Source organism: Camelina sativa, chromosome 17, assembly GCF_030686135.1.
Source record: "Camelina sativa cultivar CO46 ecotype springtype chromosome 17, ASM3068613v1".
Lineage (NCBI taxonomy): Eukaryota > Viridiplantae > Streptophyta > Magnoliopsida > Brassicales > Brassicaceae > Camelina > Camelina sativa.
Window position 1 is genome coordinate 28688377 of NC_141896.1, and position 55149 is coordinate 28743525.

At 42.0% G+C, this 55149-nt stretch overlaps 2 protein-coding genes and 2 non-coding genes across 4 annotated transcripts; 1 reads left to right on the forward strand and 3 right to left on the reverse strand.

The window, feature by feature from the left end:
* Positions 1-20434: 20434 nt before the first annotated feature.
* On the reverse strand, positions 20435-23673 carry LOC147924436 (uncharacterized). The gene is made up of 6 exons (XM_087496775.1): positions 23193-23673; positions 22885-23081; positions 22221-22816; positions 21443-22061; positions 20908-21039; positions 20435-20839 (listed from the first exon to the last, which is right to left on the reverse strand). The coding sequence occupies exons 1-6, from the start codon at positions 23671-23673 to the stop codon at positions 20435-20437; spliced, it is 2430 nt and encodes an 809-aa protein (XP_087352901.1).
* Positions 23674-24839: 1166 nt separating this feature from the next.
* On the reverse strand, positions 24840-30417 carry LOC147924437 (uncharacterized). The gene is made up of 3 exons (XM_087493910.1): positions 30348-30417; positions 29790-30271; positions 24840-24989 (listed from the first exon to the last, which is right to left on the reverse strand). The coding sequence occupies exons 1-3, from the start codon at positions 30409-30411 to the stop codon at positions 24840-24842; spliced, it is 696 nt and encodes a 231-aa protein (XP_087350036.1). The 5' UTR covers positions 30412-30417.
* Positions 30418-41341: 10924 nt separating this feature from the next.
* Positions 41342-41448, forward strand: LOC147924438 (small nucleolar RNA R71). The gene has a single exon (XR_015587924.1). It is a non-coding gene; the product is annotated as a small nucleolar RNA R71 (small nucleolar RNA).
* Positions 41449-45924: 4476 nt separating this feature from the next.
* On the reverse strand, positions 45925-46031 carry LOC147924439 (small nucleolar RNA R71). The gene has a single exon (XR_015587843.1). It is a non-coding gene; the product is annotated as a small nucleolar RNA R71 (small nucleolar RNA).
* Positions 46032-55149: the final 9118 nt, after the last annotated feature.

The following is a 55149-nucleotide window of genomic DNA, read 5'->3' on the forward strand; positions in this document are numbered from 1 at the left end:
CTGAATGGGACGAGGATTGCCAGAAGGAACGTCGAAGTTGCCAGACGAAGGATTGAGTATTTTGGGAAAATTATTATTTTCTCAAAATCTCGACCAACAAGAATCAAGCAAAGTGGGAGGATTAATTTAATTAAGGAGGAGTTAGTGGAGGAATTAAAAATTCAAGGGGATTAAGAGAGTAAGTGGAGGATTAACTTAATCAAGGAGATTAAAGAGGATGGCAGAATTCTATTGGCCAAAGTTAAACACAATTAAGTGTTAATTGGCATGCACAAATAAAGAGTTTTACATGCACTAATACAAAGATTAATGGCGAGCAGCTATTGGGGGTGAGATACACGCTCAACATGCAAGGAGGGAGAGAGCCATTTGTCAAGAAGCACTAAAGGAAAGAATAAATCTTGGAGCCTATAAATAGAGGATACTCGACCTCATTTTTGTGTTTAGCTCAAAAACACTTAAAACACTTAAGCTTTTTCGAGAAAAAGTCGAGAAAAAGGAGAAGAGAGAAATTGTCGAGAGATTGTCGAGGAAGATCGAGAGAAGGATCAAGAACGATCGAGAGGGAGATCAAGAGGAGAAATCATCGACGTTTGCATCTAGAAAATACCAAGAAAAGTCGACGGCTGTGTCAAAGAGAGATCAAGGAGATAAGCGGTTGCGGTCGAAGAGGCGGAAAGCTGATAGACGCAAAGACTGTCTGATCGAGTGGTGCGGTGAAATCCGGTAGCTATCGACGCGAGAAAGAGGTGAGTCTGTGGTAAGCATGTAGAGCCGCTGCATGATATTGCTGTTAAGTTTGTTGCAGTCATGTTTGAACCTGGAGGAAATTGAAAGTAATAAGTCTCGCTTAAAATGGGGTTTATGCATGACTTAACGAGTAAAGCTTTGTGCATTCTAAGGCATAATATCGGTTAAAAAGGTGTTGCATGCATAATTTGGACTTTAGAGTCCTAAACGGTTAAAGCGGTTGGCTTACATGCATGATTTGGACTTAAGAGATTTAAGTGGTTAAAGCGAATGGACCTACATGCGTAAATTGGACTTAAGGATTTAAAAAGGGGAAACCAAATTGGTTGCATGCATAAATAGACTTGTTGCATTTGTTTTTGCTTAAGTCGCTCAATTTGGTTGCATACACGTAAAATAATCTTAAGTTGCTTGAAATATATTTCTTGCTTCTTGTTGATTAATTCGTGTGGTATTCTTGCTTGATTCTTGCTATGGTGCTCGATTCAGCAAGGCTTGAATTATTGTTGTGCGATGTATTTTAACTTGGTCTCTTGAACTTCATTTCTTGAGTCTTAGCAAGAATAGTGAGTCGATTTTCTGTTCCAAAAGCGGTTGTCACGTGTGAGTTCCCGACGACCACTCACGTGGGGACACTGTCACGGCTATCTAGCTACTAGCGTGACCGCTACATGACGATGTAGCTAAGTTGTGGGCTCATTGCTGGTGACCTTTGTGGTCTTGGCATGAGGGATGGTATGGAACGGAACAGATTGTCGAGGGCCCTTAGGTGAAAAGAGTCTAGGGTATTTTAAGCGATCCTTGTTATATTCTAGAGGTCTTTGTTCGGTTGATGGGTGAAGGAGTCTAGGGCAATTCAAGTGTCCCTTGTATGTATGCGAGATTGTCCTGGTGAGTCGCGTATGAGTCAAGAGTCTAAAATGTTCTTTAGTCGTCTTGTAATATGAATAGCAAGTCTAGATCATCGAGTCAAGTCGAATGGATCTGACCTTTCTCGCTGGTGTGTGGTGTGAATAGCTTCCGCTAATGTTTTTGTTGCGTAGCTTTGATAAATTGTCAAGTTCGTTAACTTGCTTGTTTTCTTGTTGACGGGGTAGTCGGGTTGAGGGAGAGTAGAATCCCGTTTAGAATAATGGGGTACCCAGGCTCACTGAGTAATCTTAGATTACTCATGTTTTATTTGTTGTGGTCTTGCAGGGAGGCCTAAGTGAGTCTAGAGCCGTAGCAAACGTTAGGGTACCGGATAGGGTTTTCTTGTGTTTCTTGTAAAACCCTATATTTTCTTAAACGAATAAGTGTAAAGTTTTCCAACTATCTTTATATATTGCTTTAATAACTTATTTACAAAGTAATATTTTGTTAAAGTAATATATTCGGTTTTCAGGAAAACATGGCAAGTTACAAATGATACTCGGCCTTGTCCGGGCTAACACAACGCACCAGGCCGCGAGGGTTGCAAAGCCTCAGTAACCTCGGTTGCGGGTGGGATTGTGCCAGGGAGGACCGGTCGGGAAGTCTGCAGCTTCCGTCCCTTGACCGGATCACCTCGGTGCAATTCTGCAAGTGGCGTCCCGTGGCTGTCCGACTGCCTTCGTGGTCCTAGGACGGTTCGGGGGCGTTACAGTGATGGTGTTGAGGAGCAGACTTGGGAGCTTGAGGCGAAGATGAAGGCAAGGTTTAAGAAGTGGTATGAGAAGCAAGCCGCGACTTGAGCTTGTTTAGCCTGGTCCCATCTGTAATCCATGGCTGGAGCGGGAATGGAGTATTCCAGTCCATCTCTCTTGTTTACTCGGTCGCTTGGGGTGGTTGGTTGTGCGACTTAGTAACAAGATGAGCTGGTGCTCGGGGTACAGAGTTTCCGTGAGGCGAGGTTTTGGAGGAAAGTTTCCTGAAATAGAAGTTTCCAAAAATGGGAAGTGCTAAATATGGAAAGTTTTTCGAGAGTTGGAATTTGTCCATTTTAGCGGTGGAGAGCCTTAGAGGGGCTTGTGTGGCCTTTGTGGCGGGCTGTTTAGCCATTGTGTGGCCTTTGTGGCGGGCTGTTTAGCCGATTGTTTGGCCTTTGTGGCGGGCTGTTTAGCCAATTGTTTGGCCTTTGTGGCGGGCTGTTTAGCCAGAGTGCCTATTTAGGCGGTCCTTTGGGACAGATGGTCTTTGTGACAGTCCTTCGGGATGAGTGACCTTGGTGGCGGTCCTGTTTAGGACGTTTGTTTGGCCTTGGTGGCGGTCCTATTTAGGACGTTTGTTTGGCCTTGGTGGTGGTCCTTTTTAGGACATTTTGTTTGGCCTTGGTGGCGGTCCTCTTTAGGACATTTTGTTTGGCCTTGGTGGCGAACCTTTTTAGGACATTCTGTTTGGCCTTTGTGGCGGCCCTTGTGGCGTGTATATGATCCTTGTGTGGTCATGAGGTATTCTAGTGAGGGGATATGTGGTTGGTAGGACATTGAGATGTTTTACGCGAGCCACGGGAAGGAAACCTGGATAGGGATAGGACTCAGACGTGTTCAGAATTGTTTGCTCGCGACTCTTGGAGGACTTAGGTTCTCCTAGTACTGCCATATTCAGAGACTTTGTGGCTTGGGAATATGGTTGGTATATCGACTTCGGATGACGATCTGGGGGTGCGCTATAGGGTGGCTACCCGAGAGACAAGTTTGGATTTTTCCTTATATATTATGGCATGCGGGCTTAGGCCTGATGAGGAGCCAACATTTCGCATGCAGACTTAGGTCTGATGAGGAGCCAATAAAAACTCAAGGCTTAGGCCTGTGAGTAAAGGAAAGTCCAAAAGTTGAGAGCAAATGACACCTGGAGCGTGAGTCTATCGCCTAGAGGTGACCTTCTGTAGATCGGGCGGAGGAGTGCGGGCCTTGGAGACGGCTGCACGGGAGTCCTTGGCTGATGGTCATTTGAGATTCGAGGGATAATTGTAACACCCGCAAACCATTTTTTTGGTATTTTGGTGAGGGTGTCGAACAACACCACAGGAGGTGTTGATCGACACTGGTTGTGGTCGGTTCGGTCGGTTCGATTTGAATCGTCCGGTTTGCGTGGTTGGTTTAGGAAACCCTAAAATCGAGTTTTAAAAGGGGAACTCGACCTTTCTCTTCCCTTTTGGCCGTTTTTCACAAAGAAATAGAGAGAAGAAGGAGATTTTCGATTTTAGGAGAGATTTGTGAGTTTTCTTAGCTGTTCTTGTGAGATTTGGAGCTAGGAAGTATCTAGAGGCTTGCTAGGAGGGTTGGATCCGTTGGTCTTGGTCTGAATCTTCCTGCAAATAGGTGAGTGCATGACCATGGCTTATCTAAGCTAAGATCTCTAGTTATTATGTGATTTGGTGCTTATGTGGTTGTTTCTTTGAGTTCTCTATGGTATTTCGTCGCTGCTTTGGCTGGGTTTGGCTTCTGGGAATGCATGGAGCGGATTGGAGAAGATTTGAGGTGAAATTCGGAGTTTTTGATCGAAGGAAATTGCTGCTCGGCATCGGTGTTGGTCGACACCAGTTGGGGTGTCGGTCAACACCAACGCGAGGACGGCTCGAGACTTTAGTGAGTGTCGATCGATGCCATGTGGAGGTGTCGGTCGACACAAACTAGGGTTTTTGGGAGTGTCGGGCAGGGTGTCGATCGACACCAGTATGGTGTTGGTCGACACCAGATTGTCAGTGTGGGTGGGATTGTGCCAGGGAGGACCGGTCGGGAAGTCTGCAGCTTCCGTCCCTTGACCGGATCACCTCGGTGCAATTCTGCAAGTGGCGTCCCGTGGCTGTCCAACTGCCTTTGTGGGCCTAGGACTGTTCGGGGGCGTTACAGTGATGGTGTTGAGGAGCAGACTTGGGAGCCTGAGGCGAAGGTGAAGGCAAGGTTTAAGAAGTGGTATGAGAAGCAAGCCGCGACTTGAGCTTGTTTAGCCTAGTCCCATCTGTAATCCATGGCTGGAGCGGGAATGGAGTATTCCATCCCATCTCTCTTGTTTACTCGGTCGCTTAGGGTAGTTGGTTGTGCGACTTAGTAACAAGATGAGGTGGTGCTTGGGGTACAGAGTTTCTGTGAGGCGAGGTTTTGGAGGAAAGTTTCCTGAAATAGAAGTTTCCAAAAATGGGAATGGCTAAATATGGAAAGTTTTTCGGGAGTTGGAATTTGTCCATTTTAGCGGTGGAGAGCCTTAGAGGGGCTTTTGTGGCCTTTATGGCGGGCTGTTTAGCCATTGTGTGGCCTTTGTGGCGGGCTGTTTAGCCGATTGTTTGGCCTTTGTGGCGGGCTGTTTAGCCAATTGTTTGGCCTTTGTGGCGGGCTGTTTAGCGAGAGTGCCTATTTAGGCGGTCCTATGGGACAGATGGTCTTTGTGACGGTCCTTCGGGACGAGTGACCTTGGTGGTGGTCCTGTTTAGGACGTTTGTTTGGCCTTGGTGGCGGTCCTATTTAGGACGTTTGTTTGGCCTTGGTGGTGGTCCTCTTTAGGACATTTTGTTTGGCCTTGGTGGCGGTCCTCTTTAGGACATTTTGTTTGGCCTTGGTGGCGGCCCTTGTGGCGTGTATATGATCCTTGTGTGGTCATGAGGTATTCCAGTGAGGGGATGTGTGGTTTGTAGGACATTGAGATGTTTTACGCGAGCCACGGGAAGGAAACCTGGATAGGGATAGGACTCAGACGTGTTCAGAATTGTTTGCTCGCGACTCTTGGAGGACTTAGGTTCTCCTAGTACTGCCATATTCAGAGACTTTGTGGCTTGGGAATATGGTTGGTATATCGACTTCGGATGACGATCTGGGGGTGCGCTGTAGGGTGGCTACCCGAGAGACGAGTTTGGATTTTTCTTATATATTATGGCATGCGGGCTTAGGCCTGATGAGGAGCCAACATTTCGCATGCAGACTTAGGTCTGATGAGGAGCCAATAAAAACTCAAGGCTTAGGCCTGTGAGTAAAGGAAAGTCCAAAAGTTGAGAGCAAATGACACCTGGAGCGTGAGTCTATCGCCTAGAGGTGACCTTCTGTAGATCGGGCGGAGGAGTGCGGGCCTTGGAGACGGCTGCACGGGAGTCCTTGGCTGATGGTCATTTGAGATTCGAGGGATAATTGTAACACCCGCAAACCATTTTTTTGGTATTTTGGTGAGGGTGTCGAACAACACCACAGGAGGTGTTGATCGACACTGGTTGTGGTCGGTTCGGTCGGTTCGATTTGAATCGTCCGGTTTGCGTGGTTGGTTTAGGAAACCCTAAAATCGAGTTTTAAAAGGGGAACTCGACCTTTCTCTTCCCTTTTGGCCGTTTTTGACAAAGAAATAGAGAGAAGAAGGAGATTTTCGATTTTAGGAGAGATTTGTGAGTTTTCTTAGCTGTTCTTGTGAGATTTGGAGCTAGGAAGTATCTAGAGGCTTGCTAGGAGGGTTGGATCCGTTGGTCTTGGTCTGAATCTTCCTGCAAATAGGTGAGTGCATGACCATGGCTTATCTAAGCTAAGATCTCTAGTTATTATGTGATTTGGTGCTTATGTGGTTGTTTCTTTGAGTTCTCTATGGTATTTCGTCGCTGCTTTGGCTGGGTTTGGCTTCTGGGAATGCATGGAGAGGATTGGAGAAGATTTGAGGTGAAATTCGGAGTTTTTGATCGAAGGAAATTGCTGCTCGGCATCGGTGTTGGTCGACACCAGTTGGGGTGTCGGTCAACACCAACGCGAGGACGGCTCGAGACTTTGGTGAGTGTCGATCGATGCCATGTGGAGGTATCGGTCGACACAAACTAGGGTTTTCGGGAGTGTCGGGCAGGGTGTCGATCGACACCAGTATGGTGTTGGTCGACACCAGATTGTCAGTGTGGGTGGGATTGTGCCAGGGAGGACCGGTCGGGAAGTCTGCAGCTTCCGTCCCTTGACCGGATCACCTCGGTGTAATTCTGCAAGTGGCGTCCCGTGGCTGTCCGACTGCCTTCGTGGTCCTAGGACGGTTCGGGGGCGTTACAGTGATGGTGTTGAGGAGCAGACTTGGGAGCTTGAGGCGAAGATGAAGGCAAGGTTTAAGAAGTGGTATGAGAAGCAAGCCGCGACTTGAGCTTGTTTAGCCTGGTCCCATCTGTAATCCATGGCTGGAGCGGGAATGGAGTATTCCAGCCCATCTCTCTTGTTTACTCGGTCGCTTGGGGTGGTTGGTTGTGCGACTTAGTAACAAGATGAGCTGGTGCTCGGGGTACAGAGTTTCTGTGAGGCGAGGTTTTGGAGGAAAGTTTCCTGAAATAGAAGTTTCCAAAAATGGGAAGTGCTAAATATGGAAAGTTTTTCGGGAGTTGCAATTTGTCCATTTTAGCGGTGGAGAGCCTTAGAGGGGCTTGTGTGGCCTTTGTGGCGGGCTGTTTAGCCATTGTGTGGCCTTTGTGGCGGGCTGTTTAGCCGATTGTTTGGCCTTTGTGGCGGGATGTTTAGCCAATTGTTTGGCCTTTGTGGCGGGCTGTTTAGCCAAAGTGCCTATTTAGGCGGTCCTTTGGGACAGATGGTCTTTGTGACGGTCCTTCGGGACGAGTGACCTTGGTGGCGGTCCTGTTTAGGACGTTTGTTTGGCCTTGGTGGCGGTCCTATTTAGGACGTTTGTTTGGCCTTGGTGGTGGTCCTTTTTAGGACATTTTGTTTGGCCTTGGTGGCGGTCTTCTTTAGGACATTTTGTTTGGCCTTGGTGGTGGTCCTTTTTAGGACATTCTGTTTGGCCTTTGTGGCGGCCCTTGTGGCGTGTATATGATCCTTGTGTGGTCATGAGGTATTCTAGTGAGGGGATATGTGGTTGGTAGGACATTGAGATGTTTTACGCGAGCCACGGGAAGGAAACCTGGATAGGGATAGGACTCAGACGTGTTCAGAATTGTTTGCTCGCGACTCTTGGAGGACTTAGGTTCTCCTAGTACTGCCATATTCAGAGACTTTGTGGCTTGGGAATATGGTTGGTATATCGACTTCGGATGACGATCTGGGGGTGCGCTGTAGGGTGGCTACCCGAGAGACGAGTTTGGATTTTTCCTTATTTATTATGGCATGCGGGTATAGGCCTGATGAGGAGCCAACATTTCGCATGCAGACTTAGGTCTGATGAGGAGCCAATAAAAACTCAAGGCTTAGGCCTGTAAATAAAGGAAAGTCCAAAAGTTGAGAGCAAAGGACACCTGGAGCGTGAGTCTATCGCCTAGAGGTGACCTTCTGTAGATCGGTCGGAGGAGTGCGGGCCGAGGAGACGGCTGCACGGGAGTCCTTGGCTGATGGTCGTTTGAGATTTGAGGGATAATTGTAACACCCGCAAACCATTTTTTTGGTATTTTGGTGAGGGTGTCGAACAACACCACAGGAGGTGTCGATCGACACTGGTTGTGGTCGGTTCGGTCTGTTCGATTTGAATCGTCCGGTTTGCGTGGTTGGTTTAGGAAACCCTAAAATCGAGTTTTAAAAGGGGAACTCGACCTTTCTCTTCCCTTTTGGCCGTTTTTGACAAAGAAATAGAGAGAAGAAGGAGATTTTCGATTTTAGGAGAGATTTGTGAGTTTTCTTAGCTGTTCTTGTGAGATTTGGAGCTAGGAAGTATCTAGAGGCTTGCTAGGAGGGTTGGATCCGTTGGTCTTGGTCTGAATCTTCCTGCAAATAGGTGAGTGCATGACCATGGCTTATCTAAGCTAAGATCTCTAGTTATTATGTGATTTGGTGCTTATGTGGTTGTTTCTTTGAGTTCTCTATGGTATTTCGTCGCTGCTTTGGCTGGGTTTGGCTTCTGGGAATGCATGGAGCGGATTGGAGAAGATTTGAGGTGAAATTCGGAGTTTTTGATCGAAGGAAATTGCTGCTCGGCATCGGTGTTGGTCGACACCAGTTGGGGTGTCGGTCGACACCAACGCGAGGATGGCTCGAGACTTTGGTGAGTGTCGATCGATGCCATGTGGAGGTGTCGGTCGACACAAACTAGGGTTTTCGGGAGTGTCGGGCAGGGTGTCGATCGACACCAGTATGGTGTTGGTCGACACCAGATTGTCAGTGTGGGTGGGATTGTGCCAGGGAGGACCGGTCGGGAAGTCTGCAGCTTCCGTCCCTTGACCGGATACCTCGGTGCAATTCTGCAAGTGGCGTCCTGTGGCTGTCCGACTGCCTTCGTGGTCCTAGGACGGTTCGGGGGCGTTACAGTGATGGTGTTGAGGAGCAGACTTGGGAGCTTGAGGCGAAGATGAAGGCAAGGTTTAAGAAGTGGTATGAGAAGCAAGCTGCGACTTGAGCTTGTTTAGCCTGGTCCCATCTGTAATCCATGGCTGGAGCGGGAATGGAGTATTCCAGCCCATCTCTCTTGTTTACTCGGTCGCTTGGGGTGGTTGGTTGTGCGACTTAGTAACAAGATGAGCTGGTGCTCGGGGTACAGAGTTTCCGTGAGGCGAGGTTTTGGAGGAAAGTTTCCTGAAATAGAAGTTTCCAAAAATGGGAAGTGCTAAATATGGAAAGTTTTTCGGGAGTTGGAATTTGTCCATTTTAGCGGTGGAGAGCCTTAGAGGGGCTTGTGTGGCCTTTGTGGCGGGCTGTTTAGCCATTGTGTGGCCTTTGTGGCGGGCTGTTTAGCCGATTGTTTGGCCTTTGTGGCGGGCTGTTTAGCCAATTGTTTGGCCTTTGTGGCGGGCTGTTTAGCCAGAGTGCCTATTTAGGCGGTCCTTTGGGACAGATGGTCTTTGTGACGGTCCTTCGGGACGAGTGACCTTGGTGGCGGTCCTGTTTAGGACGTTTGTTTGGCCTTGGTGGCGGTCCTATTTAGGACGTTTGTTTGGCCTTTGTGGTGGTCCTTTTTAGGACATTTTGTTTGGCCTTGGTGGCGGTCCTCTTTAAGACATTTTGTTTGGCTTTGGTGGCGGTCCTCTTTAGGACATTCTGTTTGGCCTTTGTGGCGGCCCTTGTGGCGTGTATATGATCCTTGTGTGGTCATGAGGTATTCTAGTGAGGGGATATGTGGTTGGTAGGACATTGAGATGTTTTACGCGAGCCACGGGAAGGAAACCTGGATAGGGATAGGACTCAGACGTGTTCAGAATTGTTTGCTCGCGACTCTTGGAGGACTTAGGTTCTCCTAGTACTGCCATATTCAGAGACTTTGTGGCTTGGGAATATGGTTGGTATATCGACTTCGGATGACGATCTGGGGGTGCGCTGTAGGGTGGCTACCTGAGAGACGAGTTTGGATTTTTCCTTATATATTATGGCATGCGGGCATAGGCCTGATGAGGAGCCAACATTTCGCATGCAGACTTAGGTCTGATGAGGAGCCAATAAAAACTCAAGGCTTAGGCCTGTGAGTAAAGGAAAGTCCAAAAGTTGAGAGCAAAGGACACCTGGAGCGTGAGTCTATCGCCTAGAGGTGACCTTCTGTAGATCGGTCGGAGGAGTGCGGGCCTTGGAGACGGCTGCACGGGAGTCCTTGGCTGATGGTCGTTTGAGATTCGAGGGATAATTGTAACACCCGCAAACCATTTTTTTGGTATTTTGGTGAGGGTGTCGAACAACACCACAGGAGGTGTTGATCGACACTGGTTGTGGTCGGTTCGGTCGGTTCGATTTGAATCGTCCGGTTTGCGTGGTTGGTTTAGGAAACCCTAAAATCGAGTTTTAAAAGGGGAACTCGACCTTTCTCTTCCCTTTTGGCCGTTTTTGACAAAGAAATAGAGAGAAGAAGGAGATTTTCGATTTTAGGAGAGATTTGTGAGTTTTCTTAGCTGTTCTTGTGAGATTTGGAGCTAGGAAGTATCTAGAGGCTTGCTAGGAGGGTTGGATCCGTTGGTCTTGGTCTGAATCTTCCTGCAAATAGGTGAGTGCATGACCATGGCTTATCTAAGCTAAGATCTTTAGTTATTATGTGATTTGGTGCTTATGTGGTTGTTTCTTTGAGTTCTCTATGGTATTTCGTCGCTGCTTTGGCTGGGTTTGGCTTCTGGGAATGCATGGAGCGGATTGGAGAAGATTTGAGGTGAAATTCGGAGTTTTTGATCGAAGGAAATTGCTGCTCGGCATCGGTGATGGTCGACACCAGTTGGGGTGTCGGTCGACACCAATGCGAGGACGGCTCGAGACTTTGGTGAGTGTCGATCGATGCCATGTGGAGGTGTTGGTCGACACAAACTAGGGTTTTCGGGAGTGTCGGGCAGGGTGTCGATCGACACCAGTATGGTGTTGGTCGACACCAGATTGTCAGTGTGGGTGGGATTGTGCCAGGGAGGACCGGTCGGGAAGTCTGCAGCTTCCGTCCCTTGACCGGATCACCTCGGTGCAATTCTGCAAGTGGCGTCCCGTGGCTGTCCGACTGCCTTCGTGGGCCTAGGACGGTTCGGGGGCGTTACAGTGATGGTGTTGAGGAGCAGACTTGGGAGCCTGAGGCGAAGGTGAAGGCAAGGTTTAAGAAGTGGTATGAGAAGCAAGCCGCGACTTGAGCTTGTTTAGCCTGGTCCCATCTGTAATCCATGGCTGGAGCGGGAATGGAGTATTCCAGCCCATCTCTCTTGTTTACTCGGTCGCTTGGGGTGGTTGGTTGTGCGACTTAGTAACAAGATGAGCTGGTGGTCGGGGTACAGAGTTTCCGTGAGGCGAGGTTTTGGAGGAAAGTTTCCTGAAATAGAAGTTTCCAAAAATGGGAAGTGCTAAATACGGAAAGTTTTTCGGGAGTTGGAATTTGTCCATTTTAGCGGTGGAGAGCCTTAGAGGGGCTTGTGTGGCCTTTATGGCGGGCTGTTTAGCCATTGTGTGGCCTTTGTGGCGGGCTGTTTAGCCGATTGTTTGGCCTTTGTGGCAGGCTGTTTAGCCAATTGTTTGGCCTTTGTGGCGGGCTGTTTAGCCAGAGTGCCTATTTAGGCGGTCCTATGGGACAGATGGTCTTTGTGACGGTCCTTCGGAACGAGTGACCTTGGTGGCGGTCTTGTTTAGGACGTTTGTTTGGCCTTGGTGGCGGTCCTATTTAGGACGTTTGTTTGGCCTTGGTGGTGGTCCTCTTTAGGACATTTTGTTTGGCCTTGGTGGCGGTCCTCTTTAGGACATTTTGTTTGGCCTTGGTGGCGGTCCTCTTTAGGACATTCTGTTTGGCCTTTGTGGCGGCCCTTGTGGCGTGTATATGATCCTTGTGTGGTCATGAGGTATTCTAGTGAGGGGATATGTGGTTTGTAGGACATTGAGATGTTTTACGCGAGCCACGGGAAGGAAACCTCGATAGGGATAGGACTCAGACGTGTTCAGAATTGTTTGCTCGCGACTCTTGGAGGACTTAGGTTCTCCTAGTACTGCCATATTCAGAGACTTTGTGGCTTGGGAATATGGTTGGTATATCGACTTCGGATGACGATCTGGGGGTGCGCTGTAGGGTGGCTACCCGAGAGACGAGTTTGGATTTTTCTTATATATTATGGCATGCGGGCTTAGGCCTGATGAGGAGCCAACATTTCGCATGCAGACTTAGGTCTGATGAGGAGCCAATAAAAACTCAAGGCTTCGGCCTGTGAGTAAAGGAAAGTCCAAAAGTTGAGAGCAAATGACACCTGGAGCGTGAGTCTATCGCCTAGAGGTGACCTTCTGTAGATCGGTCGGAGGAGTGCGGGCCTTGGAGACGGCTGCACGGGAGTCCTTGGCTGATTGTCGTTTGAGATTCGAGGGATAATTGTAACACCCGCAAACCATTTTTTTGGTATTTTGGTGAGGGTGTCGAACAACACCACAGGAGGTGTTGATCGACACTGGTTGTGGTCGGTTCGGTCGGTTCGATTTGAATCATCCGGTTTGCGTGGTTGGTTTAGGAAACCCTAAAATCGAGTTTTAAAAGGGGAACTCGACCTTTCTCTTCCCTTTTGGCCGTTTTTGACAAAGAAATAGAGAGAAGAAGGAGATTTTCGATTTTAGGAGAGATTTGTGAGTTTTCTTAGCTGTTCTTGTGAGATTTGGAGCTAGGAAGTATCTAGAGGCTTGCTAGGAGGGTTGTATCCGTTGGTCTTGGTCTGAATCTTCCTGCAAATAGGTGAGTGCATGACCATGGCTTATCTAAGCTAAGATCTCTAGTTATTATGTGATTTGGTGCTTATGTGGTTGTTTCTTTGAGTTCTCTATGGTATTTCGTCGCTGCTTTGGCTGGGTTTGGCTTCTGGGAATGCATGGAGCGGATTGGAGAAGATTTGAGGTGAAATTCGGAGTTTTTGATCGAAGGAAATTGCTGCTCGGCATCGGTGATGGTCGACACCAGTTGGGGTGTCGGTCGACACCAACGCGAGGATGGCTCGAGACTTTGGTGAGTGTCGATCGATGCCATGTGGAGGTGTTGGTCGACACAAACTAGGGTTTTCGGGAGTGTCGGGCAGGGTGTCGATCGACACCAGTATGGTGTTGGTCGACACCAGATTGTCAGTGTGGGTGGGATTGTGCCAGGGAGGACCGGTCGGGAAGTCTGCAGCTTCCGTCCCTTGACCGGATCACCTCGGTGCAATTCTGCAAGTGGCGTCCTGTGGCTGTCCGACTGCCTTCGTGGGCCTAGGACGGTTCGGGGGCGTTACAGTGATGGTGTTGAGGAGCAGACTTGGGAGCCTGAGGCGAAGGTGAGGCAAGGTTTAAGAAGTGGTATGAGAAGCAAGCCGCGACTTGAGCTTGTTTAGCCTGGTCCCATCTGTAATCTATGGCTGGAGCGGGAATGGAGTATTCCAGCCCATCTCTCTTGTTTACTCGGTCGCTTGGGGTGGTTGGTTGTGCGACTTAGTAACAAGATGAGCTGGTGCTCGGGGTACAGAGTTTCCGTGAGGCGAGGTTTTGGAGGAAAGTTTCCTGAAATAGAAGTTTCCAAAAACAGGAAGTGCTAAATATGGAAAGTTTTTCGGGAGTTGGAATTTGTCCATTTTAGCGGTGGAGAGCCTTAGAGAGGCTTGTGTGGCCTTTATGGCGGGCTGTTTAGCCATTGTGTGGCCTTTGTGGCGGGCTGTTTAGCCGATTGTTTGGCCTTTGTGGCGGGCTGTTTAGCCAATTGTTTGGCCTTTGTGGCGGGCTGTTTAGCCAGAGTGCCTATTTAGGCGGTCCTATGGGACAGATGGTCTTTGTGACGGTCCTTCGGGACGAGTGACCTTGGTGGCGGTCTTGTTTAGGACCTTTGTTTGGCCTTGGTGGCGGTCCTATTTAGGACGTTTGTTTGGCCTTGGTGGTGGTCCTCTTTAGGACATTTTGTTTGGCCTTGGTGGCGGTCCTCTTTAGGACATTTTGTTTGGCCTTGGTGGCGGTCCTCTTTAGGACATTCTGTTTGGCCTTTGTGGCGGCCCTTGTGGCGTGTATATGATCCTTGTGTGGTCATGAGGTATTCTAGTGAGGGGATATGTGGTTTGTAGGACATTGAGATGTTTTACGCGAGCCACGGGAAGGAAACCTGGATAGGGATAGGACTCAGACGTGTTCAGAATTGTTTGCTCGCGACTCTTGGAGGACTTAGGTTCTCCTAGTACTGCCATATTCAGAGACTTTGTGGCTTGGGAATATGGTTGGTATATCGACTTCGGATGACGATCTGGGGGTGCGCTGTAGGGTGGCTACCCGAGAGACGAGTTTGGATTTTTCTTATATATTATGGCATGCGGGCTTAGGCCTGATGAGGAGCCAACATTTCGCATGCAGACTTAGGTCTGATGAGGAGCCAATAAAAACTCAAGGCTTAGGCCTGTGAGTAAAGGAAAGTCCAAAAGTTGAGAGCAAATGACACCTGGAGCGTGAGTCTATCGCCTAGAGGTGACCTTCTGTAGATCGGTCGGAGGAGTGCGGGCCTTGGACACGGCTGCACGGGAGTCCTTGGCTGATGGTCATTTGAGATTCGAGGGATAATTGTAACACCCGCAAACCATTTTTTTGGTATTTTGGTGAGGGTGTCGAACAACACCACAGGAGGTGTTGATCGACACTGGTTGTGGTCGGTTCGGTCGGTTCGATTTGAATCGTCCGGTTTGCGTGGTTGGTTTAGGAAACCCTAAAATCGAGTTTTAAAAGGGGAACTCGACCTTTCTCTTCCCTTTTGGCCGTTTTTGACAAAGAAATAGAGAGAAGAAGGAGATTTTCGATTTTAGGAGAGATTTGTGAGTTTTCTTAGCTGTTCTTGTGAGATTTGGAGCTAGGAAGTATCTAGAGGCTTGCTAGGAGGGTTGGATCCGTTGGTCTTGGTCTGAATCTTCCTGCAAATAGGTGAGTGCATGACCATGGCTTATCTAAGCTAAGATCTCTAGTTATTATGTGATTTGGTGCTTATGTGGTTGTTTCTTTGAGTTCTCTATGGTATTTCGTCGCTGCTTTGGCTGGGTTTGGCTTCTGGGAATGCATGGAGCGGATTGGAGAAGATTTGAGGTGAAATTCGGAGTTTTTGATCGAAGGAAATTGCTGCTCGGCATCGGTGATGGTCGACACCAGTTGGGGTGTCGGTCGACACCAACGCGAGGACGGCTCGAGACTTTGGTGAGTGTCGATCGATGCCATGTGGAGGTGTTGGTCGACACAAACTAGGGTTTTCGGGAGTGTCGGGCAGGGTGTCGATCGACACCAGTATGGTGTTGGTCGACACCAGATTGTCAGTGTGGGTGGGATTGTGCCAGGGAGGACCGGTCGGGAAGTCTGCAGCTTCCGTCCCTTGACCGGATCACCTCGGTGCAATTCTGCAAGTGGCGTCCCGTGGCTGTCCGACTGCCTTCGTGGGCCTAGGACGGTTCGGGGGCGTTACAGTGATGGTGTTGAGGAGCAGACTTGGGAGCCTGAGGCGAAGGTGAAGGCAAGGTTTAAGAAGTGGTATGAGAAGCAAGCCGCGACTTGAGCTTGTTTAGCCTGGTCCCATCTGTAATCCATGGCTGGAGCGGGAATGGAGTATTCAAGCCCATCTCTCTTGTTTACTCGGTCGCTTGGGGTGGTTGGTTGTGCGACTTAGTAACAAGATGAGCTGGTGCTCGGGGTACAGAGTTTCCGTGAGGCGAGGTTTTGGAGGAAAGTTTCCTGAAATAGAAGTTTCCAAAAATGGGAAGTGCTAAATATGGAAAGTTTTTCGGGAGTTGGAATTTGTCCATTTTAGCGGTGGAGAGCCTTAGAGGGGCTTGTGTGGCCTTTATGGCGGGCTGTTTAGCCATTGTGTGGCCTTTGTGGCGGGCTGTTTAGCCGATTGTTTGGCCTTTGTGGCGGGCTGTTTAGCCAATTGTTTGGCCTTTGTGGCGGGCTGTTTAGCCAGAGTGCCTATTTAGGCGGTCCTATGGGACAGATGGTCTTTGTGACGGTCCTTCGGGACGAGTGACCTTGGTGGCGGTCTTGTTTAGGACCTTTGTTTGGCCTTGGTGGCGGTCCTATTTAGGACGTTTGTTTGGCCTTGGTGGTGGTCCTCTTTAGGACATTTTGTTTGGCCTTGGTGGCGGTCCTCTTTAGGACATTTTGTTTGGCCTTGGTGGCGGTCCTCTTTAGGACATTCTGTTTGGCCTTTGTGGCGGCCCTTGTGGCGTGTATATGATCCTTGTGTGGTCATGAGGTATTCTAGTGAGGGGATATGTGGTTTGTAGGACATTGAGATGTTTTACGCGAGCCACGGGAAGGAAACCTGGATAGGGATAGGACTCAGACGTGTTCAGAATTGTTTGCTCGCGACTCTTGGAGGACTTAGGTTCTCCTAGTACTGCCATATTCAGAGACTTTGTGGCTTGGGAATATGGTTGGTATATCGACTTCGGATGACGATCTGGGGGTGCGCTGTAGGGTGGCTACCCGAGAGACGAGTTTGGATTTTTCTTATATATTATGGCATGCGGGCTTAGGCCTGATGAGGAGCCAACATTTCGCATGCAGACTTAGGTCTGATGAGGAGCCAATAAAAACTCAAGGCTTAGGCCTGTGAGTAAAGGAAAGTCCAAAAGTTGAGAGCAAATGACACCTGGAGCGTGAGTCTATCGCCTAGAGGTGACCTTCTGTAGATCGGTCGGAGGAGTGCGGGCCGTGGAGACGGCTGCACGGGAGTTCTTGGCTGATGGTCGTTTGAGATTCGAGGGATAATTGTAACACCCGCAAACCATTTTTTTGGTATTTTGGTGAGGGTGTGGAACAACACCACAGGAGGTGTCGATCGACACTGGTTGTGGTCGGTTCGGTCGGTTCGATTTGAATCGTCCGGTTTGCGTGGTTGGTTTAGGAAACCCTAAAATCGAGTTTTAAAAGGGGAACTCGACCTTTCTCTTCCCTTTTGGCCGTTTTTGACAAAGAAATAGAGAGAAGAAGGAGAATTTCGATTTTAGGAGAGATTTGTGAGTTTTCTTAGCTGTTCTTGTGAGATTTGGAGCTAGGAAGTATCTAAAGGCTTGCTAGGAGGGTTGGATCCGTTGGTCTTGGTCTGAATCTTCCTGCAAATAGGTGAGTGCATGACCATGGCTTATCTAAGCTAAGATCTCTAGTTATTATGTGATTTGGTGCTTATGTGGTTGTTTCTTTGAGTTCTCTATGGTATTTCGTCGCTGCTTTGGCTGGGTTTGGCTTTTGGGAATGCATGCAGCGGATTGGAGAAGATTTGAGGTGAAATTCGGAGTTTTTGATCGAAGGAAATTGCTACTCGGCATCGGTGTTGGTCGACACCAGTTGGGGTGTTGGTCGACACCAGTTGGGGTGTCGGTCGACACCAACGCGAGGACGGCTCGAGACTTTGGTGAGTGTCGATCGATGCCATGTGGAGGTGTCGGTCGACAGAAACTAGGGTTTTCGGGAGTGTCGGGCAGGGTGTCGATTAACACCAATATGATGTTGGTCGACACCAGATTGTCAGTGTCGATCGACACCATCTGGTGTCGGTCGACACCCTTCTTTCAGCTACGACGGATGTTGCATGCTTTGTATATTGCCTGGTTTGTTTTATTGATTGTTGATTGTGGCATGTAGAGATCTTATTGCTTGTGTGTATATCCCAGTAGATGGGAGGATTGCCTCACTGAGTGTTTGTGGTGTAGGTAAAGACAAAGTGTGATCGTGGAATCAAGGCAATGAAGAGGAGGATGTTCTAGGGACTCGATTGGATGTTGTCTGGCATTGCTAGGTTGCTAGAGTTGAGTCATTAGAAACATTGCTAGGTTGCTGGTTTTCATGTTTCTTCTTGTTGGTATTGGAATATTGCTTATGCTATGATATTGGATTGTTATTGGATTTATTATTGGATTATTATTGGATATTGGTTTTGTTATTCCGCGTTGTTTGTGAATGTGGTTAGGTGGCTAGTGGGTATGGGACCACTAGTTGTAGTTTATTATTTACTATATTATATTTATTATTTATTATTAAAAAAAAAGGTTGGTCCTTTCAGAAGTAATCGGATTAGACGAGATATAATCAAAATAGACAGGCATAATTAAATAATTGATATTAGATGGAAATTGGTCTTTAATCGAGGCAAAAATAGTGAACCTAGCGATTTTACGGAGTGTAATCGGTGTTAGACGGGAATTTTTAAAACAGGGATTTGGCCATATCATTTTATATTTACGAGGCTTTAATGATTCTCGAGTTAGGCTTGCATGAAAATCACTACAAGAAAACAGCTAATGATTCCAACACGTTTGTTCCTCTGTTTATACCGTACTTTTTTGTTAAAGGGTTTTCATAAATATATAAAAGATCAATTTTACATAATATAACTAATACAAGCAAAGAAAAAAGGACGAGGACTAGCAACAGCTAGAAGGGTGAACGATTGAAAACAAACAAAGACCGAAGAAAGCAGACCGAAGAAAGAAAGGAAAAAGCAGAGCTAAATGCTTGTCAAGAAACTTAATTCATCCAACATTGAAGAAGAGAGATCCCTCGCTTCAAACCCAATTGCAACATATAACTACATTTGTAATTCATGGTGGAGAGGATGCTTGTTGCTACTGAAACTGGGGAGACCGAAAGACCTTCATGGAACCGCCAATTTCTCTCTCTCCACAGTTCATAGATTGTACCCTGCCAACCTTGAAGGAGAGCAAGTTTTGTATGCTTTGATGCTGATACTGTTGGCATCCAAAGGAGGATCTGGTCCCAAAGAAGAGGAGGAGATGATATCTTAAGTCTTTGTGTTATCAAACTCCACACTTCAGCTGAAAAAGCACATTCGAAAAAAGGTGATTTCGAGATTCAGGTGCCAAACCACAAAGAAGACAGTCTAACTCAATATCTACTCCCCAAGTAGACAAACGATCAAGAGTTGGGTTGCGATTCAGTATAAATAGCCATGAATTTAAAGCATGCTTTGGAATGACAGCTTTGTGCCACACAAGAGGGGCCCAAGATTTTACTTGATTCGAAAACCTAACAACGTTCCACACACCTTTAGAAGAGAAACATTGTTTTATACCGTTTATTGCACAGACTGGAATATCACTTGCTGATGACATAGTAATGGTAGAGATAAAAGCGTGGAGAAGAACTTGTCTCTCTGATCTGGCACTAGGAAGAGACCATCCATTCTCATTTCTCAATTCAGCGACAGTTGAAAAAAAAGGGATCCCTAAGTGACTAGGCCCATCTGAACCAAGGAAATGGTAAAGAGATCCAAAAGGAGTCCATGGATCCCACCAAAAGAAAGTAGAATCACCATTTCCAATATGGTTGCTGAGAAATTTAAGAGCTTTGGAACGAAGCTTAAGTAATTTTCTGAAGTTCCAAGAGTAAGAAGCATTCTTTTCATTGAGTGCCCACAAAGGAGATTTAGAAAGATACCTAATTGTTATCCAGGCCACCCAAAAAGAACCAGCTCTAAAAAACAGCATCCAAAAAAGTTTCAAAGCACATGTTTCGTTCCAACTACTAATGTGCCTCAAACCAAGTCCACCTTCTAACTTAGGGAAGCAAATGTTAAACCAAGACACTTTAGCACCTGAGGGAGTGTCTACCTTTCCATGCCAAATGAAGGAGCTGCAAAGACTGTTAATTTTTCTAATAACCTTCTTAGGGAGGAAGAACGCACTAGTCCAAAAACCTATAACTCCGGAGATAACTGAAGATAAGAGAGTTAACCTACCAGCCAAACTCAGAAACTTATGAGTCCAAGCATTCAGTTTCTTCTGAATTTGAGATAGCAAAGGATCGTAGTCTTTAACTGAGAGCTTTTTGGAACATAGGGGAAGACCTAAGTACCGGACTGGAAGAGTGGAAGAAGTCAACTTGAAAACAGTCTTCAACCGGTTCAAGTTATCCTCACTTACACCAGAAAAAAACAAGGAGGTTTTCTCAATATTCATTGTCAAACCAGAGATTTCCTCAAATTTTGCAAGAACAGACATAACTCCTCTCAAAGAATGCTTTGATCCCTCTAAGAAGATTAATAAATCATCAGCAAAGCATAGATGAGTAAGCTGAAGATCTTCACACCCAGGGTGGTACTTGAAAGATCCTTCTAGAGCAGCTTTATTCAACATTAAGGATAACACATTCATTAACATAACAAACAGAATTGGGGATAAAAGATCCCCTTGGCACAGACCCGTCCTTCCTTTAAAGAAGCCTGAAGTAACCCCATTGATACTAACACTGAAAGACGGAGAACACACACAAGCTCTGATCCAGTTAATGAAAATAAGAGGAACCTTATAAGCCTGAAGAGAATCGAGAAGAAAATCCCATCTAACTGAATCAAAAGCTTTTGAGATGTCAACTTTGAGTGTGATTCTTTCTCTACCAGAATTAAGATGATATCCTTGCATAACTTATGAAGCAAGAAGCACATTCTCTATAATAAGCATGTCCTTTACAAATGCGGTTTGGTTTGGAAGTATAAGGTCAGGAAGCAGACTCTTTAATCTGTCTAACAAGAGACGAGATATGAGCTTGTAAACCATATTAAGCCAGGAGATGGGTCTGAAATCCTTCAATTCAACAGCCCCTAGCCACTTTGGAACTAGGATAAGAGATATAGAATTTAAGGCAGATGGGATAAAGGAATCATGAAAGAACTGGAGCACACTCAATGTTAATTCCTGCCCAATAATAGACCATGTAGCCTTGAAGAACTCTACAGGAAATCCATCTGGTCCTGGTGTTTTATTGAGAGGCAAATTGAGAATACAAGCTCTTATAGCTTCAGCAGAGAAAGGAGAGGAGAGAGAAGATTGCTGCTCAATCGAACAAGTTGTATGGATTAAAGAACTAAGGAGCTCAGGTAAATCAGGACAAAACCTGCCTCAACTAAACGTAGGATCCCAGCAAAATAGCCGATAGCTAGATCATGAGTTTCTTGGAGAGATGAAGTGAAAGATCCATCCGGTTTCAACAGAAACTTGATGGCATTTCTAGCATTCCTAGCCGTAGTAACCTTATGGAAAAAAGAAGTATTAAAGTCACCTTCACCCAACCATCTTAGACAAGACTTTTGCTTGTAAAAACTCTTCTCCGCAAGACTAAGATGCAACCACCCTCCAAAGCTAATTTTTCATTCTGAATATTGGTCTGAGAAGGGACAGCTGAAGATCATTAAGCTTGGAGTGAGCCTCAACAACTCTCTTTTCTAAGCCACTGAAATTTTTCTTCATCAAATCTTTTATAGGCTTTTTCATCATTTTCAGCTTGAAACAGAAGTCTTTAAGAGTAAGGACTGATATACCAACATGTGTCCAAGCTTCCAAAACCGAATCCAGAAAACTTCGATGCTTTGTTAAAAGCGAAAAAAATTTAAATGGCCTAGTATCATAAGACGGAGGAGGCGAGACAATCTTTACATGACCAGGTGTATGATCAGAGAACTCAGGGGCTTGGAAGGTACAAAAACTAGAAGGGAATCTTAGCAGCCAACAACCATTCACCAAGTATCTATCTAGTTTTTTCCCAATCAGATCTCCTGATCTTTTGTTCGTCCAAGTAAATTTAGGTCCACTAAAGGGAAGATCAAAGAGACCTAAATCAGCTAAACAGTCTCCAAACATACGCATACCTCTTGTAGAGCTGACCGTATTATTATTTGAGGTTTCCGCTGGACTAAGAATCTCATTGAAATCCCCATTAATCATCCACGGCTTGTTTGCTAAACAGAGAGATGTGTGTCTATCCTGAAGTGAAATCCAAAGCTTTTTCCTTTCCTCTTCCTCGGTAGATGCATAAACCGCTGTGTAAATAAGAACTGACCCATCCTCCAAAGACACCTCACAAGTAATTGACTGAAGGTCAACAAAAAGAACTATTGCTTTAGTCGGAGCTTTAAAAATGATCCAAATCTTTCCTAACTCCGAGAACTGGTAATTAGACAAAAATGACCACTCCAAATCAAGAACTGACATAATAAAATCCTTACTAGCTTCTTTAACATGTGTATCCAACAAAGCTCCAAAAGTGACTGGACGACTACTAAGCCAGTTACAAAGAGGTCGATGCTTTGAAAAATCATTAAGACCTCGCACATTCCAAAAAAAGTTGTCTGGCATATAAACAGATTATTGAGTGTGACGCTTCCCTCTTTGCAGGGAGAGAACGCCACCTTGAGCAGGTGAGATTTGGTCATACCTCTTTCTCTTAGATTTCTTATCTTTGGAGGAGGCTGAAGAGGGAGAAGAACCATAGAGAACCAGCGAAGAAAACATCTCACCCAAGACCAAAGCATTTTCCTCTACTGATAATAGTTCAAAAGGGTTTGAGATGGAAGTAGAAGGTTTAGCCACTGAGAGTAAAGGCGAGGAGAGGATACTAGGGGTGGTCAATTCAGGCAACTGAACAGAATTGGTCGAAGCTACATCCAAGTCCACAGAAGAACATTCATGAGCAAGGGGTAACCCAGATAGAGCGGAAACAGAGGGAGCTCTGATAACCTGAGAGGAAGTAGGTAAATCCTCTTTTCCATGAACTAGAGAAACTCGAGTAGGGGTCGAAACTTGTTTAACATGACCTTCAGACACGAGTTTCCAAACCTGTTGCTTTTCCACATGAGTTGATGAAGAAAAATTATTTCCAGGTCCTTTAGGAGTTTGCTTCTCTTTTCCAGCCAAAGAAGATTGCATATGTGAATTAGTAGCAGTAGGACAAAGTGAAGCTTTATGTCCAATTTCATTGCAAAGAGGACAAAGAGGAGGTAACCAAGGGTAAGAGACATTAAGAAGCAAGACCTGTCCATCATCTCGTTCTATTTCCAACACAGACGGAAGAGGTTTCATAAGATCAACAATTACTTTACCTCGGCAGAGTTGACACTAGTGAAAGGTTTATGATCCACTGCTCGCCCCAACGGTCTACAAATGATACTTAAACCCTCTGGAGAGATTAAATCAAAAGGGATATCCTTAATAGATGCCCAAACTGGCGCTTTCTCTAATGAATGAGGATTAAAACTGAATTCTGACTTCCAAGCCGTGAAAAAGAACGGAGAGTCACCTACATGCCATAATTCACGTTGCAGCACCCTATTCCTTAACTATGGAGAGGGGATATGGAATAGACAAGCATTTGAGGTCAGTTTATGAACTGTGACTCTTTTATCTTTACCCCACAGAAAGTTTAAAACACCCCAAATCTTCCCATAAGATGGAGCCGTTCCATAGAAGATGCCCACAATAAAATTTTCATGAAGCTTTGCACCTCTTTCAAACACAGAATTTGAAACTTTAACCCGAGGGCGACCTTCTGTAGACATAGAAATCAGAGCTGATGAAACAGGAATCTTACCCGAAGAAGTAAGATTTTTTGTCCAATTAAACCCTGAGTCGGTAACACCAGGCGAAGAAGCTTGTCCGGGATAGGGAGGAAGAGACGAAATGTCTCTAACCAGAGAAGAAGGAGCCGCTCCAAGAACTCCTTTCTCAGAGGGAATTTTATTAATTGGCTGAGGAACAGAAGAAGAAGAAGGCAGATCTGACATCTCTACATCGACAAGACGAGGAAACTGAACTGGCAAAAAAGGACCGGAGAGAGGAGAAGAAGAATCCAGAGGAGCCAGCGGAGGGGGAGGAGGCAGAGCTTCTGCCATCGAAGAAACAAAGCTTAACGGAGCTGAAATCGGACCTGAAGAAAAATCGCTTCTTTTTTCACCAGCTGACGTCACTTTTGAGAGATTTTTCCTTCTAGAAAAGGCTACTCCTATTTTTTTGATTGTGTCCGTTTATACCGTACGTAGTCGCTTATTCATCTTAAAATAGTCACTTATTCATCGTTTTTTGTTTTCGAAAAAAAATAGTCACAAATTGGAGTCCTAAAATACAAATTTTCTTATAGTAGAAAGATAATTTTGAGACTAGCTAATTTCTATTTTTTTTATCAGAGGAACAAACAGTGTTGGAATGCTATTCGTCTTAAAATCACTTATTAGTAAAGAATTCGTCTGTTTATACTTTGCTAATTTTTTTTATCGAAATGCTATTGGAAGGTAAATATGAAATATGCATGGTTGTTTACCTTCTAGCTAGCACCAATCATGCTTGTATTACCTAGATCTTAACCTTAAGCATTCAACTTGAAACCCCTTTCCCCCTTTCTGCTCTAATCCGGATGACAAATAATACAAGACAATCAGGCTTATGGATGGTCAGAAAGGCTTAACAAAACTTTCTTATCACATTCAGATTTTTTAAAAAATAAGAGAAAACCAAATTTTTAATCTTTAATTTGTAACATGCCATGAAACAAGTTCGGAGAACTCGAAATTGGGTGGGAAATTGTGCTTTCATTCCAGTCTCCTTGCTAATGATCTCATCGGATTCAGAGTTTATTATAACAAAAGATGAAAGAAACATAAATTGATAGAATGTAAGGGACTTCAAACCATAATGATGCTTCCTAAGTAGAGTTTTACTACCACTTGATACATATATTTAGAGAATCCAATGAATATTACGAAGTAAAATAAAGTCATCCAATCTAAGAAACAGAGCCGGCCTTGACACCAGGCTGATGAAGCACAGGATTGTGGCCTTAAATTTAACATGCGTTTTAGTGGCCGTTTTTCATAAATGTTTGAGTAGCCTAGTTGGTTTGTGTAAGCGATTTCAAGTTTGATGTTCTGTGTTCGATTCTAGCCTCTTACTGTTTTACCATTTTTCCCCTTTTTCTCTAAAACTAAGTTATTAATCAGCCCATAATACATTTTGGCTTGTGGCTTATTATTACTCAGCGACGGCTCTGCTAAGAAACTCTGATTCATATGAGTAAAGAATCAAGAATGCGACAGCAAGCATTCCGTTTTGCTTCGTTCAAGAAAGGCCCAAAAACCTCAAGAACTCTAGCCTTAGGGTTCATCACTTCAGGTGTTGTTTCAAAGAGAGACATCCAAAACTGAAGAGTGTTAGACTCTATGGTTGCTGGGCTAAGCTTGAAGAAGAAGAAAGTGGTTTAAAGGAAAAGGAAAACTCTAATCCAATTAGGAATAAATCTATTTAGGAGGAATCTAAATAAGTTAGTTTACCTATTTGGATTAGGAAATAAAGTTCTAAGTTTTCTCTATATAAAGAGTTGCCAATGTGTGGTATACCTTTGAGAGATTTGAGAGAAAGAGTTTGAGAGATTGTGTGAGAGAACTTAAAGTTTTGAGTTATTTTCTTTAAGTTATATAAGAGAGTTATTCTTATAAACAGATCTTTTGTTCTTAAATCTTTCTTGCTAAAACTAGATTTGGTATCAGAGCTTCTAGGTTTGATATTCGAATCATGAGTGAGTTAATCGCTGCAAGTAACAAGCCGAAGGAGAGTACGTCATCGTCCATTCAATGCCCTATGTTAACACCAATCAATTATACAGTATGGGCAATGAGAATGGACATTGCGTTGCGTGTTCATAAAGTATGGGAGGCAATCGATCCTGGAACTACTGAACCGGAGAAGAACGACCTTGCAAGAGCCCTACTCTTTCAATCTATACCTGAGTCCATGATCTTACAAGTCGGTGATCAAGTTACCGCTAAAGGTGTATGGGATTCCATCAAAGCAAGGAATCTAGGTGCTGATCGTGTTAAAGAAGCTAAACTGCAGACTCTCATGGCCGAGTTCGACAGACTCAAGATGAAGGAAACCGATACTATTGACAGCTTTGTTGGTAAACTTTCGGAGATCTCCACAAAATCAGCATCGTTGGGAGAAATCATTGAAGAAACGAAGATTGTGAAGAAGTTCTTGAAAAGTTTGCCAAGGAAGAAGTATATTCATATAATCGCAGCACTTGAGCAGGTTCTTGATCTAAAAACAACAACTTTTGAAGACATTGTTGGTAGATTAAAGACCTATGAGGAACGAATTAATGATATAGAGGATCCTCAAGACAACCAGAACAAGCTCATGTATGTCAACTCAGAGTCTCAGCAGTCTCAGCAGTCTCAGTCCTACGATTTCAACTATGATGGTGGCAGAGGAAGAGGCTCATACCATGGAAGAGGAAGAGGTCGAGCTCGTTCTGGCTTTCAACAAAGGGACAAATCAAGGATTACTTGCTACAAGTGTGACAAGATTGGACAGTATGCATCGAATTGTCCTGATCGGTTACTAAAATTGATTAAAGCACAAGAAACTTCGGAGAAGGAAGAAGATGACACTCATGAGGCTGAATCTCTTATGATGCATGAAGTAGTGTATCTTAATGAAAAGAAGATACAACCAAAAGAGCTTGAAGACTGCTCAGATGAGACTTGGTATCTAGACAACGGTGCTAGTAACCATATGACAGGAAACTATGGTTTATTTTGCACTATCAATCCAATGGTCACAGGAAGAGTTCGATTTGGTGATGATTCACACATCGATATAAAAGGGAAGGGTTCGATTCTATTCATCACCAAAGGAGGAGGACGTAAGTTGCTAACCGATGTCTATTACATACCAAATCTCAAGAGTAATATCATTAGCTTGGGACAAGCTACTGAAGCTGGCTGCGATATATGGATGAAAGATGGTCATCTCACCTTCCATGACCGAGAAGGGAATCTGTTGGTAAGAGCCATATGCTCGAGAAACAGACTTTACAAAGTCAAATTGGAGGCTGAAAATAATCAGTGTCTGCAACTTCTAGCTTCAAGTGATTCTAATTTGTGGCACTCACGTTTGGGCCATGTGAGTCTCGAGACTATCAAGACTATGGTTGCAAAACAGTTAGTGGTTGGGATATCGAGTGTACCGAAAGAGAAGGAGACTTGTGCGTCATGCTTACTTGGTAAACAAACAAGGCAAACCTTTCCAAAGGCAACATCCTATCGAGCAACACAAACACTAGAAATTGTTCATGGAGATCTCTGTGGACCGATCTCACCATCTATGCCTGCGCACAAAAGGTATATTTTTGTACTGATTGATGATCACTCAAGATATATGTGGACCATTCTGTTAAAGGAGAAAAGCGAAGCATTCGAGAAATTCAAGGCGTTTAAAGCATTGGTAGAACAAGAGTCTAACACCTTGATCAAAACTTTTAGAACCGATAGAAGAGGTGAGTTCATGTCTCAAGAATTTCTCAGTTTCTGCGAACAAGAAGGCATCAATAGGAACTTTACGGCCCATATACACCGCAACAAAACGGTGTTGTTGAGCGACGCAATAGGACACTGTTGGAGATGACCAGAAGCCTCTTGAAACATATGAACATGCCCAACTACTTGTGGGGAGAAGCAGTGAGGAATGCAACTTATGTCATCAATCGGGTAGGAACAAGAAGCTTAGATTTTCAAACACCATACGAATGTTTCAAGAAAAAGAAGCCAAACGTAGGACATTTGCGAGTGTTTGGATGTGTCGCCTATGCTAAAGTCGAGACTCCACATCTCAAAAAGCTTGATGACAGGTCGAAGATGCTAGTATATCTTGGAACAGAACCTGGCTCAAAGGCGTACCGACTTCTTGATCCAACCAACCGGAGAATTACTGTTAGTCGAGACGTTGTGTTTGCTGAAGATAAGAGCTGGAGGTGGAATGACCATGTGGTTAACTCTGAAGAATCAGGAACTTTTGTCCTTATCCTTGGCGACTTTGGTAACAATGGAGTTAGAGAAGCAATTGTTACAGATGAAACAGAGGAAAACAGAGAGAATGATGTCTCTGAGGAAGAAGAAGCTACGGATGATTCTGAAACTGAACCTGTAGAGGAACAAGAACGAATTCTAGAGCCGCAACCTGTGCAGCAGAGTTCTATACAGCCGCAGTCTCAGTCTCAACGACTTGTTTTAAGACAGTCCGAAAGACAAATTAAACGACCAAGCTACTTGAGTGACTATGTGCTATTAGCTGACATAGAAGGAGAGAATCTTTTATTAGCAGCTAATGAAGAACCAGGGAGTTTCAAAGAAGCAAGCAAGTTCAATGTATGGAAAGATGCTTGTGAGGAAGAAATCAGGTCGATAACAAAGAACAACACATGGAGCTTAGTCGATTTGCCTTTTGGAGTGAAACCTATCGGTTTGAAATGGGTGTTTAAGTTAAAACAAAATGCAGATAACAGTGTAAATAAGCACAAAGCAAGGCTTGTTGTCAAAGGATATGTGCAGAGGCATGGGATAGATTTTGATGAGGTCTTTGCTCCAGTTGCTCGAATTGAAACAGTCCGGTTCATTATTGCTTTGGCTGCTTCGAATGCTTGGGAAATACATCACTTAGATGTAAAGACTGCATTTCTTCATGGAGATTTGATAGAAGATGTATATGTTACTCAGCCAGAAGGTTTTGCTGTCAAAGATAAGGAAGAGAAGGTCTACAAGTTGCATAAAGCACTCTATGGACTTAAGCAAGCACCTCTGCTTGGAACTTGAAGTTAAACAGCATACTCGGTGAATTGGGCTTTGAAAGATGCACTAAAGAACCATCTCTTTATAAGAAGCAAGGTAAAGAAAGTCTCCTCAATGTAGCGGTCTATGTGGATGACTTGCTTGTCACAGGCTCTAGTCTTGAGTTAATCCTTGACTTCAAGAAAGAGATGGCTGGGAAACATGAGATGAGTGATCTAGGCAAGCTCACCTATTATCTCGGGATTGAAGTTCATCAAGGAGAAGATGGGATTGAGTTAAGACAGGAGAGGTATGCAAAGAAAATTTTAGAAGAAGCAGGGATGCGTGAATGTAACTCTGTTCTTGTTCCGATGGAACCTGGTCTGGAGCTTTCGAAAACACAAGATCCACGGTTTATCGATGGAACACTCTATCGAAAACAAATTGGCTGTTTAAGGTATCTACTTCATACCATGCCTGATCTGTCGTACTCTGTTGGGATTTTAAGTCGATATCTTCAAGAGCCTAGAGAATCGCATGGTGCTGCTCTGAAGCACATTTTGAGGTATCTTCAAGGAACACTTGATCATGGATTCTACTTTAGGAGAGGGGAAAAAACAGGTTTGATAGGCTATAGTGACAGTAGTCACAGTGTGGATATTGATGATGGAAGAAGCACAGCTGGTCATGTCTTTTACTTTAACGGATGTCCAATTACATGGTGTTCTCAAAAGCAACAAGTGGTGGCTTTATCTTCGTGTGAAGCTGAGTTTATGGCAGCAACAGAGGCAGCTAAACAAGCCATTTGGCTACAAGAACTCTTTGCTGAAATAGTTGAAGAGCTTGTGAGAAAGTAATGATACGGGTGGATAACAAGTCTGCTATTGCACTCACTAGGAATCCGGTTTTCCATGGCCGCAGCAAGCACATTCACCGGCGATATCATTTCATTCGTGAGTGTGTTGAAAACGGACAAGTTGAAGTACTGCATATTCCAGGAACGGAGCAAAAGGCTGATATCTTAACCAAAGCACTTGACAAGAACAGGTTCAAGGTTATGAGGAATCACATTGGAGTTCATAGCATGTCAAGAAAGGACTTCAAGCTTAAAGGGGAGATTGTTGGGCTAAGCTTGAAGAAGAAGAAAGCGGTTTAAAGGAAAAGGAAAACTCTAATCCAATTAGGAATAGTTCTATTTAGGAGGAATCTAAATAAGTTAGTTTACCTATTTGGATTAGGAAATAATGTTCTAAGTTTTCTCTATATAAAGAGTTGCCAATGTGTGGTATACCTTTGAGAGATTTGAGAGATTGTGTGAGAGAACTTAAAGTTTTGAGTTATTTTCTTTAAGTTATATAAGAGAGTTATTCTTATAAACAGATCTTTTGTTCTTAAATCTTTCTTGCTAAAACTAGAATGGTATCTCTCACAAACCCATTTGCGTCTGAAACATCCTTGACAGACCTCAGCTTCTCCTTTAACTTCTTAAGCTCTTGGTTTTGGAGTTCAAAACCACGAGACGATTTCACTATGCCTCCATTTTTGAGAATCGCTACAATGTTAGCCAAACTTCTGATTCTAAGAGTAAAATCCTGGCGAAACCTTCCGATCAATTCCCATTGGATTGATTTGCCACTGTCCCTATAGATTGCATTTTTGGGTTTAATATATGTTTCAAAAACATATTCAATAACATGAAACACCCTTCCAACGAAAGGACCATTAAAATCTTTCTTTCCTGCAAAGCTTATTAGCCAATGACAGAATCGTAACATAGAACGAATGTCATCAGATAAAAGGAACATTGCTTCAGCCACAAGAAGCGAGAACTCAACTCCGAGTCGCACAGCCTCCTCTTTCTGCTTCTCTTTCTCATTAGTGAAGTTAGTGTTGCCAAACACAAAAGAAAAAAAATCAATTACTTCACTTTGTAAAATTGAGTAAGAGAAAGCAAACTCTCACTGACCCTGAATTGTAAGGAGAATATCTAGACAGTGGAGATTTCTTGTTTCCACGAATAACATGGTTGGTCATCGATATTGATTCTGTTTCGATACAATTCAGATGCAAATTCTCAAAATCTCCCGACGTATTAATAGGATCTATCAACCCTAGATCGTAAAAATTTCATGGAAAAGTAATCACCTGTTCCTCCTGTATAGCCAGTTAACCCTGTTTTTTTGGCAACATAAATTAATTGAAGGGGTTTTAGCTCTCATATATGATATATCTCAACCGTCCCAACGATTTTAAATGCATCGCATTTTATGTATATTTATCTCACGTACTAAGAAAAAGTCAATTAAACTAATATCTTATTATATCAATCTGAGATTTTCAAATGTGTAAACTAAAAATTAATATTTGATATGAGAGATTTGAGATAATTATAAAATTAATAATATTTTAAAAATAATTATAAGATTATATATATATATATATATATATTTCATAAAATTCAAAACTATAACATTATTTACTTATTTTTAATTTTAAGTTATTAATTCTACAAAGAGTAGAAATTAGATTAAGTAAAATATAGATGAATTATTAATTTTAATTTTGTAAATACTCACTTCTATATAAGCATAGATAACAAAATAATTTATTCAAAAATATTCCTTTCAAATTTGTTCTATTGGTAAAACTTTTTAATGGAAAGGTAAATTTGTCTCATTTTTAAAACCTAAATTTTCTCCTACTTTCTCTTTTTAGTTTGGAATAGGTTAGATTAATATGTTGACCAAAAAAAAGATTAATATATGCATCTTCCTTTTCTAATACTGTATTTTTAATGTATTATTTTTATATTGTTTTATTTAATGTATGTTTTCATTTTTGAATTATTTGGGATTCTTATATTATCATGCTTATAATTTTCTATTATTTCTTTATTTATGTCAAATTATTTTTTTTTCTAATTTCTTTGATTGGTGGTCATATACTTTTTTTTTGCAAACATAATTGTTACCATTTATTCAATCCCAAAGGGAGATAAGCAGTAGAAGCTCATCAACCTAATGGTTAGATAAAATAGACTAATCAAAGACAAGTTTTCAACAAACATATATAGATAGATAGATTAGAAAAACATAAATTGTTGTTGATAGACCTATAGGAGTTCGGAGACTGTGCACCATGGTGTACGGATATGTTTAAAATAATTTATTTGGCCACCTGTGTCACCAAAGTGCAATTATTTTTTCGATCAAGGGTCCTGAGAGAACTCCAGAGTTAAGCGTACTTGAGCTGGAGTAGTTTCAGGATAGGTGACCTTTTGGGAAGTGATTGTCGAAACTGTGCGAGTGAAAACAAAACACAAATAAATATCATATGGTGATTTGTAGGATCGGTAAAAAAGTATTTAAAGCCTTTAGGAAGTAATAAACCGGCCGTCGGATATAGGTAGGCCAAGAGTATACGTGGAGTCCACTGATAAAGGTGAGAGCCCATGGACTGTGAGTGGACATGGGGCTCACTAAGCAAGGTGGCAGTCGGGGCGTTCCAGAGACAAAGGCTACATCATGGTGTGTCGAAAACACTTCCACAAATACATTAGAAAATTTAACATTAGTTACTATCAAAAGATTTTGTAACGTTAGAAAATGGTCTTTAGTTTCACTGGTTGTCGGAGCAAGCCATTTTGAGATAGCTAAAAGACGTGAACATGTTCTCACCACACATGAGGAGGGCAGAGCCGAGGTTCTCTCTATGGTGGAGGAGGTTAGACGCAAGGTTATCTCTCCAAGGGAGAAAGGTGGAGGAGGTTGGACGCAAGGTTATCTCCCCAAAGAGGAAGGTGGAGCCAAGGTTCTCTCTATGGTGTAGGAGGTTTGACGCAAGGTTTTCTCCATAAGGGAGGAGGGCGGAGTCGAGGTTCTTTCCATGGTTGGTCATATACTATTGTGATGATTGTATACTATATAATATATTTTTTTATTCGAAATACTTTTTGAGCCAATAATATTAGTAATTAAAAAAACTATGCAAAAGTAAAAGTAAAAAGACATATAATAGTTGACTTAATGTGTTCATACTGACATTTTCTAGGTGGTGGTAAATAATATATTTGTAAAATACAATATATTTAGATGTGAAAAATACGTTTTTAATGGTAACATAAATAAAAGATTTGTGAATGAATATAAATAAGTATATTATAGCAAAAGTAAAACTTATAAATAACGTACAACAAATTTTAATATATTTTTGTTAAATTTAATTTTATTTATAAAACTTTAAAAATAAATTGAGATTAGAAATAATCTAATTTTATTTTAGTAAAATAAAGATATTTGGAATGTATTACGTGAAGAAAAGAAAAAAAAATTTGTGATATGTTAATTTGATAAAAAAAGAAAAAAAAAATAAGAGCTTGCAAGTCATATGATAAACGACGGGTTATATGTAAAGTGTTTAGATACTGTTGAAATGGATTTAATAAGATTTATAACCTCTAAATCTTTGCAATTTGATTATTAAATTTTATCATTTGTTTCACATATTTGCAATTGTATTCCAGATAAATTTAATTGTATTTATTATTTGTAACTGTATAATCAACTTAATTATTCCACAGAGTAATATAACTTATTTTCTCTTTAAATCATATTACATAATTATAACTCTATGACACTATTAATAATGGTATTGTACGTCACATAATTATAACTACTTAAAAAAAATAGTTATAGTTTAATACAAAACAAAAAAAAACTTATCAAGCATTATATTATGAAGGATTTAATAAGATCCAAAAATATACAGAAAAAAAAATTAACTAAAATAAATATTTAACAAGAATAAAACAATAACATTAGTTACTTTTTAAACATATCTTTGCAATTTTAAATCTTAAATGAATATCAAGTTGTGTGGTAGCACGGGTCATAACTCTTTTTTTTTTTTTTTTTTTTGACAACACGGGTCATAACTCATAATATAGTAAGTATATGTATTTTGCCTGAGCTCAAAATAGAATTCATGATCAGTCTTTTATGTCACTTATTAAAATTTAAAATCTCATAGAAAAATTATACTGAAAGTCCTATCTTTTATTTAGATTAGTTAACCATCTCGTTCTTAGGCTATTTTGTGTGTCGGATATCATCTTTTGTTTTGTTTAAATACAAAGTAAATACCATTCATTTTTTTTAGAGCAATAATCTAGTTATTTCAAAATGTATGGTTCAATGTAGGCACTATCAGCTTAAAGGCATGTAGTAAGAATGTGGTTCATGTTGTAAATCGATACAACAACTTTAGATTCAATCATATACTGATTGATGGATCTGACTCAAGGTTTAAACACGAAAATAGAGAGAACAGATAAACAGAGAACACAGAGATTTGGTAACCCAGTTCACTGCATCAGCAGCTACGTCTGGGGAAGAAACAGAGTCCCCAACGTCCACTATAGATTAAGAGTTACATATGTGTTATGGTTACAACATACCTCTCACACTCTTCTAACATTCTAGATCGAGTCTCACAATAACAACACATGAAAGAAGAATAACAAGAGATTGAGCCTAGATACACCAAGAATCTACATCTCTCTCTAGCTCTGTTCACCTCTTCAGAACCGCCTAAACTGGGGTTCAGCGCAGCTCTTTTTGCTCTCTCTCTCTCTCTTTCTCATCTGTTTGACCTTATGTATTTATATCTAATACATAGTTGGTTCCTGTATGGGCTTCAGACCAATATCTGGCCCAGTTTCTGATAGACCAAACAAGCCCACATATACAAGCTTCTGATCCACTACAACTTCCTGTTTCAAGTTGGATCACATCTCAACAATCTCCACCTTGATTCAAGCTTGAAACTTTGAAGAAACACACCCCATAGAACCTTTGGAGTTCAGCTCTAAACTTGGCTAAACAATCTTCAATAACCTGCATAAGTCACACTCATACAACAAACATTTCAGCAAAATTAACTCTTGAAATTTGCATCAACCATCAACACATCCTTCTATGAATAACCACACAGACCCCTTAACTTCAACAATTCTCATGTCCATTCCTTCAGAGGTAAACCAGTACTTAAGACACTCTTGTGTCATCTTTGTCATGCGTTTGACATCTTCATAGCTTTGATCATGAGATTCCCACTCATAAACTATACAATAATATGTTAACAACACCAACAACATGTTCACTCAACAGATCACTTTGTAAGCTAAACCACTTATAAGTTAAACAATCACACAATTTTCATCATGGTTTATGTCAAACACCATATACCTGTTTTAGTGATTGAATTTCATTATGCAACACCTGATTCTAACTTGCTAGCCCTTGAATTCCAACTCTTGTGCGCACTAAGACAGAAATCAAACATTTACTTGAATCAACTACATAAAATATTGAAACCCTTTTGTTTCAACCTGAACAAATTCTCTGATTCTAACTTATCACAATTACAAACCCTCCTGATCACTCATATAGATAGAGTGAGCCAGTTACAACTTGAGCCAACCAAATAACAACCACTTAACCAATGATCTTCAATCGACTCTTTGTACTTGTTTGAGTTACAACCAAACCGGGTCTCTCACATGTATGATCATACACCTTGACAACAACACCTTCTTGAGCTTGTTAGACTTGTAAAGAATCTCAACATCCAGAAACACCAGTGTATAACCCGAGATTACCCATTACAACCATATGTTTTAACATATCAACCTGAACCACTTCACAGGTTCAAACATCCTTATAAAACAGAATCACCACCAACAGCTTGTGACATGTTGTTAGTCACTTCAACCATGTCTCATATCATCATAACAAGTGCTATGTATAAGACAATACCTTAAAGCTTCTTCACATCAAACCTTAAGCTCAGTATGTGTTACTCCAACTCTTAAACACATTCACAAGTATCCAGAATCCACCAAACAACTTGGTACAACATCATAAATCTTCTCAGGCCTTCAACAGCCTTTTACTAAGGAGATTATTCAAACTCCACCTTATGATGCAAACATACAACTTACAACTTCTCAAGTAGTTGTCTTCAACTGATCAACAAATGCAATTTTGACTCTCTTTCATAATCAGCCTTTCTATGACTTCATATCAGTTGCAAATACTTCAAGCCTTGAGATAAAACATGTTTCCATGTGAGATGCACAACAGACTTTCCTGATATGAATTACATAGACCATACTTCAATACCAGAGATCACTCCATGATTGAATACCTCATACACAACACAATCACTTATGTGTCTTCAAAACAAACAGCCTTTCCTCTACGGTTCTGACTGACTCCATAGAGACTGTCCTAGTGACTGAATCGAAAAACTTTAAATCTCTGCTTACTAACTCAGAAAATCCTTCTGAACCACATAGCAGAACTCTAGAATCAAATATGTTCCAAACACCTGAAACAGTCTTCGATTCAATAGCAATTTGTATGACAACAATAGATAAAATCCCAAAATGCACCGCTGTTGTTTCCAACAGGTCACGTCGCCTAACGTCCTAAGGCTAGGAAGAATTTCGACACAAAACTTCGTTCAATCCACTACACATAACAAATATTCAGCCAACAGTTTTGACAATCACCATATTAGCTTACCTTTGTTCAATTCACACTGACCTCTGATACACTCCATCATGTAGATAAACACCTCCTGAATGCGAATTTCCACACTCTCTTATAGCTTCAAACAATCTTGACTCATTCATATAATCCCTTGACTGCTACTATCAAGACTTTGTATACGTCTGCACTAGTCGCATTATATACCAGAACGAGATGCCTGATACATTCTAAGAATAACCACATGATTCTTGATTAAACTAGCTTCCAACTGACATTACTAATCCAGTTTAAGCTACACAACCGTATTGATTTCTATCACCAAATGTAAACTCCACCTTGATGATCAGCTACCAATTATCAATGCAACCTCATGTTTTCTCTTGATCATCATGTCAAACCAACAATGATGGCCTACTATGCAAACTTTAAGACCTTGAATCTTCCACGTCTGAATTTCACAATAACCATTTTATCTTATCTCTTTTGAAATTGAAGCTTTTAGTCACCACATCACTGATTTTTCCTTATCAGCTTTTACCATGAGTTTGTACTCGTCTTCACAAAACTCATGTGTAACGTCAGCTACATCATGAGCTTGACCAACTTCTGCAACATCCACAGAAACCTGAACAATGACTATACACTTACATGTTATTCCAACAGAACACCCATCTGTTCCTTTTGATTCATAACTCGTGTGCCACAGAATATCAAACAACAGACCTTGTAGTCTTGAGCCAATTTCTTCAGACTCCATTCAGCTCCCTTATGATCTCCTTTAACGCATGGTAATCAACACTCTGAACCTTGCTTAGATTCACAAGAATCTAACTGATAGACTGGTTTTCACCTAGGGTATCAATTCCCTATGCAGTTGTAGTACAAAGGGTTATCAATCCAAATGGTTGTTATGCTAACAGATATGATGCAATCATAATCAAGCAAGTCAAGCCAAGCAATAAGGGGGTTTGGTTCTAACAGTTCTAATATAAACAAAGTAAAAGAATATAGACAAGTAAACCACACGACCTAAGCACTCGATGAAAGCAATCGAGTACAGGATCGAGTGGGGTTATCGAGTATGCAAGCGAACTATAAACAGCTCGAGGTATTACTCGATGCAGGTTATCGTGTACCTGATCGGGTAAGTGGTCGAGTAAGTAAGGAAAATGCAGGGAATGAAATACGAAAGTTCCTAAGGATGGGGGTAATCGAATCCTAAGTGTTCTAGACTAATACGGATGCCTTACATGCCTCAAGCAATTATTTCCTAGACAATGAACCTCTAAAACCTTGTCACCACACTGTCGCACTAGTAACAATCAACCTTGAACATACTACCACACTGTCGCACTAACAATATGTACAAGCAGGCATTAAGAACAATTCATTTTTCTGTCAATATACTTAGACTTATCTGATTTTGTCACTCAAAGTTAAGTATACCTCTAGCATTGACCTAATCAAGCATTTTATCTACTCCTTTCGGCCTGTAGCATTATAAGCGCCCTAGATCTAGTCTCAACCTGTCGGTCTGTTGACCGCATTAAGAACATCAACCTAGAAGGAAATTTATCTATCATAACAATCAACTAAAGCATCCTAACCGATCAAGAACACCTAATCATCTATCCCATCCCTAGAAACTTTGCTACACTACTCGGACATAGAAACGAATAATAAAACCATAGAAATAAACGAAAATGACATTATTAAAAAGATAGAGTAGAGTAGAAAAGAGTAGGGATCAAAGATCTATAAGAAACTACAAATTAAAAGTACAAAAACAAGAAGAAATGTTGAGTCGCTCAGTTCTCTCACAGAAGGTCTCGCTCTCTGGTTTGAGGGTCTGCGGCGTGCTCGTTTGTGAGCTAGGGAAAGAGGGGGTTTATATATGGAAACCCATTTGACCTAGCTTCCCAGACCTGCCCGATGGTCTACTCGATGGGGTGCACGAGGCTTGAGTCGGGTAACTCCTCGGGTGGATCTTCGGGTTGCTCTTCGCGCTCTTGGATCCTCTTTGATCGTGTTGGGGTTCGGACTTGTTCTTGTAGCTCGATGGCTCCTTTGGGTACATGCTCGAGTTGTCCTTGTTTTTCCCCATTTTTGGCTCTTTAGCACCTGTTTTCATCCAATATATGCAAATGCAGAAATGCAACACCCTAAATGCTCTAAAACTTGATTCCTACAGTAAATGGTCTAAAAACGCTAAGTTAGAGGTATGAACAATGCAAAATAAGGACAAAAAGGGATGCTAAAAACATGTAAATTAGAGTGTTATCAGACCCCCAAACTTAAATCTTGCTAGTCCTCTAGCAAGTAAGTAAGAAGGTACGGTTTGAAAGTGGGGACTCATAACCTTAAGATGCTAATCGAAGGATGCAAGCTATAGTCCTTAAAGATAGTTTAATGGTGCTAAGATCAATCAACATACTTACAAATATTTTTCTATGCTTATTGCCATGTATCGATCTAGCTCAACCCCCAATTAAAGATAAGGAACATCTCTTTCACATTCAATTAAGTGTTCGGCGAATTCTTGCAAATGGAAGGTGAATCAAGCTCAATCAGTTTCAAGGGTAAGGCTTTTTGATAAGGTGGTTTCAAGCAAATTCTTTAGGTGGTTTCTCTCAAAAAGTGGAATGCTAGACAGTCGTAAAAACTATCTAAGACTGAGAATAATTTGGGCATACAAAGCTTAACTCTTGATGATCTACCCTTTTCCCATACATTCATAATGATTTTTTTTTTTTAAACCTCCTAAAATTTAATTACCCACACCCTTGATTTTAACTCTCTTTTTTTTTTACTCCCTAAAGTTTAGACTTTTAGACTTTAAAATTCTAGCTCTTAATCTCTCTTTTTAAAAAAAATTTTTTTTTGTTTCTTTGCTAAACTCCTAATATACATATATTCTTTTTTTTTTCTTTCTTTCTAGGAGACTATAGCAAGAACTTTTTTTTTTTTTTTTTTACTTAGAGACTTAGAGCTAATTAATTCTAACCTTAGGAACTTTTCTATTTTTTTTTATATTCCACAACCCATCCCCAAATAAACATTCTAACCACCTATCTTTCAAAATCGAATCTATTAGCTAGTTCAAATCTAACTTAGCTAAATCAAGAGGCAGTTCTTTGTCGTTCTCAATACTCTCAAGGTTTCACAACCTATAGCACAATGAAAAAGGCCTCACTCAACAATTCACAACAAGGTTTGAAAGAAAGGTTTGGGTTCATGGGTAGGACAAATGAATCGGGTTAAACGAAAAGATTGGTAGAAAGTGGAGTGCTAACCCGAGTTTAGAGTTACCATGAGAAAGTATTCAAGTTCCATAAGCAAGACAATTAAAGTTCAAATTAAATCCAATAATATAGAGATGTTCTAATGTTCAAGCAAGTGGAGGAATCATTATCGACACAAAGGGTCTAAGCAAAAATTTTTCATTTTTTTCCAAAGACTGATCTAGCAACAATGAACTGTGATTAAGGGCTATAGCTTCAATCCTAAGGTTTGATTTTAAACAAGGTGGTTTTAATCATTGTCCCCTAAGATGCATATGCAACAATCCTATATGAAACAAACTAGACTCAATCCTAATATGTAAATGCATCTACATGAACACTCTTTTTTTTTTTTTCGAAATTTTTCTAATTTTGTTGGGGTTTTTAATGCACATAGATGCAAACTCAAATGAATAAAACTAGCATGCAAAAATTTGAAAAAAAAAAAAAAAAAAAACACAATGTTAAATACATTCTAGGACCCTCCCCCAAACTTAGATTACACAGTCCCTGTGTAAATAAAAGTTGGAAAAGAATCCAAGAATCACACAAAATTAATTAAACTAAATGCAATGATATATACAAGGTTGGATGAAATTGGTACCTCATGGGTTGGAGAAGAAGGACGTCACAACAGCTTCCATGCTTCCCAATGTACATTCAGGCTTGTTCTCAGCTCCAGTGGTTGCTGGATTTGGCTCATCAGTGAGCTCGTTGATGTGTGCGGACCTGTTGCTCGGACCAGCATCCGAGTCATGCATCGGGTAGGGCATCGGGTAGGCTCTAGCTCATTCAAATATCCCCTTAACACTTAATGTTTTTTTTTTTATATTCCTAGAATTCAAAGACACTAAAAAAAAGAAATCAAAACAACAAAAAACTTCAGCCATATTCAGAAGGATACCTTTGGGACTTCCTCCCAAGTGAGCTTGTTTAAAGTCACTAAGCTTGACTTTTCATCCTTCTCATGCTTTGGAAGATTTATAGAGAGGAGATGAAGTCCTCTCTATTCCCTGAGATTTCATTTTTCTTCTTTTTCTAGGATCAATGCTAAAAGTTTTATTCCTGATCGTTATATGCAGCCCTTGCTTTGCTTTCTTTGAGGAAGAACAACTGACTTTCCCTTGAAGTTTCTTGATTTTCCCACTGATCTTCTTCACTATAGTTGTTAACTCCCTCACAGAATCCTTGAGAATGTTAGTAGTTTGAAGTGCTGACAACCCATCAGATACGGAATTTCTTGACTCCAGCTGTTGGGGAAGCTTGAAGATTGAACCTGAGCATTCTGGGAGAGCTGGAGTGTCACCCGACCATGGACCCGAACATGAACCCGAACATGGGGTCGTGTTATGGGGTCGTGCTCCCGTTGGAGCTTCCTCATATGCTGCGAAAATCTCTGTTTTTGGCCCATTTACACCCTCAAATATTACATAATGATTTTCACATAAATCCTCCCCATCTTGAAGTGCATTGTCCCCAATGATTGTAATGTTTTCTTCATAGGCAGGTAACTCCCTTAAGGTGATAGCATGGATAGTAGCCAACTCCCTTTGATGGATTATTGATGTCCCTGGGAGTTGTCCTGAACAAGGAGAAGCAGCCAAGCTTTCAAGGTGATGAATTCTGGAGGTCAAATCGTCAATATTGAGATTATGGGCATTGTTGATGTAGTCCAGTTTGTTGTTCATCTCTGTAAACAGCCTAGCTGTTTCCATAGCTTCATTAGCTTGACTTTGTAGAACTTGCCGAAGCATATTCGTCAGTTCTTGATCTTGAGCAGGGGCCTGCTTGGGATGTTGTGGAGGATATATTGGGACCATAAACTGCTTATCTTAACAGACAACATGTACTTGCTCCTGTTGGGTTAGATGGAGTTTATCTAGCTTCTCAAGCTTCTCATTTAAGGCATTTAGTTCCTTCCTATGGCCTTCCTCAGAATCAACACCTCCCTTTAAGCTGAAATCATATTCCTCACTATAATTTGCATCACATTGAGCAAGATTCTCTACTAATTTCCAACCTTCAGCTACATCTCTATTCATGAAACTTCCATTGGAGACTGTGTCTAGAAGTATTCGGATACTTTGAATAACACCTCTATACAAAGTCCCCAACAAAGATGCATCGTTGAATCCATGGTGTGGGCATTGTCTCTGGTAGCCTTTGAAGCGCTCCCATGCTTCACTGAAAGACTCGCCATTTTGTTGAAGAAATGCGGAAATTTCGTTCCTCAAACGTGCAGTCCTTGAACTAGAGAAGAACTTCGCAAGGAAGACCTTCTTACAATCAATCCAAGAGGTGGTTTTTCTAGAAGGTAAAGTCTTCTCCCACTGATGGGCTTTATCTCCTAGAGAAAATGGAAACAAACTTAGCTTCAAGGCATCCTCACTAACTCCATTTATATTGGTGAGACTACAGAGCCTATCAAACTAATCAAGATGTGCAAGTGGGTCTTCAGTAGGCAGTCCATGAAATCTGTTGCTCTGAACCATTGTGATCAGACTACTCTTGATTGTGAAGGTTGTGTTGTGGACAGCAGGAGGCACTATCCCATACCTCTGAATATAAGTAGTGAGAGCATCACTATCACCAATCTTCCTTCTCCTTAGAAGTTTAGTTTGATCCTGTTGGTTTTCCATTCCCACTTCTTCCTGTTCTGCTCTGATACCGTCCTTTGATGTCTTGGTTCTCCTGGCAAACGGTTGGTGTATACAGGTACCCGATCAAGAATCCGAAAGGTCACTCGAGCAGGTGCTCGGGTAGACAGGTTCGGGTAGGGGTTCAGGTGGTGGATTGGGTAGGGGTTCGTGTAGGTTCACCTGAGATCCAAAACAGACAAGCAAACAGTCAGTACTGAAAAAATAATAAAAAGAACTTGATCTAGCATGTTCTGAAATCCTAAATGTAACAAGAAACAACCAAATGGGAACGGCGCCAAATTGATAGACTTGTTTTCACCTAGGGTATTAATTCCCTATGCAGTTGTAGTACAAAGGGTTATCAATCCAAATGGTTGTTATGCTAACAGATAGGATGCAATCATAATCAAGCAAGTCAAGCCAAGCAATAAGGGGGTTTGGTTCTAACAGTTTTAATATAAACAAAGTAAAAGAATATAGACAAGTAAACCACATGACCTAAGCACTCGATGAAAGCAATCGAGTACAGGATCGAGTGGGGTTATTGAGTATGCAAGCGAACTATGAACAGCTCGAGGTATTACTCGATGCAGGTTATCATGTACCTGATCGGGTAAGTGGTCGAGTAAGTAAGGAAAATGCAGGGAATGAAATACGAAAGTTCCTAAGGATGGGGGTAATCGAATCCTAAGTGTTCTAGACTAATACGGATGCCTTACATGCCTCAAGCAATTATTTCTTAGACAATGAACCTCTAAAACCTTGTCACCACACTGTCGCACTAGTAAAATAAGGACAAAAAGGGATGCTAAAAACATGTAAATTAGAGTGTTATCACTAACCATTGACACTGATACTCACATCTTGCAATCAACTACACACTTTCTCAAATCTTTGCCAGACTTGAATTTCCTCAAAGAAGCTAACCTGTTTTATTTCCAACATATTAACCTGAAACTGTTTCATGCTCATCTGCAACTTCTTCTTTGATCTGAACCAGAAATCCTTATTGATACTCAAACAACCATTAACACACATAGGATTTCAAGCTTTTATGGCGTCCCATTGTAGCAGAATCCTGTTCATATGGATTGTTCAAACTTCTCAAACTCGCACACAAGCTGCATCAGACTTTCAGCAAACTGAATATACCAAAAACACAACCTGAAACCCATCATTGAATCTTGGATAATCCCTTGCAAAATCAACAGCTAACCTTTTGTGCTATACCAAGATTCTGATTCTCTTAACTCATGCAGACCATCAACAAATAGAAACAACTCTTCAGAACATCACACTTTGACCTTGTGACTGTAGAGGATACAGACTTGACATCTTCAATATTTGAGCCAAAAGCAAGTAGAGGTTAACTCCACCTCAAACTAATCTCCAGTTGGTTGCGCAACCTTAAATCAAAAACAAACTCTATGGATGAGCGTTCTTGTACCAGCCTCAAGATATATCATATAACTGATATCAACATCATCACCAGTGACTAGCTTGATCCTGAACTCACATTGATGTTCAACTCTCGAGCCATTGAAGGAGACAACTTGTAGATCCTTCAGAGTTCGTAAACCTGAAAACATCTAATCTTAATGGATCCGCTGTAGTGAATCTTCCTTCTTCCAACATCGACGTTTTGAAACCCAGAACAGCCACCATCTTCTTCTTTCACGTTATTGTAGCACTATCTCTCTGCGAACTACATATCTGATATAAAGCTATCAGTTTCCTTCACAGATCTGAAAACTTTCTCACAAAGCTTGCTTCTCAAGAACCTGAGGCTCTGATACCACTAGTTGGAAATTGATACAACAACTTTAGATTCAATCAAATGCTGATTGATGGATCTGACTCAAGCTTTAAACACGGAAATAGAGAGAACACTGATAACTCTCTAATTTACATGTTTTTAGCATTTTTTTTTGTCCATATTTTGCATTGTTCATACCTCTAACTTAGCATTTTTAGGTTATTTACTCTAGGAATTCACTTTTAGAGCATTTAGGGTGTTGCATTTCTGCATTTGCATATTTTGGATGAAAACAGGTGCTAAAGAGCCAAAAATGGGGAAAAACAAGGACAATTCGAGCATGTACCCGAAGGAGCCATCGAGCTACAGGATCAAGTCCAAACCCCAACACAATCGAGGAAGATCCAAGAGCATGAAGAGCAACCCGAAGATCAACCCGAGGACTAACCTGACTTCACCCTCGTGTACCCCATCAAGTAGACCATCAGGCAAGTCTGGGAAGCTAGGTCAAATGGGTTTCCATATATAAACCCCCTCTTCCCCTAGCTCGCAAACGAGCACGCCGCAGACCCTCAAACCAGAGAGCGAGAGCTTCTGTGAGAGAACTGAGCGACTCAACATTTTTCTTCTTGTTTTGCATTTTTATTTTGTAGTTTTTTTAGATTTTTATCCCATACTTCTTTCTACTATACTCTATCTTTTAATACAATGTCATTTCGATTGCTTTGTTATTCGTTTCTATGTCCGAGTAGTGTAGTAAAGTTTATAGGGATGGCATAGATGATTTTGTGTTCTTGATCGGTTAGGATGCTTTAGTTGATTGTGATGATTGATAAATTTCCTTCTAGATTGGTGTTCTTAATGCTGTCAATAGACCGAAAGGTTGAGATTAGATCTAGGGCGTTTACAATGCTACAGGCCGAAAGGAGTAGATAAAGTGCTTGATTTAGCCAATGCTAGAGGTTTACTTAACTCTGAGTAACAAAATTAGATGAGTTTAAGTCTACTGACAATAATGAATCGTTCTTAATGCCTGCTTGTTCATATTGCTAGTGCGACAGTGTGGTAGTGTGTTCAAGGTTGATTGTTGCTAGTGCGAAAGTGTGGTGACAAGGTCTTAGAGGTTCATTTTCTAGGAAATAATTGCTTGAGGCATGTAAGGCATCCGTAATGGTCTAGAACACTTAGGATTCGATTACCCCCATCCTTAGGAACTTTCGTATTTTATTTGTTTGCATTTTCTTCACTTACTCGACCACTTACCCGATCAGGTACACGATAACCTGCATCGAGTAATACCTCGAGCTGTTCATATCTCACTTGCATACTCGATCACCCCACTCGATCCTGTACTCGATTGGTTGTATTGAGTGGTTAGGTCGTGTGGTTTACTTGTTTATATTCTTTTATTTTGTTTATTTTAGGATTGTTAGAACCAAAACCTTAATTACTTTGCTTGACTTGTATTGTACTGATCATATCCTTCCTGCTAGCAATACACAACCATTTGGATTGATAACCCTTTGTACTACAACTGCATAGGGGATTGATACCTTGGGTGAAAACCTGTCTATCAATTTGGGGCCGTTTCCATTTGGTTGTTTTAATTTTGCTACGTTTAGGATTTCAGGACTTGCTAGATCAAGTTCGTTTGTCTATATTCGTTTTGGATACTGACTTGTTTGCTTTCGCATTGTTTGTTTTGAATCTCAGGTACAACCCGAGCACCCACCCGACCCGTCACTCGATCACCCGGATCGAGTTGATCCTCGTGTACACACTCGGATACCTACCTGTGCATGCAAACACGATATAGAGGTAGCCAGAACCTGAGTCCTTTCATCGACAACATCGACAGACCTCGGCTACTCAGACAACAACAATTTCAACCGGAACCATCAATCATTGAGGAGACGATGAATACTCAGAACGGTCCACCAGCTCCTCAAGCAAGGACCAATATAGGAGCAGGAGATGCTCCAACTACTCACACTCAGAGGAATGGCATTGTGCCACCAGCTGTGCAGAATAATAATTTTGAGATCAAGAGTAGTCTCATCCATATGATACAGAGCAATAAGTTTCATGGACTGCCAATGGAGGATCCATTGGATCATCTGGATGAATTTGATAGGCTCTGTAGCCTCACTAAGATAAATGGAGTCAGTGAAGATGGATTCAAGCTCAGGCTTTTCCCATTCTCTTTGGGAGATAAAGCACACATCTGGGAGAAATCGCTCCCTAAGGAGTCCATCACCACTTGGGAAGCGTGCAAGAAGGCATTCCTAGCCAAATTCTTCTCCAACTCCAGAACCGCAAGGCTGCGAAATGACATTTCCGGCTTTGTACAGAAGAACAATGAAACATTCAATGAAGCTTGGGAACGTTTCAAGGGGTACACTACTCGATGTCCACATCACGGCTTCAGTAATGCTTCATTGCTGAGCACACTATACAGAAGAGTGGTCCCCAAGATACGGATGTTGCTGGACACCGCAAGTCATTGTAACTTCCTCAACACGGATGTTGATGAAGGTTGGGACCTAGTGGAGAACTTGGCTCAATCTGATGGCAACTACAATGAGGAATATGATCGCTCTGTGCGATCTACAGGAGAGGAAGATGCCAAGTACAAGAGGGACATGCAAGCCCTCAATGACAAACTCGATCAGCTCCTCAACCAGCAGAAGCATGTTCATGCTATATCAGAGGAAGAGCAGTTTCTACAACAAGATGGGGAGACTATGCAACTATAGGATGTAAACTACATCAACAACCAAGGAGGTTACAACAGAGGGTGCACCACCTACAAGCCGAACCCGAGTGTGCCTTACCAAAACCCGATACACAACCCGATAACCCCATCGAGTTCGTCCTCGCTGGATTTGCTATCCTTAATGCACACAGTCCTATCTCGGAATATAGACACAATTAGCATTAATGCACGATTCGACAATCTCGCATGTCGTCTGTCAGCCAATTTCCAAGAACTGCACAAACGATTTGATGCATTGGGATCCCAAATTCAGGTGATTACGGATAACTCGGCTTCCACCTCAAACAGTCACACAGAGTATGCAAAAGTGATCGCCTTACAAAGTGGCCGACAATTACCCCTTCGAACAGCACCACAGGACATCACTGAGGCCAGTAATGATCTAGATGGGGAGGATCTCGGTGAAAGCCACTTCCCAGGACAACCCGATGCTCAATCCGATCCACCACCCGACCTCACTACTCGGACAGGTGATCGGATTGACCCTCCAGTAGCTCTGCCTCCTGCAGACAACCCGGGAAGAGAAAAGCATAAAGAAAGGAGATTCATTCCCCCACCTTACAAGCCACCTCTGCCATTCCCTGGACGATTTCGCAAGGAACTCCTAGAGAAGTACAAGGCATTGTTCAAAAAACAGATGCAAGAACTCGAACTTCGCATGCCCCTACGCCTTCACTTTGATTCCCCCCTTACCAGAAATTCCTGAAGGATGCAGTTATGGAGCGGATCAAGCAAGTACAGGGGATGGTTATACTCAATCATGAGTGCAGTGCGATAATCTAGAGGATTGCCGCTCCTAAGAAGCTGAGCGACCCCGGATCTTTTACTTTACCTTGCTCGATCGGACCATTGAAGTTTGGAAGATGTTTTTGCGATTTATGGGCATCAGTCAGCTTGATGCCACTCATTGTAGCTAAACGTCTCGGATTCGAGAATTTCAAGCCTACCGACGTCCAGCTGGTTTTGGCTGATCGAACTACGAGGTTGCCAAAAGGAGTTCAGGAAGATCTGCCGGTCAAAGTAGGGTCAGTAGACGTACCAACCGACTTCGTAGTTTTGGAAATGGATGTGGAGCCAAGGGACCCACTTATCTTAGGTCAACCATTTTTAGATACCGCGGGAGCAATGATTGATGTGAGGAATGGGAAGATCGATCTGAAGCTCGGGGAAGACCTCACTATGCAGTTTGACATCCGAGAGACTATGAAAAAACCTACAATAGCTGGTCAAACCTTCTGGATAGAAGAGCTAGAAAAATTGCGTGATGAAGCATTTGAGGAGATAGCGATAGGGGATTGCTTACAAACAGCACTGACAAATGATGGTAAGGAGGGATTCGCGCATCAAGAAACGGAGCTCTACAAAGAGTTGCTTGATACTTATCTAGATCTCATCGAACCAGAGCTAAGCGAGAACATGAGGGAAGCTGAAAGAGAAGGAATGGTACTCAACAAAGGAAGCATGGACACGTCAGTGGTCAACTCCTACGTCATGTCCTGCAGTTGCTCGACACCAACCGACCCGGACACTGACCCGATCGCCCCATCGAGTAGAGTGATCAAGCACCACCTCGAGCAGCAACTCCAAATCACCGATGATTGGCCGGAATCTAAGGCGCCTAAAGTGGAACTAAAACCTCTTCCTGATGGGCTAAGGTATGCTTTCTTAGGACCTAATTCAACTTATCCAGTAATCGTTAACTCTAGCATGCCTAAGAAGGAATTGAAATTGCTTTGCACCCAATTAAGAAATTATAGGAGAGCAATAGGCTATACTTTAGATGACATCAAGGGTAAATCCCCTGATCTGTGCACCCACCGGATAAACCTTGAAGATGAATCGTACTCTAGTATAGAGCCTCAGCGTCGCCTAAATCCAAACCTGAAAGAAGTAGTAAAAAAGGAGATTCTTAAGCTGCTCGATGCTGGAGTTATCTACCCCATTTCTCATAGTACTTGGGTGTCCCCAGTGCACTGCGTTCCAAAGAAAGGAGGAATCACCATAGTCAAAAACGAGAAAGATGAGCTAATTCCCACGAGGACAATAACTGGTCATCGAATGTGTATTGACTATAGGAAGCTTAACGCAGCCTCAAAGAAGGATCATTTCCCCCTGCCTTTCATAGACCATATGCTGGAACGACTAGCTAACCACCCTTACTACTACTTTCTTGATGGGTATAGTGGATTTTTCCAAATCCCAATACACTATGCTGACCAGGAGAAGACAACGTTCACCTGCCCTTATGGAACTTTTGCCTACAAGAGGATGCCTTTCGGTTTATGCAACGCTCCCGCAACTTTCTAGAGATGCATGACATCTATCTTCTCCGATTTAATAGAAGAAATGGTGGAGGTTTTCATGGACGATTTTTCGGTATATGGAGATTCCTTCTCATCATGTCTGTCAAACCTCTGCAAGGTGCTGAAAAGGTGCGAGGAAACCAATCTAGTGTTAAACTGGGAAAAGTGCCACTTCATGGTCCAAGAGGGAATAGTTTTAGGGCACAAGATTTTAGAAAAGGAGATAGAGGTCTACAAGGCCAAGATCGAAGTAATGGTCCAACTGCAACCTCCTAAATCAGTAAGAGATGTCAGAAGCTTGTTAGGGCATGCGGGGTTCTACAGGCGATTCATTAAAGATTTCTCTAAGATGGCACGACCGTTAACGCGGCTACTTTGCAAGGAAGCGGAGTTTGTTGTCGACAACGACTGTTTAGACGCCTTCAACAAGATAAAAGAGGCTTTGGTGAGCGCACCAATAGTTCATGCTCCTGACTGGGACCATCCCTTCGAGATTATGTGTGGCGCTTCAGATTACACTGTCGGAGCAGTGCTGGGTCAGAGGATAGATAAAAAGCTCCACATGTTCTACTACGCCAGCAGGACCATGGACGATGCCCAGACGAGGTATGCCACAACTGAAAAGGAACTCCTTGTTGTGGTTTTTGCGTTCGAGAAGTTCAGAAGCTACTTAGTCGGTTCTAAGGTGATTGTCTACACGGATCATGCCGTCCTACAGTACATTTACTCGAAAAAGGACACCAAACCCTGGCTCCTCAGATGGATCCTTCTTCTGCAAAAATTCCACATAGAAATCGTGGATAAAAAGGGGATTGAGAAAGGAGTAGCAAACTATTTGTCCAGAATGAGAATCAAAGACCCACACCCAATCGACGATTCAATGCCCGAGGAAAGACTGATGCACATCGCCTTCTTGGAAGAAATGAGCCACACGATCGGACACACGATAGCCCACTCGATCCCCGAGTCAACTGGGTCGATCGAGTTGATGGCGATCGAGTCGGCTAAGCTCCCTTGGTACTCAGACTTCGTGAACTACATGGTGTGTGGGGAAATCCCCAAAGACTATGACGCTCACATAAAGAAAAAGTTCTTCAGAGATGTCAACAGCTACTACTGGGACGAACCTTATCTTTACAAGAAAGGTACGGATGGCTTGTTCAGAAGATGTATAGCAGAAGAGGAAGTCCAGATAGTATTGGAGCACTGTCATGGGTCCGCCTATGGAGGACATTTTGCAACCTTCACAACAGTCCAAAAGATACTCCAAGCTGGTCTTTGGTGGCCAACAATGTTCAAGGACGCACAACTCTTCATAGAATATTGTGACTCGTGCCAGAAAATGGGCAACATAGGTCGACGGAATGAAATGCCTCAGCAGCCAATCTTAGAAGTCAAAATTTTTGACGCCTGGGGAATAGATTTCATGGGACCTTTCAACCCACCCTCGAATGGAAACATGTACATCCTAGTGGCGATCGACTATGTCTCGAAATGGGTAGAAGGAATCGCCAGTCCGACGAATGATCACAAGGCCGTAATAAAGATGTTCAAAAACATTATCTTCCCCAGATTTGGAATCCCAAGAGTAGTGATCAGTGATGGAGGAACTCACTTCATTAATAGGGTTTTCGATGGCCTACTGAAAAGGCATGGAGTCAAGCATAAAGTCGCGACAGCTTATCACCCACAAACCAGCGGACAAGTGGAAGTGAGCAACAAACAGATTAAAGCGATATTACCTAGAATTGTAGGAATCACAAAAAAAGACTGGGCATTCAAGCTAGATGATGCACTGTGGGCTTATAGGACCGCCTACAAAACACCGATTGGGCGGACACCTTTCCAGCTTCTTTACGGAAAAAACTGTCACCTTTCGGTCAAGGTAGAATACAAAGCAATGTGGGCGACCAAGCTGCTAAACTTGGATATGAAGACCGCACATGAAAAGAGAGTAATGGATCTCCATGAACTCGATGAGATACGACTGGAGGCTTATGATAATTCGAGAATCTACAAGGAAAGAACAAAAGCTTTTCATGACAAGAGAATCCGACACAAGGATTTAAAAGCTGGAGACAAAGTCCTTTTGTTCAACTCAAGGCTTCGGCTATTCCCTGGGAAGCTCAAGTCAAGATGGTCAGGACCCTTCGAAATTAAGGACGTTCTGCCCTATGGAGCAATCACTCTTCTTGATAAAAATACGAAAGAATTCACTATGAATGGACAGAGAGTGAAGAGGTACATGGCAAATGAGAACACAGAGGAGGAATCATCTCTGCGTCTCGACGATCCCGCGCCAGTCTGAGATGAATTGAAAGTCAAGCTTAGAGACTATAAACAAGCTCACTTGGGAGGAAATCCCAAAGGCAGGTCTGTAAATATCATTAACATGTTTTTAAGCGCTTTCTCTCCTTAGTCCTTTCGCCCTACCCGATGAGCTACGCGATCCCACCCTCGATCAACACCTCGGATGCTGGTCCGAGTAAGTCGTCTGTGCACATTACTGAGCTCTCTGACGAGCAAACACTGGCACCTGCTGACGCCGGCGACGACCCTGGCTACACGTTGGCGAGTATGGAGGCTGCTGCAACCTCTTTCTTCTCCAACCCATGAGGTACCAAATTCATCCAACACTTGTATATACCATTGCATTTAGTTTAATTCATTTTGTGTGATTCTTGGATTCTTTTCCAACTTTTATTTACACAGGGACTGTGTAATTTAAGTTTGGGGGAGGGTCCTAGAATGTATTTAACATTGTGTTTTATTTTCTTAATTTTATTATTTCAAATTTTTGCATGCTAGTTTTATTCATTTGAGTCTGCATCTATGTGCATTACCCAAAAAAATTTGAAAAATTTTGAAAAAAAAAAGAGTGTTCATGTAGTTGCATTTGCATATTAGGATTGAGTCTAGTTTGTTTCATATAGGATTGTTGCATATGCATTTTAGGGACAATGATTAAAACCACCTTGTTTAAAATCAAACCTTAGGATTGAAGCTATAGCCCTTAGTCACAGTTCATTGTTGCTAAATCAGTCTTCGGAAAAAAATGAAAAATCTTTGATTAGACCCTTTGTGTCGATTGAATGCTTCCTCCACTTGCTTGAACATTAGAACATCTCTATATTATTGGATTTAATTTGAACTTTTTGTCTTGCTTATGGAACTTGAATACTTGCTCATGGTAACTCTAAACTCGGGTTAGCACTCCATTTTTACCAATCTTTTCGTTTAACCCGATTTGTTTTCCCTACCCATGAACCCAAACCTTTCTTTCAAACCTTGTTGTGAATTGTTGAGTGAGGCCTTTTTCATTGTGCTATAGGTTGTGAAACCTTGAGAGTATTGAGAACGACAAAGAACTGCCTCTTGATTTAGTTAAGTTAGATTTGAACTAGCTAATAGATTCGGTTTTGAAAGATAGGTGGTTAGAATGTTTATTTGGAGTTGGGTTGTGGAATAAAAAAAATCCCTAAGGTTAGAATCAATTAGCTCTAAGTCTCTAAGTAAAAAACAAAGAAAGAAGAAAAAAATTTCTTGCTACAGTCTCCTAGAAAGAAAGAAAAGGATATATATTTATATTAGGAGTTTAGCAATGAAAGAAAAAAAAAAAAGAGAAAAGAGAAAGAGCTAGAAATTCAAAGTCTAAAAGTGTAAACCTTAGGGAGTAAAAAAAAAAGAGTTAAAATCAAGAATGTTGGTATTTTAATTCTAGGGGGTTTAAATAAAAAAAAAGTGAGTGAATGAGAAAAGGGTAGATCATCAAGAGTTAAGCTTTGTATGTCCAAATTGTTCTCAGTCTTAGATAGTTTTCACAACTGTCTAGCATTCCATCTTTTGAGAGAAAACCACCAAAAGAATTTGTTTGAAACCACTTTACTAAAAAGCCTTACCCTTGAAACCGATTGAGCTTGATTCACCTTCCATTTGCAAGAATTCGCCAAACACTTAATTGAATGTGAAAGAGATGTTCCTTATCTTTAGTTGGAGGTTGAGCTAGATCGATGCATGGTAATAAGCATTGAAAAATATTTGTAAGTATGTTGATTGATCTTAGCACCATTAAACTATCTATAAGGACTATAGCTTGAATCCTTCGCTTAGCATTTTTAAGGTTATGAGTCCCCACTTTCAAACCGTACCCTCTTACTTCCTTGCTAAAAGACTAGCAAGATTTAAGTTTGGGGGTCTGATAACTCTCTAATTTACATGTTTTTAGCATCCTTTTTTGTCCTTATTTTGCATTGTTCATACCTCTAACTTAGCATTTTTAGGTCATTTACTGTAGGAATTCACTTTTAGAGCATTTAGGGTGTTGCATTTCTGCAATTGCATATTTTAAATGAAAACAGGTGCTAAAGAGAGAAAAATGGGGAAAAACAAGGACAACTCGAGCATGTACCCGAAGGAGCCATCGAGCTACAAGAACAAGTCCGAACCCCAACACGATCGAGGAAGATCCAAGAGCATGAAGAGCAACCCGAAGATCCACCTGAAGAATAACCCGACTTCACCCTCGTGTACCCCATCAAGTAGACCATCGGGAAAGTCTGGGAAGCTAGGTCAAATGGGTTTCCATATATAAACCCCCTCTTCCCCTAGCTCGCAAACCAGAGAGCGAGATCTTCTGTGAGAGAACTGAGCAACTCAACATTTTTCTTCTTGTTTTGCATTTTTATTTTGTAGTTTTCTTAGATTTTTATCCCATACTCTTTCTACTCTACTCTATCTTTTAATACAATGTCATTTTCGTTCATTTCGATTGCTTTGTTATTCGTTTCTATGTCCGAGTAGTGTAGTAAAGTTTCTAGGGATGGGATACATGATTTTGTGTTCTTGATCGGTTAGGATGCTTTAGTTGATTGTGATGATTGATAGATTTCCTTCTAGGTTGGTGTTCTTAACGCTGTCAACAGACCGAAAGGTTGAGATTAGATCTAGGGCGTTTACAATGCTACAGGCCGAAAGGAGTAGACAAAATGCTTGATTTAGCCAATGCTAGAGGTTTACTTAACTCTGAGTAACAAAATTAGATGAGTTTAAGTCTACTGACAATAATGAATCGTTCTTAATGCCTGCTTGTTCATATTGCTAGTGCGACAGTGTGGTAGTGTGTTCAAGGTTGATTGTTGCTAGTGCGAAAGTGTGGTGACAAGGTCTTAGAGGTTCATTGTCTAGGAAATAATTGCTTGAGGCATGTAAGGCATCCGTACTGGTCTAGAACAATTAGGATTCGATTACCCCCATCCTTAGGAACTTTCGTATTTTATTTGTTTGCATTTTCTTCACTTACTCGACCACTTACCCGATCAGGTACACGATAACCTGCATCGATTAATACCTCGAGCTGTTCATATCTCACTTGCATACTCGATCAACCCACTCGATCCTGTACTCGATTGCTAGCATCGAGTGCTTAGGTCGTGTGGTTTACTGGTTTATCTTCTTTTATTTTGTTTATTTTAGGATTGTTAGAACCAAAACCTTAATTGCTTGGCTTGACTTGTATTGTACTGATCATATCCTTCCTGCTAGCAATACACAACCATTTGGATTGATAACCCTTTGTACTACAACTGCATAGGGGATTGATACTCTGGGTGAAAACCTGTTTATCAAACACATAAACAGAGAACACAGAGATTTAGTAACCCAGTTCATTGCATCAGCAGCTACGTCTGGGTAGGAAACAGAGTCCTCAACATCCACTATAAATCAAGAGTTACATATGTATTATGGTTACAACATACCTCTCACACTCTTCTAACATCCTAGTATCGAGTCTCACAATAACAACATATGAAAGAAGAATAACAAGAGATTGAGCCTAGATACACCGAGAATCTACATCTCTCTCTAACTATGTTCCCCTCTTCAGAACCGCCTGAACTAGGGTTCACTGCAGCTCTTTTTGCTCTTTCTCTTTCTCATCTGTTTGACCTTATGTATTTATACCTAATACATAGTTGGTTCCTGTATGGGCTTCAGGCCAATATCTGGTCCAGTTTCTGATAGACCAAACAAGCCCACATATACAAGCTTCTGATCCAATACAACTTCCTGTTTCAAGTTGGATTACATCTCAACAGTTCCTAAAAAGAAAAAAAGAACAAAAAAAGTGTGATTCATACGTCCTAGAAAAATTGCGGCAAGACTCTTGGTTACCTGTTTGATCTCTCAGCCTCGTACTAAGTAAATCGGATCTCTCAGCCTCGCACTATAACATCTGTGAACCAAAAATTGGTTTTTCTGGATGGGTGTCGATCGACACCAAGGTGGTGTCGGTCGACACCATTGTTTTCAGGTTCAACCATATTGCTTTAATCGTCGATTCGGACCGGTTTGGTTTAAGGAAACCATTGAACCGAGTCTTAAAAGGGAGAAAACGACCTAGGGTCGTGTTTTTGGTGTTATCTCGCCGCTTTGAGAGAAAAAGAAAGAGAGAGTTTGTTCTTGAG

Excerpts from the sequence above, each read along its gene's own strand:
- LOC147924437 (XM_087493910.1), bottom strand. The coding sequence starts at position 30,411 with ATGACCAACCATGTTATTCGTGGAAACAAGAAATCTCCACTGTCTAGA. Across the intron at positions 30,272-30,347 it reads TAGATATTCTCCTTACAATT|GCAACACTAACTTCACTAAT; the intron begins CAGGGTCAGTGA and ends CTTTTGTGTTTG. Across the intron at positions 24,990-29,789 it reads TTGTGAGAGATACCATTCTA|TCTAACACTCTTCAGTTTTG; the intron begins GTTTTAGCAAGA and ends GCAACCATAGAG.
- LOC147924436 (XM_087496775.1), bottom strand. The coding sequence starts at position 23,673 with ATGGCAGAAGCTCTGCCTCCTCCCCCTCCGCTGGCTCCTCTGGATTCT. Across the intron at positions 22,062-22,220 it reads AAGAAATCTAAGAGAAAGAG|TCGTCCAGTCACTTTTGGAG; the intron begins GTATGACCAAAT and ends CTGGCTTAGTAG. Across the intron at positions 21,040-21,442 it reads CTGATCATACACCTGGTCAT|GTTACTACGGCTAGGAATGC; the intron begins GTAAAGATTGTC and ends TTTTTCCATAAG.